General features: G+C 38.4%; 1 pseudogene; it reads right to left on the reverse strand.

The window, feature by feature from the left end:
- Positions 1 to 28,526: 28,526 nt before the first annotated feature.
- On the reverse strand, positions 28,527 to 55,417 carry LOC126589431 (zinc finger protein MAGPIE-like; annotated as a pseudogene).
- Between the last annotated feature and the right edge of the window lie 1,912 nt (positions 55,418 to 57,329).

Genomic DNA, 57,329 nt, shown 5'->3' on the forward strand with positions numbered 1-57,329 from the left:
GGTTAAGTTGGGAATAGTATCGGTGTTGTTAGAGTGAGGCGGGCTTAACGATCCAAAAATCCAACATGGTATCAGAGCTCACGGTTCGGGCCCGTGCAAGCCAACGAGCTTGTCACCCATAAGGAAACAAGTATGAACCCTTAATATAGAGATAACCGCTGAGTTCCATTGAAAACAACTAGGCCCAACGTGAGTCGACCTCTGAGTTGAGATTACACATGAGGGGGAGTGTTAAAGTCCCACATCGGTGGGTTTAAAGAAACCTAATGGGTTTAAATAGGATTACCTTACTTTAACTAATACCGATGTTTTTTTGTGATAAAACCTCACACCTGATGGATTGGGCATGTGGTTAAGTTGGGGATAGTATCGGTGTCATTAAAGTGAGACGGGCCCGTCGATCCAAAAATCCAACATATAGCATAGTGGCATTCGTTCAAGAATCTCATAATTTGAATTGCATAAGACACGAAGGATCAATCTCAATGCGATATTTTTCGGAGATTACATCTTATGGGGATAATGTCGTGGCCTCCACATTCCTACTTTTACTTTCGGAGGGATCAATGCCTTCCAAACCTTAGACCAAATACCAGTAAAATAGTTGGCAGAGGAAGATGAAGCTTCACCGATGGTTGGATCCACTCCCTAGCCACATGGTATGCGTTTTTTTAACTGTAAATACACTCTTTTTGTTACGAGGTCAGATCGAGCAATCATCAGGTTGTATAAGGCTAAAGGGGAATTGAGCGAATCGAATCAACTTCAACTGGAGAGAGGAGAGACCGAAGGAAATTATATTCCAATTAAGTCCGACATTTTTGACCAATGTTAGATCATGACTTGCTGGCTTTGGAGTAAAGATGTGGAACGATGAAGGCAATTTCAAATGATCGCTTTGCTTTCTTTTGAACATCTTGTGCTTGGCTATTGCTTCAAGGTCCGACCACTATTTTTCAGTACTAATCGAATTAAAGCTCAAGATTTGACTAATTACATGTGTTTAATTAATTAATAACATCTTTTAATTAGTATTGTTCTTCCAAACTTCTTAATATTGTGATTGAGTTCCGTTTGAGACTAGTGGGAAGTTTTGGTGAATGAAAAGCCTTCCATAAACTATTAGTTGAAGGAAAAGTACAGCTAAACTATTAACCAAATGTTGGTCAATTATTTGTTGTTATGTCATATGTTGTGGTGAGGTCATGCTTACACTTTTTTTCCTTTCAACTCCTCACTTCAAAATTAGATATTGCTTTATACGTGTGCCATTTTTTTTAACAAAAAAGGATAGTGATTTAAAAATAACGGTTGTCACATGGGTATATTTTTCAGTGATCAAATTATTGATCTGGAGATAATTTGTATCACATGGGTACATAGTCTAGGGTAACATTTAAAATAAAGTATTGGTTCCCTTTATCGAACGATGTTTCTACGTTCACGCATAAAGCGGTATTATGACGCCTACAATGTAAAAAGCAACGTTATATAATAATAATAAGTCATTTTGTGTTACAAACTATGACTTTACCCATATATTATGTAATTTTGAACCGTAAATTTTAACAAATACAATGTAACTTTATCTTTCCTGTAATTCAGACGTCATTGACATTGGTGTTGTAACGCCATTAAACATGAAGGTAATGAGCTTAAAAGTGAATAACGATGATGGGTAATCCAATAACGTTTACTAGTAATAAGTCTATAATGTAACAAGATGTTCATGATTTAACGATTAACGTTGGTAGTGTAATAAACAGTATCATTCTATAATCTAAATAATAACATTGGACAATAAACTTTGATGATTGTAATGTAACTTAGTTAAAACAAAGAGTACCAGTACCCTCCTTTCTATAAAAGGTATCGTGGAATCGTGTACATAAATAAGTTACAGGAAAGTGACAGCTAGCATACATTTCATATGAACTGCACGTATAGAATTAGAAGCAAGTTACTTCTGGTGGTTGCATAGATAAAGGAAATGATTTCTTCTCTTTCAAGGGTGCATAAATCATTTTTCATTTATTTTCCACTGCTCTTCTCCTTAATTATTTTCACTAGATAGATTGACCAAACATACATTTCAACCCTTTTACCATATGTAAGTGTTTGGACCCAAAATGTTATTTTGGGCCGAGCTCAGGAATATTCTCGGCCTAATGTTGTTTATTTAGAATCTTGTCATGGGCCGGCCCTGTCGAGGTTAGCCAAGTCTTGCTACGAAGAGGTGAGTTTCGGAGAAAGGTGAAGTAGTCAAATTCTGGTATAATAAGGAGTCTCAAAGCTAAAGTACTTGGGGTTAGGAGATGAACCTGGCTGGTTTGAGGATTTTGTTCAAAGTCCTACGGAGATTAAGATTGGTCGAAGTTTAATCAGATTGGGTTAAGGAGTTCTAATCCTAATCCATCTCTAGCTCGACCATGAGAGGGGTGCTTGCTGTTATAAATACAGAGTCACATGCAACATTTTAGGCTCTTCCGATTCAACACACAAACTGCCCTGCGCAAAGTCTCGCTCTACGCGAAACCTCTCAACAACCTTGAGATTTTTATTTTCTTTTTCCTGCTGACACATCTTTAGTTTGGATAAACAACATTGTGAAGGCAACCAGCAACATCTTCAGTTTGGATAAACAGCATTGGAGCTATATAATCAGTCGATTGAGGAGCACATTTAGTTTGGATAAACAGCATTGCTTTGAGACCGGTTGGTTACCTATTCAAGTTCGGTCAAGAATGATTTTCGAGTCTTTATTGGCAGAGGTCATCTCATTAGCCTTCCCAGTGAAGTGAGGTGTTACAGATTATTAGGCTTGGCACGTTGAACACCAAGTTGTTTTATGATTGGATATTCACAAGTAAGTTTTAGAGTTCAACATTCGGACGGTCGAACCACATTTACCATCAAGACATACATCTCTTTCGAGTACTTGTGTTCGTATAGTTTGGTGCCAGTTCGACATGCTTATACTCTTACGAATATAATCACCGTGATCGAACCCGGCGCTAGCGATCCGTGAACTTCGCAAGACTAGCAGCCTTGTCTTCAGGCTTTAGAACCTGAAGGCCGAGACGTGTTCCTTCCTCAACCGCATTAGTAAGATCAAGAAGTCAACAGTGCGCCCAACGCGACATCAACACATTTTACTCCCCGGCCTAGCTTGGCCGACTAGTTGGCATGCCCTGCACATAATTGAAGGACGTAGTTAGCTTATTAATTACTCGGCCTGCGCGCCACGTAGGCTTGGTAGTTTTTAGGATCAACATTTTGGCACGCCTAGTGGGACAAAGTGCTAAAACTACGAAGTTCATGACCATTGAGACACGGTCAGTGAAAAAGAAAACAGTCATGGGAAAATCAACGACCGAGCTTCTGGTCCATAGCCTATGATAAGATTTGTCACATATACATTATCCTCTTGTTACCGTGACACTTGAGGCTATAAGTGCGATGCACCGGGAAAATGAAGTTTGTTTCGGCGGTCAGCCTCGCAATGCAGAAATCCCTAACAAAACCACATGAGTTTTCATTGAAGGGATGATGAAGGACTGCGATGAAGATGGTGGTGAAGGCTCTGATCTACCGACTAGGTCGTTTCTTCAGAGATGACTTGACGAGCAATCTCGGCATGTTGAATAGACAGTCAGCCGAGAAGTAAGAAACATACTTGAGGTGATATATAGTAATGGTGACACACACACCAGAAGGCTCGAACTATTGGTTAATAAAGCCTACAAAGGTGGACCCACCGATCATTCTCGACAATTTTTACCTAAGAATAATCTGTTACCAACGGTACAAGCCGAGGCATGATATGCTCGGCTCAAAACAATCGACTTGGAAAAGAGAGGAGGATCAAGCAGTAAATTGAATGGATTTAACAAGAGCACGGAAACATCATCCTTCGATATGATCAAGGTCAAAAGAATGATCGATTCAGCCTTAAAGAAGGGGCCGAAGTTGCCAAAGTTCATTCATCCATATCCCACCTTCATGGAAAAATTCGAGTACCCTAAAGGCTTCAAAATTCTGGACTTCAGCCTTTTCGTCGGTGAATCATCCCTATCGTCATTAGAACACGTAGCCCGGTTCACTGCTCAATGTGGGGATGTTAATAACGATTTTCATAAGCTACGTTTGTTCAATTTTTTGCTTACCGGCTCAGCCTTTGCGTGGTATATCAATCTCCACCCAACTCCATACAGAGTTGGGAGGAATTAGTCGAGAAATTTCATGAGCAATTCTATCGGCCAGGGATGGACATATCAGTGTCCTCCTTAGCCAGAATGGCTTAGGCCTTTGACGAATCACTGATGGAATATCTTACTAGGTTTAAATGAGCCATAAATTGTGCCGAGTACCTCTTCCTGAATTTGAGTTTGTTAGGATTGCTCTAAACGACATGGATGTAGAATACAAAAAGAAATTCCTGGGGGTGAACTTCCGTGACATGTACGAATTAGCTCAACATGTCGAGCAATACGACTATTTACTTTGAGAAGAGAAAGTCTTGAAGTCCCCGTCCTGAGGAACAATATACAAAAACCCCACGGTCAGTTATGCATTGGACGAAGCTGAAGAATATGCCAATATAGATGCGGTCGAGATAGTAATCGACAAACCATATATATGCAAGGCATTGGCTCATGCTAATCCTAAAGATGCCAAAACTCGCTCAGCCCCTGAAGAGTCTACCGTCAAAACATCAAAAGTTTATACTTTCGACATTACTAAAACTGACGCATTCTTCGATCAATTGCTACTTGCCAAAGTTATCAAACTTCGACCAAGGCATAATATCCCCAAGGCCGAAGAATTGAAAGGAAAAACATATTGCAAGTACCATAACTCGAACAAGCACACGAAAAACAACTACGTCGTGTTTCGAGACGCCATCCAAAGCTGGATTAACAACGGAAAACTCAAGTTTCCAGAAAAGAAAATGGGTGTCAACATCGATCCATTTCCTATGGCGACAACGAGCATGGTAAATGCTCGTCTACTTGGGGATAAAGGAAAATGAAAGGCCGAGTTCGTTCCAATGCGATCTGTCCCAAAATAGAACTCTTGGCCATGATTAAAAATTGATTTATTCTCGAATGAGCCACCCCAAGATTTAATTAGACCGGCTGTTGTCGAATCAATGTCGAGCTCCAACGTCGAAGAAACTAACGAGTCGATAGTCTTATGTAGTCGGTACAAAATGGACGTTGTTTTAGCTTAGTCGAAAGAAAATCCATGCCAAGTGGCAATACCACAAATATCCACAACTGCAATGACACCCAAAAACATGCTTGGAACAGGCCAACGTCATAAGGTCTTCAACATGTTTGGTCCTCAAACCCAAGATACCAAGCCATCTTCTGCTAAATGATGCCTTGATTTCGACACGCCATTTAGAACGAAGATTATTATGTGCGTAGCTCTGGTAGTTCAGTTCACCCGTAAACCAAGGCACCTTCAGACCTCCTGAGCCACATGATCAGCGTTGGTATACCTATCATTCCCTTAACAGTGTATACACCGCACTGTCCAAATCATAGAAACATCGACACTAAAGAATGGACTCTATGGCCTGCCGATGAGTATCCCAGGAGACTTCGGCCCCCAAATGGCAACCGAAGGAAAAAGCCAGCAATGACGATGAACGATAACCTCTGACAATTATGACAGAATTGCTCCAAGGAAAGTAGATAATCGATCGTGATTTTGAAACAATGATTGAGGAATTTGAAAAGTGGATCAAACTCCTTCTTCGGCCTGGGGAGATGAAAGCTCACCTTAAGTACTTACGGAAGGAAGCCGAGAGCAAACTTCCCCCGCTACCCATACCAGAACCTTTGAATAGAGTCAAACAAAATCTACATCCACCGTTCCTTGGGGAATCTTTAGAGTGCATACGAGAGTTTCACAGAAAGCATTCGACTAATGACTTATACAGTTTGTCGAAAGCATGCCAAGATATTATTGATCTCGTTCTAACTTGTCCACATGCTAAACGAATCATCCAAAAAACTTCAGACCCGAGGTTAAAAGCTAGGTTCCAACATATACGCAAGGGTCGAGTTCTCGGCTTTGATGTCGATCTATACACTGATATTGACGCGGCCGAGTTTCCCTTCTTTCTCAATGACATTCGATATTTGCGGTACCATTTCGAAGTCTTTTTAGCCGTCTCCCTCTTCAGCCTTACGGCCGATAAAACGTGTTGCATGATTAGATACTTACCTTGACATCAGAGATGCCCGTATCATATATCAGGAGCAAGCTCGTGTCACGACACAAGTCCTTGACCCAATTTCGATTTCAGATGAACCTGATGCCAATGAATAAAACGAGAAGGCTCATGTAGACATATCACAAGAACATACTCCGGCGATAGCTGAGGAAGATAAAGTGGATACTCTCTACATAAATCTAGAAGAAGAGGATCCAGAAGAAGAAGAATAAGATCATGACCTGATAGGTCATTCGGTCATTGACAATATGGAAATTAGTATGGTCTATGTTTTATCTATCGATTTTCAACCAATCGCGTCCCAACCAAATTCCCTGGACGGCGATGTAGTTACCGAGGAAGCCACGCAAGTCGACTTTGTGGCTGCTGAAGAAATCGAGCTAGCAATGAAAGAAGATAAGCTCAAAGCGGCTCTCGTCGAATTATTTCCTCGCTCGTCATCGCTTAATCTCCATCATTTAAAGTTGTTGTATGTTACAACTTATATTAAAGGATATCCAGTCTTCAAAATTTTCATTGACTGTGGAACGACTGTCAATATCATACCCGTGACTATCATGAATGTGTTACGTCGCTCCAATGACAAACTTATTCCATCAGGGGTCACTATGAGTAGCTTTGTTGGTGATAAATCCCAAACCAAGGGAGTGCTTCCGCTAGAAGTAAATATCGCAGGTCGTAATCACATGACTACATTTTTCATAGTTGATTCGAAGACCGAGTATAATGTATTACTTGGCTGAGACTGGATCCATCAAACAAGCTGCATTCCTCGGTCGTTATATCAAGTCCTCATCTTTTAGGATGGCAAATCGATCACAGTTCATCGGGCTGATAATCAACCGTTCGAAGCTAAAATGATCTAAACTCGTTACTACGATGACCACGTTGGCTACATCACTTTATAGGGTTTTAACGAAGATGGTTGGCCAACTAGGATCTTAATTCAGAAAGCCATTGAGGTTTGCGTCGAGACTGTTTATCAGGTTCAGCGAGACTTGGGTTGGCTGACCTCATTTCCAATCCCGATGTCTGAGCCCAAACAGGCTAAATGCCGGGCTGCAGTTTCATCTATCATGGAACAACTGTTGGCCCATTGGTATAATATTTCTAAACAACCAAATTCAAGCGTAAACCTTGTAGAGTTTCTCGCCGAATGAGATAATGGTCCTGTCATTTCCCTTAACAAAGTCCAAGCTGCCCCAGCCGAGCTCGAGGACAGTTGACCCCAAGTCAAAGACCTATTTGAGAAAATAAATGTTGGAACGACCGATGATCCTCGACCATTATTTATTAGTACTTTGTTACCTCAATCCATGAAAACTGAACTTTGTAAATTACTAAACAAATTTAAAGATTGTTTTGCTTGGAGTTACCATGAGATGCCTGGTCTAAATTGAACCTTCGTCAAGCACGAGTTATGCATTAAAGTTGGTTGTAAACCTTTTCGCCAACCCTCTCAGCAATTCTTGACCGAATTATAACTCGGCATAGAAGATGAACCTGTTCTACTTTTAAAAGCCGGGTTTATTCGAACCGCTCGATACGTCGAATGGTTGGCAAATATCGTACCATTGCTAAAGAAAAACGGCGCTCTACGCATTTGCATCGATTTCCATAATTTGAATTGGCAACTCCCAAAGATGATTATCAAATGCCAATTTCAGATTTGTTAATTGATGTTACAACTAATCATGAAATATTGTCCTTCATGGACGACCATGCTGGTTACAACCAGATTTTTATCGCCAAAACCGATGTTCACAAAACTGCATTTCGTTGCCCGGGGGCACTCGGGACCTACGAGTGGGTAGTCATGCCATTCAGCCTTAAAAATGCTGGTGCCACATACCAACATGCTATGAATACCATCTTTCATGACCTGATTGGTATTGTCATAGAAGTGTATATCGACGATGTGGTAGTTAAATTGAAGGGTCGCCGAACACATCTATATGATCTTCGGCAAGCTTTCCTTCATATGCGCTAACATAATCTCAAAATGAACCTAGCCAAATGCATATTCGGTGTATCGGCTGACAATTCTTGGGTTTTCTTGTACACCATCATGGCATCGAGGTGGATGAAAATAAAGCTTGCGTGATCATTAATGCTCCACCTTCGACGACTAAGAAGCAACTCCATTTTGTACTCAGGAAGATAAATTTTCTCCGCCGTTTCATAGTTAATTCAGCGAGAAAAATGAAAACATTCTCCACGTTTTTGAAACTCAAGGACTCGGATAGGTTCGAGTGGCGTGAAGTAGGCCTGGCAATTCCTGACACAACTCGATAACGCGACACGACATGACACGACACAAAATTAACAGGTGTTCGCGTCGACATGATAATGAATCGGGTAGTTATCGGGTAACCCGATAAGCACCTGTTAAGAGAACGGGTTGGTTCGAGTATACATGTGGGTAACACGATACACGATAAGAAAAATATTAATTTTATAATTTTATAACTCTAAAAAATACTATAATAATTATATATATTAATTGAACAATTTTATACCCTTAAAAACTATAATAATTATATATATATATATATTATATTAAATATTCAAAATTAAAAATTGGTGACCATTGGATCTACTTCAATATACATACCATTCAATTTCTTAAGTGTTATACATACAAAATGAATAAATTTAAATCTACTTAATAAATATATATATACCATTGAACTTGATAGGATACAAATTCTACAAAACTAATTTCAACGATCCAACTGTCAAACTTGTTTGTATATGTTTCGAGATCGCATCAGCAAAAAATTGCAAAAAATAAACATTCAGAGATCAAGTAATGGGACAAAACTTTTTGACGGTTATCAACCAAAAATCACGATTTAACGGTTATTTTAACTCTGATTTTGATGATTTTTTACAGCTACACTCCTTGACCCTATATGAATACAATGAATAACACGATTTTCAATTTAAAATATTTACACTAGTGGATACCACAAAATCTTATGTTATACTTAATGAAAGTATGAATAAACTCTTAAGTGTTAGTGAATCTATTGTTTTGATTGGATATGCATTCTACAAAACTAGTTTCAATGATTCAACCGTCAAACATGTTTGTATATACTTCGAGATTGCATACGCCAAAAATTGTAAAAAAACAAACATTCAAAGTAGGGGTGGGTAAACGGGTATTAGACCAGCGAGTAGGGGTGGGTAGTGTAGGTTCGGGGTGGGTACGAGCCGGTTCCTATTTTTTTTGGAATAAATAGGGCGGGCCGGGCCAGGCCATTGTTATTTACAGGGCGGGCCGGTTCCTAAACCCTAGAAAAAAGGCCCCAGACCGACTCGTTTCTAATTGTAATTAACGGTCGAGATTTAATGATAACCTATCATGTCACATCCAGCCTGAGCCCTACCACATCCCGGGCTCAACTCTACCATAGCATGATATTGTTCGCTTTGGGCCTCGACCACGCCCTCATGGTTTTGTTTCTAGGAACTCACACGAGAACTTCCCAGTGGGTCACCCATCATGGGATTGCTCTCGCGCGAACTCGCTTAACTTCGGAGTTCCGATGGAACCCGAAGCCAGTGAGCTCCCAAAAAGCCTCGTGCTAGGTAGAGATGGGAATATACATATAAGGCTTAGAGGATCCACCCCCCTGGGCAATGTGGGATACAACAATCTACCCCTCTTAGGGGCCGACGTCGTCGTCGGCACACTTCTGGCCAGGGATTGGCTTTGATACCAAATTGTCACATCTTGGCCCGGGCCCTCACCACATTAGGCTCAACTCCACCGTAGCACGATATTGTCCGCTTTGGGCCCCGACCACACCATCACAATTTTGTTTCTGGGAACTCACATGAGAACTTCCCAGTGGGTCACCTATCATAGGATTGCTCTCGCGTGAACTCACTTAACTTCGGAGTTTCGATGGAACTCGAAGCCAATGAGCTCCCAAAAAGCGTCGTGCTAGGTAGAGATGAGAATATACATATAAGGCTTAGAGGATCCACTCCATTGGGTGATGTGGGATGTAACATATCATCTAATCTGAACCATTAATTTCTAACCTAGGTTTCCAGAATTAGTTTCAGTCTCACTCTCTCACTCCCACCTCTCCACCATCCGTTCGTCACTCCCTCGACTCCCTCGACTCCGACGACATCCCAGAGAACCCAGCCCATCACCGCCGCCGCGACCAACATAATGGCACCACTACTGCCTATCCAACCATCCTCTGACCTCGACGATATCCCAAAACCCAGAGAACCCAAGTCCCACAACCTTGATTCTCTCCTCTACGACAACACCACCGTCGTCGCGACCACCATCACCCATCATCGACATCGAGGATACTGCTACCAGCCTAGATTCTTTTACTTTGCCGGCTATCGTAAGTCTACTTCTCCGAATTTTATTTTTGATGATGCGGAGGATCAATAGCATGAATAATAGGATTTGATTAGTGACTAAATCTTTAGGTGGGAGTAATTTGATGAATGCATGAACATTTGGGTGAAGGAATTGTGGATTTGTTTGGATGAGAGTGGGAATTGGGATTTGAGATTTCGCATTTGTGTTGGGATTTGGAGTGTTTGGTTATTGATGATGAAACACTAGAAACGAAAAGCTAGGTCAGCTAGTTGGGATTGGGATCGGGATTTCAAACTGAGTAGGCAATTTTGAATTTAATTGGAATTTGGATCAAGAACAAAAACTGCGTTTTTCAGATTGGGGGTTTTTTTTTTCTTTCTTTTCTATTCTTTTCTTTTCTTTTCTTCTAGTTCTTGTTAAGGTTTCGTCCTGTATGCTTATTCCGCTAGGTTGTATATATGTAAATTATGCTTATTTGACTATGTGTGTGTGTTGTGTGTGTATGACGGTTTCTGCCTGATTTCATATTTTAATATGAAGTCTGGCGATTTATATTTTCTGGTGGAACATTTAACTTGAGTTTATAATTTCAATTTTGGTAATTGGAACTAGTTTTATGAAGATGGTCTCTCTAGTGCACAACACTTGTATCAGGATGGCTTTTGTGTATGCCTTTATTGAATATGAATCATCAGTTGGCTTGATGAGTCTGTTTGGTAAATAATTAAAGTATGAATCTTGCGTTATAAAATCCAGATTCCAGATGGTTTTACGAGGCCTACTTCATTCAATCAATTTAGATAGTTTTTGGGGCAATATAACACTAGTAGAGAATACCACGTTATCTGCATCTTTTTGACAAGGTTATATATTCTTTCGACTTAATTGCCATGCAAACTGATCAATAGCCGCCATAGCATGTGATGAATTCACGTTCGTTACTCTACAAAAGATATGTTGGTTGCCTATTTTGCTTGGAACATATCGTATAGCTTTTCAGTTCTTATGCATATGCGTGTATTACATATGCAGATTCTGTTTTGTGGTCCTTAAATGAGGTTGTGCTTTTCAGTCATTAGAATTTAGATCAAATATGGTACAGGAAACTGCAATACATTTTTATTGTTTCTCTCTTGCAGCTGTCTGGAAAAGAGTGGCGCCAGATTCTTAAGGTTGGTTTTTGTAAAGTTCAGCATCTCTACCAACTGCAAGTCTACAACATCGTTTCTCTTTAGATGTTGGACGATGGGCCCTGCCCAACCCGTGCCCACCCCTAATTCAGAGATCAAGTAACGGAACAAAACTTTACAACTGTTATAAACAAAAAATCACGATTTAACGGTTACTTTAACTCCGATTTTGATGATTTTTTACAGCTACACTCCTTGACCCTATATGAATACAATGAATGAATTCAATCTTCAATTTAAGATATTTACACGAGTGGATACCATAAAATCTTATATTATACTTGTTGGTACCACACATATTGGGCCTCAGACTTTGACACATTGGGCCTCAACATTTGGGCCTCATTACCCAGCCCATAATTATGTAAAAGGATAAGCCCCTTATTCTATAAAAGGGGACTCCTCCCCCCTCACAAATCAGACTCTGGGATACCCCCAAAACATACAAGTCTCAAACAACTCAGAGACAACACTCTATTCCTCAGGGGGACTCCCTTTGAGCTTGTAATCCATACATACAGTTATAGAGAAATACAATCAACATCAGTGTGGACGTAGCCCAAATATTGGGGTGAACCACAATAACTCTTTGTGTTCTTGGGCATTTGCATGATTCACGATCGGATTTACGTTGTTCCAAGACCTTCCGGTTTTGTGCATCAACATTCGGCGCCGTCTGTGGGAATCGACATGAAAAATTATGTCGGTTCCCTCTCAATTTTTCATCCCAACACCGTGAAACCTTCACAACCACCACTGTCTACCGTGAAATCTACAAAACCCATGATTTCCAACTTTAAGCAACTCATTCTCTCAACTCTCTCTCTCTAACCCTCGGTACTCCTTCCACCTTCACCACATCTTCCTTCTTTGTGAAATACAAAGAAAATCCCCTCCCTCTCGACCTTGCCACTGCATAGAGAGCGCAACAACAACAATGGAGTTATTTTTACTTCTGTTCGGGGGAACGGTAGCGATGGTGGCACCTCTCGAACTGAGCAAGAACAACAAGGATTTTATCTTAAACTCTATCTCTTTCACCACCCACATGCATATACACATGCATGATCAGCATCAAACACACCATCTTAATAGATACCAGCTTTCGGACCTATAGCTAATAGAAGCAAGTTTATGTTCACTGCAACTCTAGGCTTCTCTGGCTCGCCGGCCTTCTGCGGCCAAGGCTTCCCCACAACCACTACTCATGGAGCTGCCCAATGCATGCGGAGGCTCACAGAGACTCATCGCCTTAGTCCAGCCGAGCAACCGCCTCGCCGCGAGCTTGGACAAGGACGATAGAGACATGGCGACGAGGGAGGCGAAAGAGGATATTGGTTTGGATCCTAAGCTTGTCAATGTTGTGACAATTCTTGAACCATTCTTATCGAAGATGCGGAACAAGTACAACTTGGGGTAGCCTCAGCTGTATAAGGAGGTGAACAGAGAAGATCCCAAAGCTATGCTTGATGGCGCCGCCGTCGCTGGCCTTGTCGAGATCTTGCGCCAATTGGGGGAAACCCTCTGAAACTGCTGCATATCACCACTTTTAGTCCAACCCATGGAAAACCATAGAAGAAGATAAGTTTTCCTCTAAGTCATAATCATTTTATTATTATTTTATTGTATTATTGTTGTCTCTTTCCGCCATATATGAAAATAGAATGACCAATATATATATATATATATATATATATATATATATATATATATATATATATTATAATAACATGAAGAGATCATAATATATTTTATGATGCTTGTTACAAGGTCATTTGTCGGCCACCTCAGGGTAGTGTAATATAACTTTAATCATTCATTTTTTCCACAAACATAATCATGATGCATCATGATGCTCCTGCTTTTTGCTTTGCCTTTTTGACCAAACCCAAAGCCACTCACGTGGCATTCCAATGGGAAACCAAAAAAAAGGCTAAAGAGGAAAGAATCCCAAGCAAACATGTCTTCCACAATTTAGTCGAAAGTGCACCACATTATTTTGCCACTATATACAAATCATTTACCGCACAATAAATTTTTTATGTGTAGTGGGCACAAACTTTGTCAATTTGATTTATTCATTATACAGTCATACTTATATTGTCATTTATTGTCAGGAATTATTGAGCAACTAGATCCACTGATCAACGTTGTTGTTAATTAAAGAAGTCTACCAACTTATAGACTGATGAGTCACATGCTCATGGTGATCTCTTGTCCCACTGGATACCCACTTGCTCGGACATTCGCTTATTGGGACACCTATGTGCTTGGTCCCAACTCGATGACCCTACAGATAGCCCCAACTCGATGACCCTACATATGGCCCCGACTCAAAGACCCGACTTCGAAATTATTCAGCAGCGTGCCATTATTATCACCAACCAAGTGATCAAAAGTACAACCGGTCCTCCAAAAAATCATACATGAGCATCACTCATGACAATCACCATCATACATGAGCATCACTCATGTCAATCATACATAAACATTCATGAGCATCACGTGCTCACTCATGTCAATCATGCATAAACATTCATGAGCATTACTCATGTCAATCAACATAAACATTCATGAGCATCACTTATGTTAATCAGCTCCGAAAGCTTCATTTACAGAGCTCCAGCTTCGAGAGCTCCAACTTTGAAAGCTTCATTTACAAAAGCTCTAGCTTCGAAAACTTCATTTACAAAAGCTCTAGCTTCAAAAGCTTCATTTACAAAGCTCCGACTTCGAAGCTTCATTTACAAAAGCTCCAGCTTCAAAGCTTCACTTTCAAAGCCTCACCTATAAAACTTCACTTTCAAAGCTTCACCTACAAAGCTTCGGTGCATGGTATACAAAAACCGCCTCCAAACAACCGCCACTTCGGCCTATACATGGATTGAATTTGAAGTCTCCAGCCAACAGACTCTATTGACCGAAAACTTGGGGGACTACACTATGTACCATATATTGGGCTTCCGCAACTAGGTCTCATGAAAAATACTTGAGGGACTTAGCCCATTATTCATGTATTGAGGAGCAAACCCTTATTCTATAAAAGGGACTCCCTCACTTTCATTAGAGAGCACCCATTATTCATGTATTAAGAAGCGAACCCTTATTTTATAAAAGGGACTCCCTCACCTTCATTAGATAGACTCTTAGCCCATCACTTATGTATTGAGGAGCGAGCCCTTATTCTATAAAAGGGACTCCCTCACCATCATTAAAGAGCATCGCCGCCTGCTGAGCAACCGCCTCGCCGTGAGCATCAACTCTAGCCTATTATTTATGTACTAAGGAGCGAACCCTTATTCTATAAAAGGGACTCCCTCACTTTCATTAGAGAGCACCAATTATTCATGTATTGAGAAGCGAACCCTTATTTTATAAAAGGGATTCCCTCACCTTTATTAGAGAGAGACTCTTAGCCCATCACTTATGTATTGAGGAGTGAACCCTTATTCTATAAAAGGGACTCCCTCACTTTCATTAGAGAGCACCAATTATTCATGTATTGAGAAGCGAACCCTTATTTTATAAAAGGGATTCCCTCACCTTTATTAGAGAGAGACTCTTAGCCCATCACTTATGTATTGAGGAGCGAACCCTTATTCTATAAAAGGGACTCCCTCACCTTCATTAGAGAGCATCGCCGCCAGCTGAGCAACCGCCATCACTCTTAACCCATCACTTATGTATTAAGGAGTGAGCCTTTATTCTATAAAAGGGACTCCCTCACCATCATTAGAGAGCATCGCCGCCTGTTGAGCAACCTCCTCGCCGTGAGCATCAACTCTAGCCCATCATTTATGTATTGAGGAGCGAGCCCTTATTCTATAAAATGGACTCCCTCACCTTTAACGCCACAAGCCCAGCCAACCAAGGCAACATAAGCCACAAGCCGAACAGCCTCGCAACATGTTCTACTTTTAGTTGAGCATCATTTCACATTGAGCACCGCCTCATATCGAGTCTCAGTTCTAGACAACATCTAGTTACTTCGGCCCACACATGGACTGAATTTCAAGTCTCCAGCCAAAAGACTTTCTTGACTGAAAACTTGGGGACTACTGTTTGTACCATACTTAGGGCCTCCGTATTTAGACCTCGTATAAATACTCAGGGGACTCAAATGTAATTATGTAATAAATGAAGAGGCAAATATGTAATAAGTGAGGAGCCTTTATTCTATAAAAGGACTCCTCACTCTCCTCATTGTAGGGGGTGAAAGTTTTAGGCCATGGGAAGAGAGCACACAGAAAATAGGCTAAAGAGCACATTGCCTCTAGCCTTCTTGTATATTCACCATTCAAAGTGAAACAATATCAACATCAGTGTGGACGTAGCCTAAACATTGGGGTGAACCACGATACATCTTGTGTTCTTTACTTTCTTACAGATTCACAGTCGGATTTACGTTGTTCCAAGATTCCTCTGGTTTTGTGCATCAACATAAGTCTCAAACAACTCAGAGACAACACTCTTTTCCTCATGGGGACTCCCTTTGAGCTTGTAATCCATACATACAGTTACAGAGAAATACAATCAACATCAGTATGTTCTTGGGTGTTTGCATGATTCACGGTCGGATTTATGTTGTTCCAAGACCTTCCAGTTTTGTGCATCAACAATACTTAATGAAAGTATGAATAAACTCTTAAGTGTTAGTGAATCTATCATTTTGATGTGATACGTATTCTACGAAACTAATTTCAACGATCCAACCATCAAACTTGTTTATATATGCTTCAAGATTGCATACACCAAAAATTGTAAAAAAAAAACATTCAGAGATCAAGTAATGAGACAAAACTTTTCGACGGTTATCAATGAAAAATCATGATTAAATGGTTATTTTAACTCTGATTTTGATGATTTTTTTACAGCTACACTCCTTGACCTTATACAAATACAATGAATGAACTCGATCTTGTTAAGGACTCGTTACGATAACGGGTGTGACACGACATGATCCGTTAAGATGACAAGTGTTACATGAAAATGACATAAACACGATAAATAAGACCCGTGTGCCAGGCCTAGCGTGAAGCACATCAGGCGGCTTTCACAAAAATCAATGTCTCCCTTACAACCCCACCAGTCTTTGTACTGCCTCAGCGTGGTAAACCTCTTAAGCTGTACATTTCAGCGGACGAAGAGTCCATCAGTTGCCTCCTTGCACAAGACAACGATATCAGGAGTGAACATGCCATCTTTTATCTTAGTCGAAATCTTTACTCACCTGAAATCAATTATTCAGCAGTCTAAAAACTCTTCCTGGCTTTGTTTTTTGCTGCGTCTAAATTACGGCATTACATGCTCCATTTCGTCACTCAGGTCATCGCTCAGACCAATGTTGTTCAGTATATGCTCACTTGGCCAATGGTCAAAGGCCGAATTGGGAAATGGACAATGGCACTGTCTGAATTCAGCTTGCAATACGTGTCATAAAAGCCGTCAAAGGACAAGCATTAACTAATTTCTTATTTCAATTCTCCATATGGTTTCGGGGGCAGCGATGTCGAAATCGGCATGATGGAAACACGTGATAATTATTGGACGATGTATTTTGATGGATCTAGTACTTCAGCATCGGCTAGTGTTAGAATCGTCATTCAATCCCCAGAGCAACACTGCTGGTATTTTTCTCTCAAGCTCGATTTCCATTGTATGAATAATTAGGCCGAATACGAAGCCCTTATCATCAGCCTCTACGTCCTTCATGACTTGAGGGCAGCCCGCGTACTCATCCTTGGCGATTTGGAACTTGTGATTAACCAACTCAATAGATTTTTTCGTTGCATAAGTTACACTCTGGCGCCTTATCACATGGTTACCAGCTATTTGGCCGAGTCGTTTGACAGTATCACGTTCGAACATATCTCCCGCGTTCGAAACACTGACGCAGATGAACTGGCCCAACTAGCCTTCAGAGCACAACTCCTAGGGGGCAAACTAGGCCGGGTAATACCAATAGTACAATGACGACACCCGGCCTTGGTTAATCATCAAGTTCTTGAACGTGATCACATGATCCGTACACAAGTCATGTCCCTACCTTCATTGTTGGAACGAGTGGAACCTGTAGGTATTTGCACTGTCGAGACATTACTAGACGATTGGAGAAGGACAATTATGCAATACCTTGATAACCCCATGGGCAAACACGACCGCAAGACAAGGGTACATGCCACAAATTATGTAATATATCAAAGTGGGTTGTATTGAAAGAGTGAGGATGACCTGTTATTATTATGTCTCAGCCTAGAAGAAGCAACCTAAGCGATTTCAGAGGTACACAAAGGAATATGTGGAACGCTGATTCGGACGAAAAAATGGGCTGGTTACTTTGTTGACACAGATATTTCTGGCCGAGTATGTTGAAAGATTGCATCGTGTACAAGCAAAGTTGTGTACAATGTCAAATACATGGGCCTATGTAAAAAGTCTCAGCCGAATTACTTCACTCGATCACGAAATCATGGTCGTTCAGAGGATGGGCTATGGATGTAATCGGTAAGATCACGCCATCTTCTGGATCAGCGAAACATGCATGGATACTCGTAGCAACCGATGATTTCACTAAATGGGTTGAGGCAAAGTCATACTCCGAGTTAACCTCGAATGAGGTTTGTAAGTACAAAGGAAAATATTATGACAATATTTGGCATACCATAAACAATTATAACAGACAATGGCACGATTTTCACAGCCGACCTATTTAAAGAATACACGGCAAGTTTAAAAATTCGGCTAGAATAGTCCATGCCATACTACCTACAGGCAAACGAACAGGCCAAAGCAAGTAATAAGGTCTTAATTGGTATCCTCGAAAAAATGATTTAAGAGAATCTTGGGATGTGGCATTTAAAGTTAAACGAGGCATTATGAGCGTATCGAACTTCACTCCGATCAACAATAGGGACGTCCCTATATGCATTGACTTACGGGCATGACACAATGCTACCAGTCGAGCTAATTATAAACTTGTTATGAGCAATCGAACAAAGTAGTTTGTTAAGTGCCGAGCATAATCAGCCCATGAGGCAGGAGTTAGAAGACTTGGAGCAAGTTTGAATTGATGCCAATAATTTGTTGGTGGCACAGAAAAAGATTACCGAGCAAGCTTATAATCGACGAGTTAGACAAAAGACGTTCGGTGAAGGTGAGCTAGTTTGGCAAACTGTGTTGCCGGTAAGAATTAAAGATCATAAATTCAGGAAATGGTCGTCGAATTGGGAATGACTGTTTGTCGTTCATAAAGTTCTCGGCAATGGGGCATATCACCTTAAAGATCGAATCGGTCTAATTGATAAACTACCAATCAATGGGAAAATTTTAAAGAAATATTATCCAGTCACTTGGGAGATGCGAGAATGAAAGTGTTGTTTCATTAATTTTGCAAAAAGGCGTACAAACAAGAATTACAAAAAGAATCCAACAGCCGGTTACTAAGACCAAAATCCTAAAGGGTCGAATGAATGAAGGCTTTGAGGGCGGCTTTCAATTCTAATCACCTTACTTCATCCGTTATGATTTCGGATTGTCTTGTTCGTTTATCAAGTTGCAGTTGCTGTATCCACTTTGAGTCGGCTGCGTGGTCTATCAGCTCTGAAGCGACGGTCGACCTTTGACGCTGGAGTTCGACAATTTAACAATCGAGGTCAGCCGATCGCGTCTTATTTTCTTTTATGGCCTCAACTTTTGGTCAGCTAGCGTCATGAGCGACCTTCGCAGCCTTAAGTCATCCTCGGCTTGGAGAACCATTTCAAAAGTGGCAAAGTATTATTGGGTCCGCTCGAGGATATTGGATAAGTGGACAACACTTTCTGTGCTCAACAAGCCACCGGCTGCAAGATCGTTCAGGCACTTTCCTACAAAATCGAGGCTTTTACATTGAAAGACTTGCGAGGTCAAAAGGGACAGGAGTTCCTGCAACTTAACGAAGGCATCAGATTCAACCGCAGTCGCGAAAGGCTCGATTGACGCCGCAGAAGGCCCTGCTACTCTAGAAGAACTCAAAAGGATAACGTCGAGCACGACTTCCCATGAAGGCTGCACAAAGAAAAATTTAGTAAAGAAGAATCCAAAAGAATATCAGATAATGAAGTCGTGATAGACATACAGAGATGAGACCTCGAACATGTCTGCTGGTTCGTTGCTTGAACCTAAAGAACTTAGTGGCTGAGCAGTGTTTAAAAGAGCCTCTTAATTCACGCAGCTAATGGAGGCTATCTACATTTGATGGCCACTGAGGCGGCCAAGAAATATAAATAACACCATTCAACGTGTAAAATTGTCGGTGAAATGAACGATCAAGCACCTGGCATTTTAATGTTTGTTCTTGGTTCAGAATTCAAAAGTTAGGAATTGAAAATGGGACATAGGGACGATTCTTACAAAGGTTGAAATGACATTCTGGGGAGGGATGTTGAGATTCTGGTCTTGGGGATGAATCGGCTTCTCAGCTTTCACCTTTGGCTCGATAGGGAATGCCACTTCACGCCTTGAACCTGCTTCAACTGCAAGAACGTCGGCTTGATTCGTTACTTCGACCACTGACTGAGGATTGGTGGATGGCAGTTTGGGTGGTTGAGGCCTCCTCATCAACCGGAGTCCTTCGCTCTCGTGCTCCTATGAAAAATGATTAATCATTAGACAATAAGCTTTAGGTAGAAGAACATTATAAAATTGTATACCTCTTCTTCCAAGATGACTGTTAGAGCTTTCTTTGGATTAGGAGGATATTCTTCTTAGCCGCGAGAGTCACCTCCTCCGGAATGGCAACTGTTGGGATAACTTCGGCGTGAGCAGCGACCGGTGTTGAAGTTACAGGCTGTTCGATAGCCAGATTGGTAACCGGCTCAATCGCCGGGTCTCGTTGTACCAAGGCCGAGACCTGGACGATAGGAGGAGGGAGAGAAACGCTATAAGCAGTTGCTCCCGTGGTTTAACTGGAGATAACGTGAATTTCCCGCTCTCTTTTCATAGCCAATTTCTTGACACATTTTTTAGACTAGGGAGCGTCTCATGTCGTTTTGACTTCTGGGCGGGGTCGTTTGCTCGACAAAGTCAACATAGTAGCTGCCACCTTTTTAGGAGGGGCAAGTTTCTTCTTAGCCGTAGCCATCATGAACACTTCGGCCCTCTTTATGGTATGATCACCTAGAAACAGTGAGATTAAGTCAAAATAAAGCTCCAAGGAAATAGGTAAACAAGGAAAGTAAAAGGTATATACCTTGGGTCTTTTCTTTGGGTTTTAGAGCGAAAGTCTTTTTGGGGCAGTCCCCGAAACGTTTTTGTGAAATTTCCTCAACAGAAGTTCTGAAGAAATCCTTGGTATAAGTGTCTCACCATTCGGTAAAGATACTAGCACATCAGGATTCTAGAGTTTTTGGCCGAAGACAGAATTTGGCGCACCGTTCCTTAAATTCCTTCTCAGCCACTTCACACTCCCTTTCTAAGGAATCGGAGAAGCGCTATTGGCTCAAGAGAGAGAGAGAAGTAAGGAGTGGCAAAGGGCATCCTTGAAGATAGCCCAGTTGATGAGCCAGGAAGTTGGCGTGATAGATTTCCCAGCCCCCTCGTCGAGCCTCATAACCATATGGCAGGTTGCGAGTGATGATGAATGACCCCCAGAATGCTCGGAGAGCTTCCTCAGCCCCTTCCCATGCCGATTTTGGAAGAATGATAGAAAATGGTTACGTCCGGCGATGGCATATCTGGAATTCGTCCTCTGACAGGTCTCTTAGGCCAAAGAAATATTTAAAGATCTCTTCAGTCCAGTGGGAATGAATAGGTCGTTAGGCCAGCTTGAGACCCATGGCTTCGGAAGAATTAAAAATTATGAGGTTTGGCTGTAGTGCCGAGAAATAATCTTGCAACCAGAGTTGAAAAACCCAGAGCAGGCCGTTTTGGTGGGGGTCGATTTTCCCCACTGTAATCTCAACCAAGCACCTAGTAAGGTTGGCAAGAATAGTCGGACTAAGAGCCAGGACATGACCATTCTCCAGGGCTTCAATGATAGACATATTCTCAGCCGGGCACTTATTCGACTTGGCACAAAATATGCATTTATTATACCAGTAGAACAAGAAGGCTTTATGTTCACCCTTCTTAAGATCTTCCCCTTCCGAGCTGGCGAAGTGGTTGATTAAGGTGTTGTAGTTGAAGAAGTTCTTGTATAGCTTCTGCCCATCTTCTTTAGGCGGTTTTGGTCTCCCTTTGTCAGGGCTTCGATGGCGCGGTCCTCGAATATACTCTTCAGGTCCAGGTCGAACTAATATCCAGAAAGAGAATTGTCGACTGGAGGTTGGTAAAAGATGTGCTAAGTATGGCTTTGATGTCCATCACTGTTGGCCCGAGGGGCCAAGGGGAATGACCATCGAATTGGTGGCCGAGCACTAGAAGCTTAGAGCAGCCATCACGAGCTCTCAATGCAAGCTCACCTCGATGGTCGAGAGTTTGATGGCATCGAAGATGTCGAGAACCCTCAATTTGTCGTTGAAATGTGAGTCCATCCGAGTAACCTAGGCAGCCCAGGCCGTAGTGGTCGAGGGCCAAACGCCTTAGGGTTTGGCCCATTCCCATTTCGACCAGTCATACTCTTGGAATAAGGGTTTTAGGCAATGTTCCTTAAGTATTTCGGCGATTGCCTCTTGAACGTCATCCTTGAACAATGGCCAATGGTTTGGTGAGAGGCGTTTGGCCCATCCTCAGATTGAATGGTTTTTATTGTGTTTCGGTTGGTGATGTTTTGACATATGTTGCATTCTTCGACCAACTTGGTGATGAAAGCATTAGTGGCCATTAGAGAAGACGAAGGTTTTTTGGGTTTCAAAGAAAGGCTGGTTTTTTGGGTTTGAGAGCAAATGGCGAAGAAATTTGAGAGTTTTGAAAGCGTAAAAGTCTGAATGAAGAAAGTTAGGTATTTATAGATGTTTTGGGAGGAAGATCGACAGTTTAGGGGGATAAAATCAAGTGGAGGGTTTTGATAATCATGACGAATTTTTAAAGAATCCATATGAAGGGACTGAGAAGCTCGTGGATCAAGGATAAATGTTTGCGTGTGACGGCATATTTAATGGTGAGGAGACGTTTAGATAGTTGCATGATTCGAATGTCATTATTAAAGACTGACAAATGAGCTGAGAAATGGCCACATGGCAGAGCATCTGACAAAATTAAGATCATGTAATCGTGCCTCGTAAATACACCTGAGTGGATGGTATATTCGAGACTTTTCAAGGATATACCAAGGGTTTGATTCAGTTTTTCAAGGTCGAGGTTTGGCCACGAGTTTTTAGGTCGATGACCTCAAAGGCAAAGGGCTATTTTTGGACCCAATGTTGTTTATTTAGAATGTTGTCATGGGTCGGCCCTGTCAAGGTTAGCCAAGTCCTGCTACGAAGAGGTGTGTTTCGGATAAAGGTGAAGTAGTCTAATCCTGGTATAATAAGGAGTCTCAAAGCTGAAGTACATGGGGTTGGGAGATGAACCTGGCTGGTTTGAGGATTTGGTTCAAAGTCCTATGTAGATTAGGATTGGTCGAAGTTTAATCAGATTGGGTTAAGAAGTTCTAATCCTAATACATCTCTAGCTCGGCCATGATGGAGGTGCTCATTGTTATAAATACAGAGTCACAGGCAACATTTTAGGCCATTTCAATTCAACCCACAAACTGCCATGTGTAAACTCTCGCTTTGCGCAAAGCCTCTCAACAACCTTGAGATTTTTATTTTCTTTTTCCCACTGACACATATTTAGTTTGGATAAACAACACTGTGAAGGCAACCAGCGACATCTTCCGTTTGGATAAACAACATTGGAGATGTAGAATCAATCGACCGAGGAGCACCTTCAGTTTGGATAAACAACACTGCTTCGAGACCGACTGGTTACCTATTCAAGTCTCGGTCAAGAAGGATTTTTGAGTCCTTATTGGCAAAGGTCATCTCATTAGCCTTCTCGACGAAGTGAGGTGTTACAAATTATTAGGCTCGGCACGTTGAACGCCGAATTGTTTTATGATTGGATATTCATAAGTAAGTTTTAGAGTTCGAAATTCTGACGACCGAACCACATTTACCATCTAGACATACAGGTATTTCGAGTACTTGTGTCTGTATAGTTTGGTGCCAGTTCGACGTGCTTATACTCTTACAAATATAATCACCGTGACCGAACTTGGCTCCTACGATTCGTGAACTTCGCAAGACTAGCAACCTTGTCTTCATGCTTTAAAACCCGAAGGCCGAGACGTGTTCTTTCCTCAACCGCAGTCGTAAGATAAAAAAGTTAGTAGCGCGCCCAATGCGACATCAACACATTTTACTCCCCGGCCTAGCTCGGTTGACGAGTTGGCACGCCTCGCACATAACCGAAGGATGTAGTTAGCTTATTAATTACTCGGCATGCGCACCACGTAGGCTTAGTAGTTTTTAGGGTCAACAATAAGTTAACGTAAAATACAGTTTAGTAAAGAACAATCAATCTTTGCACGTTATGAAAAAAAAAAATCAATCTTTATACTTTTCAACCCTTTTAGGCCATCTCGAGTAGAAAAAGGCTAAACATATATAGCCCGTCCAAAATTATAGTCCTGCAAAAAATTATTTTTAAATGAATGATGTCAGGCCAAATTCATATATCATCTCCAACCGAAAGGGCTAAATATAGACCCCTCAATAATTTATTAGCTTTAATTTTATATTTTAAATTTATTGGTTAATTTAATTAAACTACCATTGAATGCTCTCAACTCTAGCCGTTGAATTTGAATTAATTATTGTAACTGATGAACTAGGCCCTAGAAAATGGGCTAAGAGGAGGGCTACATTTGGCTAACCTGAGGCCCATTTGGAAAAATAATAGCATGATTGGCTCCGTATAATGCAAATCAGGCCATTTTTGGCTTTTGGATCTTTAGCCATCTCCATTGGAGATGGCCTTAGCATATATAACTCTATCATGAGAAGATTTGCAGCTGCCAATTGAAATACCAAAAAGAGCTCAATATAGGAGTTGTAACACACCTTCATGCAAATATATCAACTATTATGCAGGATTACACTTCATGGGATTTGGCCACAAATTTCATTTAGCAATGGCTTCGGCCTTAATTGTACAAAAATAAGAAAATTCACTATAGTGTGGGTTTATTGGATTTACCTACCGACAACACATGATTACCCGGCAAAAACTTTATTTAACAATGGCCTTAATTTTCACATTTACAAAATTAAAAAAATCAAATCAAATCAACTAACTATAATGTAGCTTCGACCTTAACTATATATAGTGTGGCTTCATGAGATCTACCTACTCACCACACCAGATTACCCTTCATAGGATTTACTGTCAACAACTTCTTCAAACCTCATCTTTTTAAGAAAACAATAACCGAACTTACAACAAATACAGGAAGCCACATTGTATATATATATATATATATATATATATATATATATTGAGAGAGAGAGAGAGAGAAACTGAAGAACTAGAGAAAGAAACTGAGGTGGAAAATAAAGAAGAATGAATGTGCTTTTTTGTATTGATTGAATGATTGTTTATTACAATAGTTAGCTCATAAGCTATTTATACGAACAAACTAGTTAATCACTTTTAACTATACTAATCCAATGCAAAAGATAGTGCCACATGTTACTAAATCAAACACATTACATAGTGACACGTCACTTAATATGGCATATTAATGTGAATTCCAAGGGTTATTTTTGTATATTATGAATTATATTGTCGATTGTGAAGTGAATTTAGTCAAACCCTAGATTCAGTAAATCTTAATCAAACAGTGAATGGTCTAGCAAAAGATGGAGGAATCGTACTTTGTATATGCATTTGGAACATGAAAACACAGACCACGAAACTACCAAACCCCAGCAGATTACGTATATATTGAGTTGTTGGATTGACTTGTTCATAGTAGGTCAAAATTTAAAGAAATATGAATCCTCCCACAAATTACCTTGAACATTGTTTAGTACAAATAGTGTTAGTGTTACTAGCTACTTCAACTAGCATAAGGACTAGTAGTTGTTTGCTTTCAAAAACATCATGTAATTATCATATTCCGATTCACCCTTTCTATTAAAAAAATGGTAGCTAAATGGCTGAGATATTTGTGAGGATTCTCTTTGATTAAGCCAAGTTATCCAAACAAAACCCAGTTTGGCCCCTTCCCACAATACAGCAAGTCATAGTTGAACATACATACTTGAATGATTTGTTGAAGAAACTCACGTGTCAAATTGTGATTATAGACAATACGAATGAAAGAATGATTACTTTTGAATAAAGATGTCAAGTATGTAATATGCATTTAAACAACAGAGATTCAAAAAAGAAGAAATTCTATCATATATGTGTGTATAAAGAAAAACTTTTGAATTGCACATTTTCTTTTCGAGGTTGAAATTGTATCTCCGTAGCTCAGAAGCATGTAAATACAGATGTAAAATTACATTAAGGTCTGACAATTGGATGCTCTCTCTTTTTTGTTTCTTTGATCAGCAATCTAGGCTCTCATTTACTGTTTTATGCCGACCATTATCCAACCCAAAAGGCTTTGAACATGTTTATATTTATATTATACTCATGGGCTTGACGCGTTTATGAAAGGTTGCCCCTCTAGTCTTGTTTCAACAAGGCTCTGAATATCGGGCCCAAAAATTAACCTTTGCAAAATTAAATTTTTTGATTCGGTAGCATATAGAGCTCATGAAATCTTTAGTGAATGCTCGAGGCGAAATTTTTGTGAAATAGAGTTTACCTAACAATCACATTTCTTTTGGGACATTAGAAATGACTATCTCATGCCATATGTGTATTTATATAAAAGTAAAATACAAGAAAACGACTTCATGTCTAATCAACTAAATGCTAAAATCTATTTCATGTATTAAGATCTAATACACAAACTGTTTTCAAACTAGTTTTATAACTATAAATCTTAGTGCATTTGTAGACTGTACTCACCAACTCATTGTTACTTAAGTTTCTTCTGTCACATACTTTTACTTTGTAAATATTGGAGGAAACTAAAGGACTAATTTCCCGTACCATCAAATTTGGTCGCAAGTACAAGCATGTCTTCTTGTCCATTCTCATTAGATGATTCGGCTGCAAGTCAAAATCGTACTCCTCCTCTATTTTTGACAGATGATTCACTTGCAAGTAGAAGTTCTTCTTCGTATCCATCCTCACCATCAAGTTCTCCTTCTGGAGTGATGTCACCCCTTGCTTTGACAATTAAACTTCTTACTCACAAATTAAAAAAATTTATGGACCCTACTTGGTGCCTAGTGACTCCCCTAAATTGATGGGAATCTCATAGTTTGGACCTAACTTGATGGGAACCCCATAGTTAGGACCTAAATTGATGGGAATAATTTGAACAAATTTAAGTTCAAAAACTAAGTCTTACTATAGATTCGGACATAGGCCTAAGCTGGTATTTTAGTGCTTATCATTTCTTAGTACAACTGCAATTATAAAGAGAAGCAAATATACATGGAAATGTAACACTGTTGGATTTATCCAATATAATCAACCTTTAAGTGGTCTACTACATGTAATAGGAATGTAGGAGACTAATGTTATTGTGATTTGATCTTTTAAAGATATCAATCCTATATATAAGGTGTCTTATATTGGAAATAGGATTGATGGAATCCTTAATTGAATATGATTATGATACTTGACTTGGAGGCTAAGAAAGTAAGTTTAGGTTTACCTTATGAATGGAAACGCTAGCTTTTAGCATATATAAAACACCGGTCCCTATAATCCCTATAAACCCTACCTATTACGTTTGAAGTTTGATTATATAATTTTTTTTTTCAAACTGTACTTTTGATCTTAAATCCAAATTGTGATTGCATTTGGCAACATCACCATGCTGGACCTACTTGAAAACTGCATAGAGTACGTTTCCTGCATAAAATTGCATATTGATGTACACAACACATATTTTACATCAGTTCCTTTAAGTCTTATAGACCAAAATTATTAGTTAAATAAAATGATTATATAATTAGATAATCTGTTTGTGTGAGTGGTGCATGTTAAGTTCAAGTTTTCTTCCACCGCCACCACCTTTCAAATCCAAACGTGGGCTTTCACTACTACAAAAGGGATTATCGCTGGCGGTCAAAAACCGACAAGAAACACCAATTATTGTCGGATATTTGTAAAATCCGACATTAAATAGTGCAATGTCGAATTGGGTTAGCGACACCAATACTACCGTCGCGGAAAGGGTATTGATGTCGTTTAGACCCCTTAATCCGCCACCACGAAGCAAAGTAATATAAAATAAAAAGAACAATAACGTCGCTTAAAAGCGACATCGTATATTACGTCGCATATAAGCGACATTAAATTTTGATATGATGGCGCTACTAACCGACATTAAGTAACAATTAAACAATTAAATATTACACTTACTGCCGGCTATAGCTGACATTACATAACAGTAAACAAATAAAATAATCAATCTCCTGTCGGTCCTAACCGACATTACCTACATTTTGATCAATATAATATTTATGATGCTGTCGTCCATAAACGACACCATATATATTAAAATAAAGCATAATACAAGCTGTTTCTCCATTTTTCGTTAATAATAATTTAAAATATATACATACATATATATATATATATATATATATATATATATATATAATTCCAATCATATTTCATATATAGGCCAAAGCAAACATTAATAAAAACTAATAACAATAACAGTTGTCCCAATTCATTCTCAATTCATTGTTCTCAGTCATCAGCATTGTTACAGAACTCCTGGATGATCTCCTGGAGGAATTAGAAGTAGAAGCTGAAGAAGTTGCATAAGACACTATATGAAGTTCCTCAGAAAAGATGGTTCCATAGTCACATTTATATCCCTTGTGCCGCAGGTCTTCTGATGCGCCTTCCAATCTGACTGCACTGCATATTTCTTGGAGCACTTGTCACATTTCCATTTTTTTCTCCCCATGTTTCCAGCTAAAGTGCTTTTTAATGCCGGTGAGATCTCCTAGCGCCCGAGCTGGGTTGTGGTGAACACACGTCGGCTCGGGACATATGTAGACCCTTTTCCTAACCTCAGTGGTGGTTCTCTGCCAGAGCTTCCATGGAAGGTTATGGCCTCGACGATGCAGTTGAACGTTTTGATCCCTTTGAAACCCTTTGTTGCAGATTTCACACACAAATCGGTTCGTTGCCATTAGGGTTGTTGGTGATAGTGCAATAACTTCTGTGCTAGGATATGATCACACAAATACAAAACTTTTAGAACATAATTAACTATGTAGCAAAAATATAAGTATAAATAGCAACACTAGTTAATTATATCAACATATATATATTTGTGGTCAACAAAAAAAATGTGAAATCAAGCAAACAGTTGTATATTATTGTCAACAATTCTTCATAAAGTTTATATTCTTTCGCAAGATAACTCAAATTTGAACTTCTTTAAAAAAAAAAATTTAGAAAAAACAATATATATCGTTGAAATGAAATATTACAAGACTCACCCATGACGCCAAAAATTGGTAAATATTCTCGAGTGAATCAATCTCACATAAGCTGACATGATCTGGAAAAAAGCCCTTTTGTTTTGTTCTTCTGAAATGAATCAAATCATCGCGCCTTCTGTTGAATGTTATATACATATAGTGAAACATGCCAATCAAATCAAGAAACTACTTGATATTAATTCAAGATTATTTGCCTGGAGTTCCTGGAAGATTTCTTTTCTTCTTAAGTGGCGGCTGCTGTGGCTGCAGATGAGTGACAGAGCCATTACTGTTGCTTTGGGCACCGAAAGCACCGCCAGAGCTGGAGCGATGCAAGTGGTTTTCTTGCTGTTTTTGGTCTTGACGAACTTCTAATTCTCCAGTATTATTCCCTGAGGAGAAGCTTCCTTCTTTAACATCACCTGTAAACGAGAGAGAGAAATGGAAGCACAGAGTAATAGGAAAGACAGGGTTTAAATATGGATAAAAACTTAGCGTCGGTTAATACCGACAGTAGCTATAACATAAGACATTGAAATATTAGGACTTTGCGTCGGTTCAAACCGACACTAGGTCTAAAAGGCCTGACACACTGTTGACTGAAAGGCCTGACACACATTAGTCTGACAGATTTGTGTGGCGTCAAAATAAAGGCAATTTTGCGTCAACATAATCAGAGGTTGCGTCGGTTAAAACCGACGCCAACTCTGACACTGATTGAAAAAGCTTGTCCAATCCATTTCCCCGTGCAGAGTACCAAAAAAAATGAAATTTATTTCCCCGTGCAAAAAAACCGGGAAAATTCTTGCCCAAAATATTTTAATTAAACCACAAAATCTTTACACTAGTGGATACCACAAAATCAGAGAAAAATCATGATTTAACGGTTATTTTAACTCTGATTTTGATTATTTTTTACAACTACACTCTTTGACCCTATATGAATACAATGAATGAATTCGATCTTCAATTTAAAATATTTATACTACTGGATACCACAAAATCTTATGTTATACTTTATGAAAGTATAAATAAACTCTAAGTGTTAGTGAATCTATTGCTTTAATGGGATACGCATTATACGAAACTAATTTCAACTATCCAACTGTCAAACTTGTTTGTATATGCTTCGAGATCACATACGCCAAGAATCGCAAAAAACAAACATTCAGAGATCAAGTAACAGGACAAAACATTTCAACGGTTATCAGCGAAAAATCACGATTTAACAGTTATTTTAACTCCGATTTTGATGAATTTTTACAGCTACACTACTTGATCCTATATAAATACAATGAATGAATTCAATCTTCAATTTAAAATATTTACTAATGGATACTACAAAATCTTTTGTTATTCTTAATGAAAGTATGAATAAACTCTTAAGTGTTAGTGAATCTATTGTTTTGATGAGATACAGATTGTACGAAACTAATTTCAACGATCCAACCGTCAAACTTGTTTGTATATACTTCGAGATCGCATACGCCAAAAATCACAAAAAACAAACATTCAAAGATCAAGTAAAGGGACAAAACGTTTCGACGGTTATCAAAGAAAAATCACGATTTAACGGTTATTTTAACTCCGATTTTGATGATTTTTTTACAAATACACTCCTTGATCCTATATGAATACAATGAATGAATTCTGTTTATACCATATTTAGGGCCTTGTATTTAGACCTCGTATAAATACTCGGGGGACTTAAATGTAATTATGTAATAAAGGAATGGGCAAATATGTAATTAGGGGAGGAGCCCTTATTGTATAAAAGGGCCTCACCTTCACAAACCCTAAGTCTCTCCTATCTAGAGCAAAGCTCTCACACTCTCTCCCTCACAAATACTCTCAGATAAATACAATCAGTGTGGACGTAGCCCAAACCTTGGGGTGAACCACGATACATCTTGTGTCATATACATTTCTTGCAGATTCACGGTCGGATTTACGTTGTTCCAAGACCTTCGGTTTTGTGCATTAACATTTGGCGCCGTCTGTGGGAATCGACACGAAAAGTTATGTCCGTTCTCTCTCAATTTTTCACCTCCGCCGTGAATCTGCAAAATCACAAAAACCCAGAAACAAAAAACACCCAAATCTCATTTCAGAGATACCACAGTTTTTCCAATCACTTCCTAAAAAAAAAAACCCAAAAAACCGTTTCATCACCAGCCAGAATAGACCGTTGGGAAATTTGGGTTGGACCATAGAGAAGTTACTTGGGCCCAGCGAGCCCAGATTATTCACTGCGAATCTCTATGGATTTTTCAGGGGGAATGTGAGGGCAGAAGACTTTGGCGGAGGGCAGAAATGGCGACTTTGGCGTTCGCCGTTCTCGTCGTTGCGCAAGTCTCCGTCGACCCACGGAAGATTCCCGCTCTTCCATAAATCTCTGAATTGGGGTCAGAGATATCTGTTTGGTCCACAGCTCCTCCGTCGACTTCTTCCCAAGGCACATACGCCAACGCCTCGTCGTCGTCATCCTACTCCCCCATACCATTCCACCTCCAGTAACCCGAAGGCCTCGAAGTCGAAGAAACACCCTGGTATAAAAGATATTGAAGCACTCTATAATTTCCATGGTAGAGGCAAGCAGAAGGCCTCAAAGTCTGTGTCCAGGTCGCATAAAGCTGGTCCTCAATTTCCGGGGGTGGGGGTAGGATCTCCTGGTTCCTCAAGTCTAGAAAGTACGCCGAGCGGGTTGGTGTCGGCGCACCTGTGAATCTCTTCGTTGTGCTCAAATACCTTGCTGCTGAGGTTAATTTGTGTTTTGATTTATGCGGGGCCCGTGTCCACCTCCCGAATCCCGAGATCATTGCTAAGGGCAAAGACGCGATCCTAGCCGATTTTCTCAGAAATCATCTTGCTCTTCTTCTCCAGGGCTACCACCATGCTCGCCTTCGCTGCCACCATTTTGCTCTTGATTCGCGTCAAGAAGAAATGGACCTCTTTCCCAGTCCCTCTTTTTTGCCCTGCTTCAATTTCCTACGTATCAATCTCTCATAACCATAGTTCAGAAAATTCATGCCTGGTTTGAAAAACCCATTTGTGGCTTTCTTGGCTTACGCAATAAGAGAAAGATCAGGATCAATATGGGGGAAGAAAAAGGTGTATTGAATCATGTTGGCAGCCGCTGTTCTCGCACCGACATATTCGATTTCTTGGTGGATACTGAGGCCACGTTATTTACATTTTTACAACTGAAGTGCACCAACTTGTGTTCAAACAAACCCACATGGGTGGCTTTAGTCCACCATCCCACTATCAGCAAAAGCATTAAAGGAAGAAAGAGATTGAAAAACAGATGGAGAAAAGGGAGGAGGTGATTGAGGGCTCTATGGAGGATGTTGTCCTGCCAGAGAAAATGGATGTAATAATTTCGGAGTGGATGGGGTATTTCCTACTGCACGAATCGATTGTGGATTCTGTGATATGTGCACGTGACCGATGGTTAAAGCCAACTGGAGTCATAAAAGCTATGGATACCAAGCAACTGTCATTTTAGAGGAAAGCAAGAAAAGCAATGGCAACTAAAAGGTTAAAGTCAAATGGTCTCCAAGGCCATAGAACATGGGTGGACAGAGAAGGAGCGGAGTGGAAAGAGAAAGCAAAAGCAAAAGATTATTCCCTTGTCTGTCATCTGCCAAAAGAAAGAAAAATAAAGAGAAAGCAAAAGGGAAACACATGGGGACATTACAAAAGCAAGGAATAAACACCCACCAGAATGATGTAATTTATTTTTTATCTATCGGAGACATCTGTATAAACCCCATCAGAGGGTAATAATAATAAAACAAAATAAAATCAAAAAAAAAAAAAAGGCAAAGCCTAAATGGGCTAGAATGCTGTGTGGATGACGAAGGCCCATAAGCCCAAAATAGCACCAACCAGGTGACCAAAACTACGTCCAGTATTCCACAATTATTCGGCAACCCACCGCTATTACCACCAACCAGATAACCAAAAGTACACCCAGTACTCCAAAATTATTCGGCAACCCGCCGCTATTGCCACTAACCAGGTGATGAGATGTACAACCCCTACTCTAATTTGGCAACTAGTCATTCATGCCACCAACCAGGTGATCAAAAGTATGCCCAGTACTTCATATTATACATGAGCATTACTCATATCAATCATACATAAACATTCATGAGCATCACTCATATCAATCATACATAAACATTCATGAGTATCACTCATGTCAACATTCAAGAGCATTACTCATGTTAACATTCATGAGCATCACTCATGTCAATCAAACATTCATGAGCATCACTCATGTCAATTAAACATTCATGAGCATCACTCATGACAATCAGCTTCAAAAGCTTCATTTACAGAGTTCTGGCTTCAAAAGCTTCATTTACAGAGCTCTAGCTTCAAAAGCTTCATTTACAAAAACTCTAGCTTCAAAAGCTTCATTTACAAAAGCTTTAACTTCGAAAGCTTCATTTACAGAGCTCTAGCTTCAAAGCTTCACTTGCAAAGCTTCACCTACAAAGTTTCAGTGCAGGGTATACAAATACCGCCTCCGAACAACCGCCACTTCGGCCCACACATGGATTCAATTTGAAGTCTCCAGCCAACAGACTCTATTGACCGAAGACTTGGGGGACTACATTATGTACCGTATATTGGGCCTCAATTAGGCCTCATGAAAAATACTTGGGAGACTTAGCCCATTTTTCATGTACTGAGGAGCGAGCCCTTATTCTATAAAAGAGACTCTCTCACCACCATTAGAGAGCATTGCCACCTATTGAGCAACCACCTCGCCACGAGCATCAACTTTAGCCCATCATTTATGTATTGAGAAACGAGCCCTTATTCTATAAAAGGGACTCCCTCACCATCATTAGAGAGCATCAACTCTAGCCTATCATTTATGTATTGAGAAGCGAGCCCTTATTCTATAAAAGGGACTCCATCACCACAATTAGATAGCATCGCCGCCTACTGAGCAACCGCCTCGCCGCGAGCATCGACTCTAGCCCATCATTTATGTATTGAGGAACGAGCCCTTATTCTATAAAAATGACTCCCTTACCATCATTAGAGAGCATCAACTCTAACCCATCATTTATGTATTGAGGAGCGAGCCCTTATTCTATAAAAAGGATTCCCTCACCTTCAAACGCCGCAAGCCGAGCCAACCAAGGCAACATAAGCCACGAGCCAAGCAGCCTCGTAGCTTGTGCTACTTCTAGTTGAGCGTCATTTCAGATTGAGCACTGCCTCATATCGAGCATCAGTTCAAGACAGCATCTAGTTACTTCGACCCACACATGGACTGAATTTCAAATCTCCAGCCAAAAGACTCTCTTGACTGAAGACTTGGGGGATTACTGTTTATACCATATTTAAGGCCTCGTATTTAAACCTCGTATAAATCCTCGATGGACTTAAATGTAATTATGTAATAAAGGAATGGGCAAATATGTAACTAGGAGATGAGCCCTTATTCTATAAAAGGGTCTCCTCACCCTCACAAACCCTAAGTCTCTCCTATCTAGAGCAAAGTTCTCACACTCTCTCCCTCACAAATACTCTCAGACAAATATAATTAGTGTGGACGTAGCCCAAACCTTGGGGTGAACCACGATACATCTTGTGTCATTTACATTTCTTGCAGATTCACGGTCGGATTTGCCAAAAGAGGTAACAGACAAGTTAAGCAATTAGACTTCCAAGCAAGCAACTTGGATCAGAGGTTTGACTTCAGGTTCCGGTTAATTGTTCTCATTCTCTTTGTGTCGTAAACAGCAATAAGGATAAGGAGAAGCCAATGGAGAAGAGATGATATGAGATATTTTTGCTTTTGAAGAAGTAACTTTCCACAGGCTTATTCTTGAACTGGGCTGAAGGGTTTTCTGGTTTCCTCCAGAGTATAAGGCTGACTCAAGAATTTAAGGGTCAAAACAAGTCCATCAAATCAAGAATGCGTTCGACCTTGATGATATGGGATACTTTTGTTGTTGACGAAGTAATAGATGAATCGGCACGTGTTCTGTTGCGCTTGTGGAGAATGTGTGTCAATTACACCGACCTAAACAAAGGATGCCCAAAGGATAACTTTCCTCTTCCTCTCATAGACAGACTTATAGACTCTACGGCAGGGTGTGAACTCCTGAGCTTCATGGATGCTTACTCAGAATACAACCAAATCTTCATGAACCATCCGAATCAAGAACACACAACCTTCACTACTGACAAGGGAATATATTGCTATAAAGTCATGCCCTTCGACCTAAAGAATGCAGGAGCAACTTATCAGAGACTGGTCAATTCAATGTTCGCTGAAAACATATTGGGAAGAGCATGGAAGTTTACGTTAATGATATGCTAGTCAAGACCAAACATGCTGACCAACACATCACCAACCCATCTGAAACTTTCACCATTCTGAAGATGTATCGAATGAGGTTGAACCCTAACAAATGTGCCTTTGGCGTAGGCTCTGGCAAATTCTTAGGCTTCATGATAAGCCAAAGAGGCATTGAGGCTAATCCCAAGAAGATCAAAGCAATCCTCGACATGACGGAACCGATAACTTCAAAAGACATCCAGAGCCTTACTGGCAAGGTGGTAGCCTTAACTAGGTTCATCTCTAAGGCCACAGATAGATGTGCTCATTTTTTTAAAGCACTTAAGGGAAGTAAGAAGTACATTACATGGACTGATGAATGTGCTGAAGCATTCAAGAACCTCAAGGACTACATGAGTCAAGCCCCTCTGCTCTCCAAACATGAGGTTGGTGACACTCTCATTATCTATCTATCGGTATCGGCTTCAGTAGTAAGTTCTGTTTTCATTCGAAATGATGGTAATGTCGAACGGCCTGTCTACTACGCTAGCAAGGCCTTACAAGATGCAAAGACACGATACTCCAACATTGAGAAATTGGCTCTTGCATTGGTCATGTCTGCTCGAAAATTTCACCCTTATTTCCAAGCAGACTCCATCATCGTGCTTACTAATCATAATTTTCGACAAATACTTCAAAGTCCTGACACTTCGGGGCAAATGATCAAATAAGCGATAGCATTGAGTAAGTTTGACATCTTCTACCAACCAAAGCCAGTTGAGAAGGGCCAAACAGTGGTAGACTTCATCACCGACTTCACATATCATGTTGACATTGTTTATACGCCCAAAGAAGTGGTTTCATTACCCTCGGAAGCTCATAAAATAGAACTAACAGCCCCAACATGGAGTCTATATATTGATGGCTCATCCAACCAACAGGGTTGTGGAGCAGGACTAGTCCTTACGACCCCTGACAAAGTGGCGATGGAGTATGCTCTTCATTTCAAATTCAAGGCATCGAACAATAAGGCCGAATATGAAGCCCTTCTAGCAGGCTTACATTTGGCCAAACACCTTGGGGTTAAGCTAATTGATATCTTTAGTGACTCCCAATTGGTGGTTAACCAGGTCACCAATAACTTTGATGCTAAGGATAGCTCCATGGCAGCATATTTGGCACAAACACAATTGTTGCTCAAGCACTTCCACTACCAGATCACCCAAATTCCTCAAGTGGCAAACAATTATGCAGACGCTTTGACTCTCCTCGCCTCAGCAGTAGAAGACAAAATTGGAAGAAAAATTCAGGTCAAATTGTTGGCAGCACCAAGCACCATGGTCGCGGAAGTGTGCAACTTACAACAGAGGGATAGTTGGATTACCCCGATTTATAAATTCCTTGTGCATGGCACCCTTCCAAATGATAAAGTCCAAGCTAAGCAGATTCAATACAAGGCTACATGTTACTTGATCATTAATAACCAACTCTACAAGCGGGGTTTTAACCTACCATACCTAAGATGCCTTACGCCCGCAGAGGCGGAAATTGTCCTTCCGGAAATACATGAAGAAGTTTGCGGAGATCATGCTAGATCTAGATCCCTAGCACACAAGGCTTTTTGCCAAGGATATTACTGGCCAACATTCCACCAAGATGCCATAAGAATATCTCGCTTATGTGATAAGTGTCAACACTACGCAATTATTCCTCACTCCCCTCCCGAGCCGCTCACTCCTATGATAAGCCCTTGGCCCTTCGCCCAATGAGGACTTGATTTAATTGGCACAATGCTTGTAGGGAAGGGCAAGGTCCGCTATGCAATCGTTCCAGTTGACTACTTCACAAAGTGGGCCGAAGTAGAACCCTTGGCAACCATTACTGAGGCAAAAATAGAAGACTTCGTATGGAAGAACATCATTTGCAGATTCAGCATTCCCAATACGATAGTCACTGACAATGGGCGACAGTTTGACAACAATAAGTTCATGATGTTTTGCTCTAAGTTCAACATCAACTTATGTTTCGCCTCCCCAGCTCATCCCCAGTCTAATGGACAAGTTGAAGCCATCAACAAAATAATCAAGTGCACTTTAAAAACCAGCTTGGACAAGGCTAAAGGTTGTTGGCCAGAATTTGTACGCCAAGTTCTTTAGTCATACCGCACTTCATATCAAACTTCAACAGGAGAAACTCCATTCTCACTTGCTTTTGGTATAGAGACAGTTGTCCCAATTGAGCTTGAGCAAGCAACGTTCCAAGTCCAGAACTATGTGCAAAGCGAAAATGACAAACAACTTACCCTCAACTTAGATCTAGTTGAGGAACACAAAAACCAGGCTCACTTGAGGAATGTCGCCTACAAGCAGCGTATCTCTAACTACTATGACTCAAGGGTCAAACCTCGTTCTTTCAAAGTGGGGGACTGGTTATTGAAGAAAATATTACTCTGCGACAGAGTCCCGAGTGAAGGAACACTTAGTCCAAACAAGGATGGACCGTTTGAAATTGTTGGCATCAGTCGCCCTAACTCCTACAAGCTTAGAAGCTCCGATGGCAAGACCCTTGGCCATCCATGAAACGCTGATCACTTGAAGTACTATCACTTGAAGTTCTATGTAATGAAGACCATTTGGCATGAATTTAATAAATAGGTGATTTAGACAACTCGGTCCTAATCCTTTTACATTCCTTGCAATGAAACACTCGGGTTCAAAGCTTCAACATGTAAGCTTCTAACATGAAACAAAGTCTAAGTATATGTCACCAAGACTATACAAATAAACGAACAGCTTCACAGTATATTCGTTCAATCATACATTCCAACACATTCATACATAAGCCAATTATGCTTCGAAATGGTTCAACATACTTTGTATCATTCGACACTTGCTACAATGTGCCTCAGCACGTTGCCCTTATTCTCACCAACTAGGTGATGAAGGAACTTACCTTCGTGCCACCAACCAGGTGATGAAATGTACAACCCGTACTCTAATATTATTTGGCAACTTGCCACTCTTATCACCAACTAGGTGAAGAATGAACTGATCTTCGTGCCACCAACCAGGTGATGAAATGTGATGAAGGAACTCACCTTTGTACCACCAACCAGGTGATGAAAGCAACTCACCATTCATTCCACCAACTAGAAGACGAGTGGTACAACTTGTACATGTGAACTTCTAGCATTCACAAATAATCAAAAACCCACAAGCTTTACAACTCAACTAGGGGAGCACTTATGCCCAACAAAAGTTATAGTTGCCAACAAAGTCTTATTGCAAGCCAACAACAACTTCAGTGCATGGTATACAAAGATCAAGCCATTCAGCCCTCTTGCATCTGCTTCAGACATTTCTCCTCTATAACAATGCAAACACTACAACTCGTAGAAAGCTTCACACATTTTTCATCAAAACTGTTTGAAGCAAATTCAATTTATATGGTTCATCCAAACCTTTGACTACTACAAGGTGTGGCTTATATATGTTATCTCTCTTACATTTTCAAATTTCCAGTTTTCCCAAAAAAAAAAATCCAAAAAGGGAAATTGGGAAATTCAACAAAGCTTCATCAATGGAGGACAACTACAAACTCTCAAAAGCTTCACACACTCTTGATCAAGATAGTGTGAAGCAAAACCAATTTATGGTGGAAATCAAAAGCTTTATCAATAAAGGACAACCACAAATCTCAAAAGTTTCACACTTTTGATCAAGACAGTGTGAAGCAAAGCCAATTTATGGTGTCAACAAGAACTTCATCAATGGAGGGTAACCACAATTCTCAAAAGCTTCACACACTCTTGATCAAGACAGTGTGAAGCAAAACCAATTTATGGTGCCAATAAGGGCTTCATCAAAGGAGTTCAACCACAATTCTCAAAAACTTTACACTCTTGATCAAGACAGTGTGAAGCAAAACCAATTTATGGTGCCAACAAAAGCTTCATCAATGGAGGGCAACTACAATTCTCAAAAGCTTCAAAAGCTTCACACACTCTTGATCAAGATAATGTGAAGCAAAACCAATTTATTGTGCCAACAGAAGCTTCATCAAAGGAGTTCAACCACAATTCTCAAAAGTTTCACACTTTTGATCAAGATAGTGTGAAGCAAAACCAAGTTACGGAGCCAACAAAAGCTTCATCAATGGAAGGCAACTACAATTCTCAAAAGTTTCACACTCTTGATCAAGACAGTGTGAAGCAAAACCAATTTATGGTGCCAACAAAAGCTTCAATACCACCTACAAAGCTTCAACACAAAAGTTTCACCTACAAAGTTTCAACACCAAAGCTTCACCTATAAAGCTTCAACACCAAAGCTTCACCTACGAAGCTTCAACACCAAAGCTTCACCTACAAAGTTTTAACTCCAAAACTTCACCTACAAAAGATACAACTCCAAAGCTTCACCTACAAAGCTTCAACACAAAAGCTTCACCTACAAAGCTTCAACTCCAAAGCTTTAACACAAAAGCTTAACCTACAAAGCTTTAACACAAAAGCTTCACCTACAAAGCTTCAACTCCAAAGTTTCACCTACAAAAGCTTCAACTCCAAAGTTTCAACTACAAATGCCAAAAGCTTCACACACTCTTGATCAAGATAGTGTGAAGCAAAATCAATTCATGGTACCCAACAAAGATTCAACCTCAAAGCTTCACCTACAAAGCTTCAACACCAAAGTTTCACCTACAAAGCTTCAACACAAAAGCTTCAACTACAAATGCCAAAAGCTTCACACACTTGATCAAGATAGTGTGAAGCAAAATCAATTCATGGTACCTAACAAAGCTTCAACCTCAAAGCTTCACCTACAAAGCTTCAACCTCAAAGCTTCACCTACAAAGCTTCAACATCAAAGCTTCACCTATAAAGCTTAAAATATAAATATATATATATATATATATATTTTTTTTTTTTTTCTTTCGGAAATTCAAAAATTCAAAAATTCAAAAGAAAAAAAAAGGCCTAGGGCTCATCTTCTTTGGGTCTAACAACTTTCATAACAAATATATATGAAGGAGGAGTTTTAGGCTACCACTTAGAAAGGAAAATGGTGAAGTTTTGTTACTTTAGAAACTTGGTAAAAATGAAAATGGTGAAGTTTTGTTACTTTAGAAACTTGGCTACTAGCAAGACACCTCATTCGTCAAATCCCTCAACCAGAGACTTGGGGGACTCCTACCATATGTTGCTACACCTTGATACTTGGAAGGTTCACGACCACTTAGTGACTTGGATTTTTCAAGTCTCCAACTGAGAAGTTTTCCTCACTCGGGAAATTAAGGGAGCACTACCTCAACCTACATGCTTCACTCACAAAGCTTCAATATACAAGCTTCAACAAAAGAAAAAAATTCAAAGAACTTAGTGAAGAAGGCTTTAGTGTATTTAACACAATACGTTGAAATGAAGCAAAGCTTAATTATTGATATCTCCGATAAGTTATAAATATGTACATATACATGAATCAAAATAAACAAACAAGAGGGAGCCTTCACAAAGATTACTCAGATGAAGTCTCAGCAGTCAGCAGAGTCCCAGAAAGAGAAGGCACTGAAGGGTGATCATTCGGAGCCTCAGTACTGGGCAGAACCCCAGAATGATGAGGCACCAGAGATTGATCATTTGGAGCTTCATTACACGGTACATCCCCAGAAGACGAAGGCAATAAATGTCTTTGAAACAAACCCACAAACCTCTGATGATCAAGTAAAATCTGACCATCAGATTCCTGCAGCTGGCCAAGCTTCTTTTTCATGTTTGTAGCATAGTCATGTACGAGCATGTGTAACTATTTATTTTCATGCTTGAGCCTTCTAATCTCCTGTTTGGGACTTATCACTTCAGCCGCCAATGATTCAACTTGGCAAGTTCGGGCAAAAAGGCGTTGGGCCATATTAGACACAGAACCTGCACACTAAACACTGAGGGCCAAAGAATCCTCAACAGCCAACTTATCAGACCGTTTGGAAAGTAGTCTGTTATCTTTGGGAGTGAGAAGGTTCTTGGCCACCACTGCAGCGGTCATATCATTATTCATCACAGAGTCTCCAACGGTAAGAGGACCAGTAGGGGATAAGAAGGATGGGCGCCATATGTTGTCTTAAAGAGACATGGTTGCCTCTTCACCAAAGTTCAAGTCAAAACGATGGTCGGATGGGCCAGACATTTTCAGAAATGATGAAGGAGAAATGAGGTCCAATAAATCTCTGAAGTACAAAAATAAGGGGTAAATTCCAACAAGCAATAACTCTCTGAACGTACTTCTTGCACATAATTGGTGCCTCTATAAAAGAAATGGCAGCAAGGCCGTTTGTTCAAAAATCGAAGAGGCACCACGCTCCGGATTTCAAGAAGTAGATTTTCCTGAGTAAAATATGTCGACAATCCCTACACGCAACATTAGCTCCTTGGGTACCACAGATAACTTTGCCAAAAATCTCTGACAAAGTTTAGAAACATAAATTTTAAAGGTCCAGCTACCCTACTATTACCCACAAGGGTAAAGGAACAGCATCATTGCTTAATAATTGGAAAGTCTCTATGTGTGTCAACCTCGATGCTTCGTGGCAAGGTAAATTGGCAAAAATGTCTAACCTTTACTCACATTCAAGAAAACACTCGCAACAGGATTGCTTCGTCAAAAATTGAAGAGGCACCGCTCTCTGAATCTCAAAAGCCAGACTCCTAATAGGATTACTTTCTAAAAAATGGAAAAGGCATCGCTCTCCGAATCTTGAGAGCCAGATTCCCAACAAGATTGCTTTCTCAAAAATCGAAGAGGCACCGTTCTCCGAATCTCGAGAGCCAGATCCCCGACATGATTACTTGTTCGAAAATCGAAGAGGCACTGCTCTCCGAACTTCGAGAACCAGATTTCCTTGGATAAAGCTTGTCTGCAATCTTCACACGCAACATCAGCTTTCCAGATACCACATACCACTTTTTCAAAGTGCTCTGACAAAGTTAAAACACGTGAATCTTGCAGCTCCCACTACATTGCTATGACCGAGAAGGGTAAAGGAACAACATTACCACTTGTTGTTAGGACAATTCCTATATATGTCGACCTTCATACTCCACAGCCAGGCAGACCTACAAATAAAAAAATGCTCAACTTTTCTTCACATCCGAGAGAGCACTCTCAGCAAAGTCTCTCGAAATACTCAGCTTTTTTCCCCTCGATAATACCTAGGTAAACAAGCCACACCAGAGCAAGAGTATCTCATATCATCAAGGTTAAAAGCAAGAGTATCCCATATCATGCTTTTTCCCTGTCTTTTCCTTTGGCATTTTTCTTACCTGCAAGACAAGGAGAAAGAGAGCAATCAGTCAGCACTTGGAATCAAGCTTCCAGTCAAGAACTGACTACCTGGAACTCCTTGCCTGATTACTTACCTGACATTGCTCTCGAGTACTCATCTTCAACATCTTATGCTTCCAGAAAATATACCACATCTACTTGAGGAACAAATAAGGCAAGTGAGAAGGATATAAGAAAGCATGTGGAGATAAGCGCAACAAAACACGTGTCGATTCATCTATTACTTTGTCAACAACAAAAGTATCACATATCATCAAGGTTGAACGCACTCTTGATTTGATGGACTTGTTTTGACCCTCAAATTCTTGAGTCGGTTTTATACTCTGGAGGAAACCAGAAAACCCTTCAGCCTAGTTCAAGAATAAGCATGTGGAAAGTTACTTCATCAAACGCAAAAGTATCTCATATCATCTCTTCTCATTTTTCTTCTCTTTATCATTCTTGCTGCCTGTAAGATAGGGAAAATGAGAACAATCATTCGGAACTTGAAATCAAACTTCTAATCTGGGACTGATTGCTTGGAACTCTGATTGCTTACCTTGTTTGTCACATCTTTTAACAAATCTTCTAGCTCGGCGACTTGGGGGACTCCTACTGCATGGTTTGTATTGCGCTTGAGCAATCCTGAAACTGCAAGTAAACTTCAAGTGAAATTGATACATTACCTTATGCATCTCCACCGGTTAAAGATACCAACCCTGGATGGAGGAAAAAATACTTCCAGAGAAGATGCCACATCTATCTATGAGACAGATAAGGCAAGTAAAAACAATACCACACTTCAGTACTTAGACGTTTCGTGATTCCTTAGCGGCTTGCATCTTGTAAGTTCCTAACCGAGGAGATTCCCTCATTCGGGAACTTAGGGGAGCATTGTTTGTACTATACTTGACCAATCCCGAAACTACCGAGCACCGATCAACGTTATACCGTCAAGGACCCAGAAGAGTTTCCCTCCAACCAGGAGGCCAATCACAACTCGACACGTGTCGACATCAGAAGCCAATCATAGCGTGACACGTGTCAACATCAGAAGCCAATTACAACACGACACGTGTCAATGTCAGAACAAAGCTAGAAACTCTCTTTTATAAAAGGAGATCATTATCCCACAATATTTCCTAATGTCATTTGTACTAAATCATTCACTAGTACTCACTAAAGGAGAGCTTGAACCTATGCACTTGTGTAAACCCTTCACAATTAATGAGAACTCATCTACTCCGTGGATGTAGCCAATTTGGGTGAACCACGTACATCTTGTATTTGCTTCCCTATCTCTATCCATTTGCATACTTATGCACACTAGTGACCGGAGCAATCTAGCGAAGGTCACAAACTTGACACTTTCTGTTGTACCAAAGTCTTCACCGATTTTGTGCATCAACATAAATATATGCTTTGAACATGAAGAATTCTTATATGCATATGAAAGGCATACCGAGAAGCATATGTAAATATGCATAAATTATTTTACTTGTTTTTTAGACTATATTCTGTCAACATAGTCTGGGTGTTTCGGCACTAGTAGTCTATTGCACTGTTTTTTCATAGGTAAAATAAATTCATGGAAATCAATTTTGAATCAGTTATGTCACATGATAATGTGTAGGAAATATATATAAATCAAATGTAATAGCTAGTCATGTCATTGGTTGTTGTTGGAAATAATCAATATGAATTAAAAATTTAAGATTTGCAAACATGTAGCAAAATGACATAGGGCATATTTCTTTTTAAGGGGATTGGGTTGTCTTATATTGCTTGAGATGATTCTATGCAAAGACACAAATATATTATAAATCTGGCAGATTAGCACTAATAATGCTGTACAATTATTGTTATGTCCAGATATACGTACTCGTACTTGAGTATGACTGGGGATTAATTCAAGTAATGTTTAAAGTCATATTAACTCCATAAGGAATCTGCATGACTAATCAAATTAGTTTTGTCTACGCTTTTGCTTTCCTATCTCAGTATAGTTATTTAATTGTACATGATTAAGTAACTATGAAATTGATGCATAACATGTGGATTGATTAAGAGAGACAGAAAGCATCTGGTGGCAAGAACAAGAACATTATACAAATGAATGAGGTTTGAAGTAATTATGTGACAATTCTCATTTGTATTCTATTTATTCTTATATGAGAATTATGGTGGTCATGTGATTATATATATGTTTATAAAGTAGTGAACATATGAAGGCATGAGCAAAGTATGTAACCTAATTGATAAGCATGAATTTTCAAACATGTATTATTGATTGTGGATTTTCCTATGCCTAAAAAATTTAAACAGTGCTTTGATTACTAAATTTTATGTGTCAATGTCATAAGGGGAGAAGAAAAGAAAGTTTTCAAGGCTAATGTAGGGTATATATTGGAGATGTTTTCTATGGAAGAAAATAATTTTGGTTGTTCCTTTATTTAATTTGGTATTTACAAAGCTAATGCATGATTTTAATGCTATGTTTAGTAGTCTTGTACTACGGAAAGAAATATATAAAAGGTAAGGAACCCATTTGACTTAAGAAAAATTTTGAGCAATTTCGCTTTTAAATTAAAGGAATGTATTGTTCTTTCCCATTAGATAAAGTATTTCTATTTTAAGTAATTGACTCCATAATGATAAGTATTAACATTCTTGTTGTGGAATAAAACTTGTTCTATATGTGATTAATCTCTTTCAAGTATGTTGTCAGGTTTCTTGAGATTAATTTAATGTCAAAAAGGAGTCACGAAGGAATTAGTGCCATTTGTTGGCAAGACTCGAAGTTCGAATCAGGTTATCATAATTTTGTCACTTACAATTAATTAATCCATGTGACTTCTTGTATTGTTTCCTAGCGGAGTTGATCAATACCTTTTCAACTAAGCAAGCCACAACGGCATACGGCTTAGTTGACGATGGGACTGTGTTTTTTGAGTTATTTTGGTCAACATTGCATCTTAATTAGAATAAAAGGGTAATCTTCTTGCCCGCAGGTGTGGATTATTTCTTTTAGTTTAATTAAGATGGCATAGTATGGGTTTTATTTCACAGAAGTTGTGAAAGTTTCATCTGCCACAGGTGTTGAAGTTTTTCATGTAGGTACTCTTGTGACATATAATCTAGTACTAAAAACTAGTTAATTTTCTAGCTCGCAGGTGTAAATTAATCTAGTTTCAAGTTTATTGGGGAATAAAGTTTCATGTCTTCAGTTACAAATACTTCCACTATGAGCCCCATTATAGGTTGTGGTTTTAAGGCATGAAAATCGGTCGCATCATGACATATTTTTGTGTCTCTTGATGAGACTCGTTGATGCAAAGTATTGACCCATGAAGGTTAATCAAGGATTGTTAAGGTACGCATTGTTTAAGTATAATGTTTGTAAATATTTTCAATTTTGAACTATGATGTCTGTTTAGAGGATGAAATTTGATTACTTGAGTTTCCTTTGGACATCGAAATTAAAATAACGTGAAATTGAATTGGTTAGAGATGTTTAGTTTCATGATAGAGGAACATAATTTTTCTGACAAATTGCATGCCTTGATTACAGTCGGATTAATGACACGTCTAATGGTCACCGAATTACCTGAATTTTTTATATGTTCAACGTATGTCTACTATGTGTCTACAAATTTTCGTAATTTTTTGCCATGTACTTTAATTACGGTGAATTTATAGTAACCCGTGCTTGTATAGATAGTTTTACTAGTAGATTGTGTTGGTCTTTTTGAGACGTCACTTTACACTACTATTTTGATCCAAAATGGCTTTATATTTTTTATTTTATGAAGGTTAGTATGTCTATTTTGATCAATATGATTTTGGTAGCAATCAAGCTTGTAAATTAATTATGATAAATTCTAAAGTGTAACTCATTACTGAAATTCTGTTTGACAACTTTATGTTGGTTGTGATGTCTATTTATTATGTCTAAAATATAAAGCAATTTTCTTTAGGTACATCTTTGACAAAATATATTAATGAGTGTTTGCCCAAGTGGGAGAATTAGTGAACGAAAATTGAGCTTCACACTCATTAACTTATTTGCAAGTATAAACTCTAAAAACTTAGTAGGAGTTGTTCTAAAATTTTGAGCATTAAGTGGACTTGCATGAATCTGTTAAAGCTTTATTCTATCTTCCATGAATTTGTGTTACTCAAATGTCTATAATTTGTTTAAGTTGCACGAATTGATACTTGGTATATGCGTACATTTTTCTGTTACTTGCAATCATTTGGATTTCTCGGTTGATAATTTGTTTTGGGGCTCATAAGGACTACTTAGCATAAATGTGGAATTATTTGTACATATAATGTGGTTGTTGGATGCATGTTTTTGTGTAACAATGATGAATTTATTGAGGTAATATGCATTCATTGACTAAGTAAAGCTATTCCCAAAGGCATATTTTCAAAAGTATGATTTAAGTATTGATTTGCAAATTAAGTAACGACGTTGCAGATTAGTAGGAGCTTGAGTTTCGTATTAGTAATGCCTTACATTTGCAGATGACCTATAAGGTATGTATAGAATCCATGTATTCATTTTAATCTTTAGTTGGATTCATTAAGTCACATTTTTTCTTATGCTAGTCAATTATCTGATGAAATATATATTGAATATCAAGTTGTTATCAAATAGCATGGCATGGTTTATGCACTGCCTCAGTTGTGAGGATTTCCATTTGCCCGCAGGTGTTGGAAATCACCATGAAAGTAACTGGTATGGTGCATGGATCAGTGTCAAAAACATGTTAATTCATCTTGCTCACAAGTATTGATTTAATTTGTTTAATGAAGTTTTGGGATATTTTACTTGGACATGTGTCTATTTGGTATTTTCAATTGTGTCTGTTGGCTACAAACATTGTTTGTCTGGTTATTGGTCTAATGAAAGTGATGCATGATTGTTTTGGAGAGGTTATGTTGGTTTTATTAGATGAAGGATATTTGCGTTGGCAGATTTAAGGCTTTGAAGAAGCATAAGCTGGACCTGAGATGATATAAAGTAAGACATTTTGGTTTTTGGTTTAAAGTTTTATCTCTTGATCATAATTTGTGTTTCATCTGAATGAGGATCTTGGCATGTGTGATTATGAAGGTTCTGAGTTGTGTCAACCTTACAACCTTGTTAGTTCCATGTAAAGAACTACATTTGACAGAAATTGCAATAAGGATGAGATGTAATCATTGTTATATGGCCACTAAAGTGACATTAGTCTCCAATCTCAAGTATAAATGTGAATATTACATTTTGTAGACCAAGTGGGAGAATGTTGGATTTATCCAATATAAATCAACCTTGAAGTGGTCTACTACATGTAATAGGAATGTAATATTGGAGAATAATGTTGATTGTGATTTGATCTCTTAATTATATCAATCATATATAAGGTGTCTTATATTGGAAATAGGATTGATGAAATCATTAATTGAATATGATTAAGATACTTGACTTGGAGGCTAAGAAAGTAAGTTTAGGTTTCCTTTATGGATGGAAACCCTAGCTTTTAGCATATATAAAATATCGGTCTCTATAAGCCTTAGAACACACAACATAATGTTTCCCATAGAGTAGTTGTATCCGGCTAGATGTTTGTAGAAGACATTGGTGTTGCCGTGCCCTTCACCTTCCTTACTCGAGTACCATGATTACAACTAGAATCAAGTTGGTCACTCCTTTGTTTGTATTTTAATTGTATAACCTTATAAGGCTAACAAACACAGCTTAATATTAGAAACGTAAACAAAGTGTTTGAAGGTGCAAAACAATTGGATGGGCAACTGCATAAAAAAATAGCTATAATTAAATTATTTTACACCAAATATTTACCAAGTTAGCGAAAAAAAAAATCTGACAATATATGGTGGAGACCCTTTCAGGCATGAAAATAAAGATATTGGTTTTTTAACCAGAGCTAATCGCCCACTGATGTTTTCTGGACACTAGCAAACAACATAACTGGGGCAGAGCGAAGATATCAATTTTGACTAGCTTAACACACCAATGCTCTCTTTTTTGTTTCCTTTCCATTACCCAACCCTAGGCGGAGAACATGTTTATATTTATAATTATACTCATGGCCTTGTTGCGTTTATGGAAGTTGCCCCTCTAGTCTTGTTTCAACAAGGCTCTGAATGTCGGACCCAAATGTTTTACTTTGCAAAATAAATTTCTAGACTTGGTATGCAAGCAAACATGGAGGTCACGAAGTCCTTGGTGAAAGATAGAGGCAAAAGTTTTGTGAAACAGAGTTTACCTAACAATCACATTTCTCTTGCAACATGAGAAATGAATATTTCATGCCGTATATATTTTAACTTTTCTTGTAAAATTGAAATGTAAGTAAGAGAAGAAAACTATTCCATGTCAATTAACCATGTGCTAAAAATATATTTCATGTCTTAGATCTTAATGCATTTGTAGAATTTCCTCCCCTAACTCGTTGTTACTTAAAGTTACTCTGTGTGTGACATACTTATATAAATATTGGAGGAAATTAAAGGGTTAATATTCTGTACTTACCCGAAAATTTGGTCACAAGTCCAAGCATATCTTTTTCTCCATCCTCATCAGATGATTATGTTGCAATTCGAAACAAATCTCCTTCTGCATCCTCGGCAGATGATTCACGTCAAGTTCGTTTCCATATCCATCCTCACCATCTAATTCTCCTTCTGGAGCAATGTCACCAAGCTCAAATCAGAGGACCAATTCATTTCTTAATCTTGTGAGGTTTGTTGGCTGATGTTGGTGATTTGAATTCAGTGTTTTATCTACCCTAATTCTCAAGTCGTTTAAATATATTCTTGCTGCAGATTGAAATCTGGTTGAATTGATTTTATCGAGAATGATTATATAAATTTGTGGAATGTTTCATTAATTCTAGGATGTTACCGTGGTTCTAGTTACATATGTGCCAAGATTATTCATATGTTGGCAAATTTAATAATAATATTATTATATTAAATTTATTAATTGAATGGAAATTAGAAGTGGAGCCTTTTGGTAGAAAGATGTGTCTACTCAAATAAAGAGTTGCAACTTTTGACTCTTCATCAATGGTCACATCCTTTCCAAAGAGGTATCTCACATTCTATAAATAGGGAAGCTCACTATAATCACAAAATAACTTTTCATTGTTTACATAATTATACATAGAGTGCACTAAATATTAGAAAGTCTCATTGAGTCCATATAAAAGAATTTTCAACACAATCATGGTTTATAGAGCCTTGTGATTTAGAGTGCTACTATTACAAGGATGTGGTCGTTGTATCTTGAAAGACATGCGCCGATCAACCATGAGCACCGTAATGAGACATAAACTTGTCTTCAGGACAAAGTGTCTGACACTTGCCTCGACCGTATTTTCTAGGTTTTTCTAATCCATTATATCATGTTCATTTAACATTGGTTACCCATATGTATGAATTACTTTGATATATAATAAGTGCATGAATTATTTCTTGATTCTTTATGTGATTTAATATAGCAATTAGACCCTAATTTTTCCAACATCATATTACACATATATATAATTTTTACTATGAGCAAATTTTTAACCTGTTAAAACCTCCCTCACTCCCGAAAAAATCAATCATACAAATAAAACAACAAAATGCAAATGAATGAAATATGAATAGCACCGTAACCCTCGAGTACTGACGCAACTAGTTTCTTCAATATAAGAGAATAAGCGGCTCTGACTTTAAGCATTAAAAGCTTTTCGTTAAAATTTCCTTAAAAGTTTGGGACTACCAAGAACAAAAGAGCAAAAACAAATTATAGTGGTCACTGAAAATGATATTTTCTTTTTTCCAACTCTTAAAACCTCCACAACATTGATTCTTGAAGGTTAATATATATATATATATATATTTCAATATTCAAAGAAAATAGTTTTCCAGTTTTTCATTATGCCTAAAGGCAAAAGAAATGCGAAGGGAGCCCAAACTCCGCAAAGAGAGGAGTCTAGGGTTTACCTTGTACAGTGAAGAAGTAGAGTGATGAGAATTTTCTTGTACTAACCAAATGAATTCAGTACCTAGTGTAAGTTAATATTGAAGCTTAATATACTAGCTCATAGAACTAAAATAATAAATCTAATTGTCATTTCAGAATTTTAGTAATTTTCAATTTAACGCAAAGTAACTTTGATCTCGACTACGCTAATAGTTAAAGACTAGCAAGGATGCCCACGCTTTGCTGCGGAAATGAAAATTGTATAACACAAAAATTCTAAAAAAAAATTATATATATATATATATATATATATATATATGTATATATAGTAGACAATACTATTTACATGTGCAAATTTATTTACAACTCTATCAACAATAAGGAACAAAAAAGGTGTCCATGGGAGAAATGAAGTTTATGGTTGTAAATTGTGAAATTCCATACATGTCACACTTCATCTAGGAAATTGAAACCATAAAGAATAAAGTGATAAACACGCAAAACAGTTCACAATATGAAACCGTTGTTTCACTAAATAAGCAGTACCAACAAAATCATGCTTATTTTGCTGCAAAAGAACAAAGTAGAAGAAGGGAAACAAAATATTTATTTGTTATTTTATTTTCTGTGGAAAAAACTTGGAATGAGAATCAACAGTGAAAAGATCATATTTATTTCAAATTTTTAGACACAGAAAAATAGTACAGAAACCAACAATGAAGTTAAGAACGAATAAAACACATAGTACACATACCTGCTTAAACATTCCTCCTTTTGCTCAGCCTGTCTTTGGAGTAGATTAGACTTGGGCATAAATTCAGAAATCAGTTAAGAACGAAACCCAAAAGTAAATTGTTGTTCTTATTATAGAAAAGACAAACAAAATTGTTTCTTAAAATAACAATATGTATATAAGCAAGATCGTGCTTAATTTTCTCTAATTTAAAGAAATGGTATGCGCAATTTAGAACCTGATATAACAAAAGCATAAAAAAGGTCGTACCCAGTGCACAAGGCTCCCGCTTTACACAAGGTCTGGGAGAGGTGAATGTCGGCTAGTTTTACCCCCATTTATGGAGAGGCTGCTCCCAAGTCTCGAACCCGAGACCTACCGCTTATGGGCGAAGGCACTTGCCATCATATCAAGTGCGACCTCTTAATATAACAAAAGCATAACCAAAAAAAAATAACAATAATAATAATAATAATTCCAGAACCTGAAGTGCCTTTTGAAAGCTTGGTCCTACTTTGAAAATCTACAAGGGGAAAAATTGTAAACCCAAATTAAAGCTTCTTCTCTTACTGAAGAAAAATGGAAACTTTATATGGAAAAAAAATTGAAATTCTGCGTAATTAAAAGTGGATCAAAACTAAATAGATTATCTTAAAGCGTAGGAGATCGTTGTTAGAATTTGAAAACAATTGATACTTAATTTTAAAACACAGACTTAATCAATTGATTTATATTTAAACGGAAAGAAAGTAGTGGTCAGTTTTACCTATCATTTGTTTAGTGTCGCTCAATTTCCAATTTGTATTAAAAGCTTGAATTTTTACTTTCCTTCCATTCCCCTGTGCATAATAGTCTAGTAGCTCTTGTTTACCTACAACAAATTGAAAACCATTTGGGGAAAATAACTAAGCCTTTAGTTTTTGGATTCTTGGTAGGCAAAGCAAGAAATTTACACACAACAAAACTATTAAAACTTTAAAATCCAATTCCCAAATTAGGTTCTCGACTGGCTAATGATCATATTAGATGTAAATTATCATCCCGAACATTGTAATGCTTGATTTTTTTTTTTTTTTTTGGGACATTCTAGTTAATCATTAATTAACTGAAGAATACAATTCGTAGAACAATAATTAGCAGATAAAACTAAAGGGAACAAAATACCAAAATTTGCAGTTAACAACATAGAGCTGAGTGAAAAATACAAAAAATAAGGATAGGAAGGCAACCAAAATGTGACTCTTACCTGGGTTTGGTTATGCTTCTATCAAGTGCTGCCCTTAACTAATGAAATAAGCAATCTCTTCACGTAGCACATTTAGTCATCAATCCCTTACACACACACACACACACACACACACCCACACACAGACAAAGATATTATGTATTACATTCTAATTTTTCTTTACCTACATTTTCATTCTATTTCTTTATGTGTAAACTTACACTAATTCTCCATAATTTTCAGTCAATTCCATTGTAATTAAAATAAATATTGAGTATATACACACTTATAAACACACAAAATTCAGTTTTCCATGCGAAAGCACATACGTCAAATCAATGTTCCTACTGTATTCATTTAATCAAATGATGCATCAAATATAATAATTAAATTATATCTCTAATTTATAACCTTTTGATTTCGCTTCATCTACAGCTAAAACCAAAATTTAGACAGTCCCCAATATAATTCTGTCAAATAGTAGATAGCAACACCATTTAAAAGTCATATTGGGTGTCCACACCCACACTTATACTTTACAAATAAATTTGAACTTTGAATCACTTGGGCTTCAAAAATATTTGCACATAAATTCGAAAGAAGATGAATAAATTAAAGAAAAATCATATCTACTCGCAATTCAGACTGACCTAGAGTTGCTATCGAGCTCTGCCGAAGACAACTCTGCACTGTTGACAAAGTCTAGAACAACCTGGAAATTTAAAGAGATCAAATTTAAAGCCAAATAAGCAATCATTTACTGAAAATCTTCACAAAAAAGTGCTAGTTTCACAAATAAATGAAACCCAGATTAAATTTCTTAATAAAAACTAAGAACTTCAAACCTTAAGAAAACCCATGAATCCAACCATATAAAATAAGCAAACTTTCGCACTGGCAAACCATTCATAAACCAAAAATGATATCTTAAACAAAACACATAAATCCAACTCAAAAAAGCTCAAATTTAAAAAAACCAACACAAACAAAATATCAAACATGGTTCATTGTCTCTCTTTGCATTTTAAATCACATAGTGTTGCCCAATATATTATCGTATTAACATTTCATATACTCATGCATTAGATAAAAAATTATATCTATGTTAAAATTACATGGACTGCTTTATCATGGTTTAAGAAAGCAACCACAAATCATAGTATCGACATGTTCCTCAAATTATTTAAAATACTAAAACAAAACCCTCACTTCTCACTACATGTTTAAGATATATGAACCCATACAAACCTCTTCACCATTCACCAATACCATTGGTGCTAAAAAACCAAAAGAAAAAAAAATCATTAAATAAGATGGCCACTAACCAAAGCTTCCTTTGAACAAATTAAGAAATTCAAATAAAATTAAACACCCAGACAAAAAGAAACACAAAAAAGATATGCTTGAATTGTCAAGGAAATCAAGATACTAATAAATATAAAGATAAGTTTGAATTGTTAATCAAATAAAAAAATAAAAAAATAAGACAAAGCATTTCCAAACGTTGATTATGTCTGATGAGTTAAAGCTATGTGATTGCCCTGGATTAGTCTTTCCATCCTTTTCAAGCCATGAGATGATCGGTTCTGGTGTATTACCAAGAATATGGAGGCTACGCTGATAGTGGCTAATTGAGTTCCAAGACATGTTATTGAAGCGGTTTGCAGGATTGATCCACCCAAACCCAAATCCTATGAAATTGACAACGAAGAAACAGAGAATAAAAGGAAAAATGTATTATAGCATACTAAGTCCTGCTTCATACATATTTAATCCTTCAATTAAACACACATTTCCTTTTCATTAAAATTAGCATGAATATAATAGTGCTTCCAGCAGAAAATAAAAGGAAAAAATGACAACCGAAAAAAATTGACAACCCAAGACATATAAGTTTAGAACAGGGCAAACAATGACAACCCAACAAAACCAAAGATTTAATTAAATGAAGCATAATTCAGTTTAAATCTCATAATTTATTTATTTCATTTTCTGATCAATCAAACAAACCATCATCGGAGAAAGAACCAACACTAAAAAAAAAAAAAAAGTTAAATACCTTGATCGCAAACAGCTTGCAAGGTTGCAGACAGAAAGGCCAAAATTCAAACAACTTCTTTTGCTGAAACCAAATATGAAAGCAGATCAGAAAGGCAGACCCAAAGCACGAAAAAAGAACCAAACAACATACAATCAGAAAAGCAGAAAACTCACCAAAAAACCTTAGATCGCATCGATAACTTTTCCTGAAACCAAAAATCAAACCGCATCGCAAAGCCACACCCAAACAACGAAAAAAAAATTGAAATTAGACACGGCAAGAACTGCAAAAAACTCACCAGAGATCGATAGTTTTCCGAGAAGAAAACGGCCGTGAAAAATCGGCGAGACAAAGACGCGAAGGACGGATAGCGAGAACAACGAAGGAGTGGGAGAGAGAAAAAACCTAGGCTCCAAAATAAGGAAAAGCTGAAAATGGTGAGAGAGAGAGAGAGAGAAGGAACCCAAAGAAAAGGCAGAGTAGAAATGGAGCGGAAGAACCACCGATGACAGACGCGTGGTCTCCAAGGGCAGAATCGTCATTGTACTGTATAAAAAGCTAAAAGATAATGCTGATGGGAAAAAATTTGGAGTGTATTTCCGACATTTTACTGTTCAAGAACAGTAAAAAACAGTGCATCTGAGAGTTTGGATTTTAGTATATGTATAATATAATATATAGTCACCTGCGTGGGCAACTGACACGAACACTGCTCATATACCAATGCATAAATTACAAAAGAGAAAAATCCAGTCCCTAATAAAGCTGGAGGCGTTATGAATTTTCCTAGTTTAAGTGTGATTGTATAAGTCTTAAATTATATTTGATTCTAGTTCTTGTTTTCTATATGGACTTGTATTTCTTGAGGATGAAGAATTTTTTTCTCCTTTTTACTACTATAAATAAATGTATTACATAGGAGGAATAACATATCCTCAACACAATTCATCTACAATTCTACAAACACATCTCTCATCTCTCTCTCCCCTTGTCGTCGACCCTCTCTCATTTGTCAGATAAAATAGGTTACAACAAAAGATAGCTAATCACATCCAATTATTGAAATCGACCAAAACAAAAATAGGATATAAAGTTGAGCCCCTATTACAGTACAATTACACACTTGCATTCGTGATATACCTACCAAACCTATTAGACTTACTATCTTTCCTATTGTCAAATATCTCATAAGATCACCTTGGAAAGAAAGTAATTAGGTGATGAAAATGGCTTTCCATGGTAAATAAATTAAAGAGCAATCATCAATGTAAGACTATAGCCACATAAACTTGCACTATATTATTACTATCAACGATGGAGAAGGCTTCAAGTCCACTACTAATTCTGCTTTACTTGACTTATAATCACTCGCAGTATTCTTAAATTCCAAACTTACGATGAACTCATGCACCCAAGAAATAAATTATAAAAATAAAAAATAAAAATTCCTAGTTCGAAAATATTAAAATACAAAGTTTGATCATTCACTCAAACAAGAAGAGCTAATCATGTAGTAAACTAAATCAAAAACCAATCAAGTAATAAACAAAATACAACGATTTCAGAGTTCCTCTAATATAAGAGTACCTCTCAAACAACGAAAGTTTTATTAATTACCAACAAAAACAAAAGAACTCACAAACACAAAGTGTTCTCAAGTATACAAACTTATGCCCCTTTAAAAACTCTCACACACAAAACTCTATCCTACATCCATCTATTTATACTAATAGATGTCAAAGTCCCTAGAATATAGGAAACCAAATCCTATACTAAAACCAAATCCCAAACCAACTAGGAAACACAAATCCAAATATCTTGCGTCCAAGATATCATAATCCTTGTTTTAGTTTAGGCATGTTGATTTAATGTCAAATCCAACAATCTCCACATTGGCATGAAATTCATAACGATGCATCAAACAACTTCCATTGCTTCACCATATCGCAAGATCAAACTTGCTTCAAATGCATCGAATCTAAGCAGTGCTCGAACTTAGTTGTATTAACCACCTTTGTCAACATGTCAGCTGGATTATCTTCTGTAGTAATCTTTTTTTAGACGAATTTCACCTTCAGCTACCACTTCTCTCACAAAATGATATCGCACATCAATGTGCTTAGTCCTAGCATGATGTACCTGATATCTGGCCAAATAAATGGCACTTTGGCTGTCACAATATACATCCAACTTGTGTTGTTCTACACCTAAATCTCCTAACAACCCCAGAGTCCACAGTGCTTCTTTGATTGCTTCAAGGATCGCTATGTATTCTGCTTATGTGGTTGATCGTGCCACCGTTGGTTGTAATATTGATCTCCAGCATATAGGACCCTTTGCCATAGTAAACACATACTCAGTCGTCGATCTCTTTTGTTTAAGTCTC

The sequence above is a fragment of the Malus sylvestris genome, chromosome 2, assembly GCF_916048215.2.
Source record: "Malus sylvestris chromosome 2, drMalSylv7.2, whole genome shotgun sequence".
Taxonomy (NCBI): domain Eukaryota; kingdom Viridiplantae; phylum Streptophyta; class Magnoliopsida; order Rosales; family Rosaceae; genus Malus; species Malus sylvestris.